Source organism: Stegostoma tigrinum, unplaced genomic scaffold (assembly GCF_030684315.1).
Source record: "Stegostoma tigrinum isolate sSteTig4 unplaced genomic scaffold, sSteTig4.hap1 scaffold_66, whole genome shotgun sequence".
In the NCBI taxonomy this organism is placed as follows: Eukaryota; Metazoa; Chordata; class Chondrichthyes; order Orectolobiformes; family Stegostomatidae; genus Stegostoma; species Stegostoma tigrinum.
In genome coordinates, this window is record NW_026728600.1 from 769012 (window position 1) to 841100 (window position 72089).

The 72089-nt window shown below is 43.9% G+C and overlaps 1 long non-coding RNA gene, 1 other non-coding gene and 1 pseudogene across 3 annotated transcripts; 2 read left to right on the forward strand and 1 right to left on the reverse strand.

Moving 5' to 3' along the window:
- The first annotated feature begins 22519 nt into the window (after nt 1–22519).
- On the forward strand, nt 22520–22601 carry trnas-cga (transfer RNA serine (anticodon CGA)). Its single transcript has one exon. It is a non-coding gene; the product is annotated as a tRNA-Ser (tRNA).
- A 9906-nt stretch (nt 22602–32507) lies between these two features.
- Nucleotides 32508–47867, forward strand: LOC132209098 (uncharacterized). 2 transcript variants are annotated; one of them, XR_009445201.1, is made up of 4 exons: nt 32508–32734; nt 34522–34697; nt 38080–38178; nt 43752–47866. It is a non-coding gene; the product is annotated as an uncharacterized LOC132209098 (long non-coding RNA). The 2 variants fall into 2 exon arrangements; XR_009445202.1 differs by lacking the exon at nt 38080–38178 and having other exon boundaries at nt 43752–47867.
- An 827-nt stretch (nt 47868–48694) lies between these two features.
- LOC132209104 (U2 spliceosomal RNA) lies at nt 48695–48875 on the reverse strand (annotated as a pseudogene).
- Between the last annotated feature and the right edge of the window lie 23214 nt (nt 48876–72089).

The window sequence follows — 72089 nt, forward strand, 5'->3', positions numbered from 1 at the left end:
ATAGAGAGCTAGTGCAGACTAGATGCACTGAATGAAGTCTTTCTGCACTGTCGGGATCCTGTGATCTTAACCATTTGTGATCATGGTCACACTTTCCTCATGACAGGCCACACATCCCCATGTTCACTCAGCTCAAGCTTTCATGCTACCTTTGTGTTTTGAGAAGCTCTGTTGTTGGAATGGGAGCTTTCTTTGACGTGGCCTCTCCTCATACTTCCGCCCACATCCCAGTTCCATGCGTTAATTCCAGCTTTCTCTCATTTTCCCAAATGGGGTTTTTGAAGAGCTCAAAAGGCGAGTGGACGGAAATTGATAAATTAAAGAGTCAGAATGAAAGAGGAAGTGGAAATAATAAACCGGTTTGGTAGATCCCAGGGAAATGAGGAAGGGTCACAGATGCTTCTAGACTTGCTGAGCTCTTCCACCAACTTCCATTTTGTTCCAGGTGTGAGAGATTAGAAATGTTGCTTCTGCAGATAAGGATGAATGGTGAGGTCTTGCAAAAGAAGAACATTATAGTCACAAGATTTCGTAGCAGAAGTTTATCATTAACCAGAGATTAGGTTCTGCAAAGGCGGCAGTTAGCACGACCAGAAATATTGTTTCTGCAGACAAGGACGTGATAGAGATAAGGGTGTTGTAGCAGAGGCTTATTTCTGCAAACCTGACGATTCGCATGTACAGCATGCCTAGCGCTCTTTAGGATAGCAAATAAGGATTGCAGTAAACAAGGGAATGGGGCCTTCGGCCGGCAGAAAAGGGAACAATAAACAAGGGCTGTCCGACAGGATGGGGAATGATAGGATAAGAGAAGACCAATGGGAGCAGGGAGGCATGATTCCGCAACTTGTAAACTGTATAAGAATGTTTAACATGCTTTGTAGTGTGTGCCTGTCTAGCAGACACCCTTTCTTGCAAGATCATACAGAATAAAACTATTTTGTTTCCAAGACTTTGTCTCAGGCTGAATTTGTGAGCAGGTACTGTTTCTCACACAGGGGAATGAGACTCCAGGATCCTCCTGTTGCAACTGTTCACACAGTAGTTTTTTAATTAATGTGTGGGATGTGGGTGTTCCTGGCTGGGCCAGCATTTCTTGCCCATCAGTAGTTGCCCTTGGGAAGGTGGTTGTGAGCTGCCTTCTTGAACTGCTGCAGTCCTCCTGCTGTGTGGTGACCCGCAATGCTATTAGGGAGGGAATTCCAGGGGTTTGACCCAGCAACAGTGAAGGAACGGTGATATATTTCCAAGTCAGGATGGTGAGTGACTTAGAGGGGAACGTGGAGGTGGTGATCTTCCCATATATCTGCTGCCCTTGTTCTTCCAGGTGGAAGTGGTTATGTGTTTGGAATGTGCTGCCTGAGGATCTTTGGAGAATTTCTGCAGTCGAGACAAAATTCTGTGATGAGAGTCAAACCTGGGCAGGCGAAGAAGGGGCACCGAAGAGTAACAGACTTAGGTTCAAACACAGGAGATTTGCTCAGCCAGTAATAGCACATAGTGTAACAGTCAGGGATGTGAAGTGAAGAGTGAGGAGACATAACGCCACATGATGCAGATGGAAAACTTTTATCGGAACAGGAGTAGACCATTCGGCCCCTCAAGCCTGTTCTGTCATTCAATTAGATCATTGCCTGATCTGTGGCTTAACTTTCAATTTCCAAAACCGACCAAACCTATCAATGAGGCTCCTCTGAAACAGACAATGTGGATATTGAAAAAATAAATTACAAAAAAAATTGCAAATGCAGGAAATCAGAAACAAAAACAGAAATCGCTGGAAAAATTCAGCAGGCCCAGCAGCACCTATGAAAGAAATCCGAGTTACCCTTTCAGGTCCAGTGACCTTTTTTGAGTGACCAGATACAGTTGACCATTCCCTCTTTCCTGTAACACTCTCCGGAACAGGTGATGGTGTGAGGGCCATGAGGTTGCCAATAACTACTGAGAAAACAGCAGGGCATGCTAAATCAGAGACAGAAAAAAAACATTTTGGTCTTTCACTTTTAAATCAATTGCACCAATTTATTCACTATTGTTCCAGAAACGGGACAAGAGACCAGAAAATCAATTCAATGCCATCGGGTCTGGGAACCATTGTTATTCTGACCTCTATGTGAATCCGTCCTATAACCATTAGTTTGATTCTGAACCATCCTCTGGGCAGTTAGAACGGATGATAAAAGCTTGCTGAGCTTCTGATGGCATGATCCCATGAACAAACAAAAGGAATGTCCAATTACTGAAGTTACTTGTGAACCCACTAGTGTTTCTTCAAGCTGTATGACTGAGTGAATTTTCTCCCATACACAGAGTAGGTGAATGACCTCTCCCCAGTGGGTATTTTCTCCTGTACAGTGAGGGTTGATGATGCCCTGAACCCAGCCCCACAGTGAGAGCACTTGAACGGTCTTCCTTCAGTGTGAGCATGTTGAAAGTACATCGGTTCCCCCTGAGCTTTTATGGCACTTCCCACAATCTGTACATTTAACTCTGTTCAGAGTGAACCTGTTGGGGTTTCAAAAGGCTGGATGACCGGGAGAAATCCTTCCCACACACCGAGCAGGTCAGTGGTCTCTCCCCAGTGTGGACCAATTGGTGTGCCAGCAGGTGGGATGGCTGAATGATTTCCTTACCACTCCCACACAAGCGAAACAGCCCCTTTCCAGTGTGAAACCACTGTGAATGCCTTCTCACACATCAAGCAATTGAACAATTTCTTCCTGAGATGATTGCGCCGATGTGTTTGCAGCTTGTATGGGGAATTGTGACTCCTCTCACAGTCCCCACGGATCCACAGTTGGATGAAGGAAAATCCCAAGGCATTCTCTCATTGTGTGAGGAACAAGAAGATGGTCAGAGTAATGGTGGTGCCTACCAGGGATAGTGGGAGGGAACTTGCGCTCAGAGTCAGACATGGTAGGGGAGGTCCTTGATGAATAGTTTGCTTCAGTATTCACCAGTGAGACGGGCCATAACATTTGTGAGGATAGCATGAAAAAGACAGATACGGTCAAACAGGTTGATGTTCGGAAGGAGGATGAAGCAAGGGAAAGAATGCTTTGCCTTTGGTGATGACTTTTGCGTCCTCACTGCCTCCTGGAGTAATACCAAATGATTGGAGGGTGGCAAATGTTATTCCCTTGTTCAAGAAAGGGAATAGGTATAATCCTGGGAATTACAGAAGAGTCAGTCATTCTGTGGTGGGCAAATTGGTGGAGAGGATTCGGACAGACAGTATTTATGATTATTTGGACATGCACAATTTGATTCGAAATAGTGTGGCTTTTTGAGGGGCATATCATGCCTCAGAAGCCTTACTGAATTCTTTGAGGATGTGGCAAATGACATTGATGAAGATCAAGCAATGGATGTGGTGCATATGGATTTTAGAGAAGCATTTGATTTGGTTCCCCAAGTTAGGCTCATTTAGAAAGCTAGGAGACATGGGATTCATGGAAATTTGGTTGTATGGGTACAGAATGGAAGCCAAAGGATTGTAATAGATGGAAATTATTCAGCCTGAAGCTTGGCGATCAGTGGTGTTCTGAAAGAATCTGTTCTGGGAACCCCACTCTTTGTGGTCTTTATAAATGACTTGGATGAGGAAGTGGAAAGATGGGTTAGTACGTTTGATGATGACACGAAGTTTGCTGGCATGGTGGGTAGTGTGGACGGCTGTTGGAATTTGCAATGGGTCATTGACAAGATGAAAAGCTGGGCAAAGAAGTGGCAGATGGCATTCAACCTGAAAAAGTGTGAAGTCATTCATTTTGAAAGGTTGACTTTAAATACAGAATTTAGGGTCAACCGAATGTTCTTGCTAATGTGAAGAAACAGAGGGATGTTGGGGTCCACATCGATAGACCCGTCAAAGTTGCTACCCAAATTAATAGTGTTGTTGAGAAGGTGTATGGTATGTTGGCTTTCATTGGCAAGGGAATTGAGTTTAAAAGCCATAAGGATATATTGCAGTTGCTTAAAACACTCGTTAGACCACACTTGGAATATTGTGTTCAGTTCTGATCGTCTCATTATAGGAAGGATGCGAAAGCTTCTGTGTGGGTGCAGAGCAGATTTACCAGGATGCTGCCTGAACTGGAGGGCAGGTCTTATGAGGAAAGGTTGAGGGAGCTCGGGCTTTTCTCTTTGGAAAAAGGATGAGCTGTGACTTGATATAGGTAAATAAGATGATGAGAGACATCGATAGCATGGATACCCAGAGACCTATTCCCAGAGCAGAAGTGACTATTATGAGGGGGCATACATATAAGGTGTTTGGAGGAAGGTATTGTGGTGATGTCAGAGGTAGGTTCTTTCCACAGAGAGTGGTGGGTGCATGGAATGCTCTGTCGGCGGTGGTATTCAAGTCAGATACATTCGGGACATTTAACCGAGTCTTGGACAGTTGCGAGGATGATCGTAAAATATAGAGTAAGCAGGGTAGTTTGATCTTAGAGTAGGATAATATTTTGGCACAACATTGTGGGTGGAAGAGCCTGTGCTGTACTCATCTGTGTTCTATGTGTTCAATTCAGCCAGCCTGCATACGTTTAGGCCATGGGAAGAAATAGAAGCACTGAGACGCAGACATGGTGAGAATGTGCAAACTCCATGCAGACATCAGCTGAAGCTGAAATCGAAGCTGGGTCCGTTTTGCTGAATGGCCCCAAAAATGCTTGGGTCGGGTCCAGTAGGAAATTGAACCCTGGTCTCCTTCGTGAAAGGTGGGGAGACTGACCACAATGCTAATGAGAGCATCAGGTGCAAATGCCCCTTAAGCCCTTTACATGTGCACCAATCACATACAATCGCTTCAGTATCCAAATTCTATTCCTATTGCTTCGCCCATGCTCATCAATGCCACAGCATCACAAATTCACATCTGAATGCTTCTTAAAGTCATGAGGATCTCTGCCTCTCGGACACTTGCAGGCAGTGGCTTCCACATTCCAAATATCCACTGGCTAAAAGCGATTTTTTATAAATTTACTCAAAACTTCCTTCCTCTTACATTAAATCTATGGTCCCCGGTGGTTGATCCCTCCCTCAAGGGGAAGCGTTTACATAGTCTACCCTCATTATTTTGTACATCTGCTCTGCTCTGAGGAAAACAACCACAGTCTATTCGATCTCGCTTCGTAACGGAAACTCTTCAGCTGGGACAATATCCTGGTAAATCTCTTCAGCACAGTTTCTGTTGCTACCACATCCCACAATAATGTGAATTAATGAACTGCCCCCAATACTCTCGCTATAGCGAAATGAACAAATACAATGAATGTTGCAGAAAGCCACTGAAACTGGTCTTTTCCGATGCAGTCCATGTTGCTCATTATTGCCATGGGTCATTTTCCTAGGCCTGATGTTCCAATAATCACTGGTCCATGTCAGTAAAAGCTGCTCCATGAGTCTTGATCTTACCATCCTAGTATCTAAATATTTCATCTGGTTTAGAGTTCCTGGTGGTGAGACAGGCCACGTTCACTCAGCAATGCAGACTACAACAAGACAGAATGAACAATGTCAACGTGGAAATGGATGTTAGATTGTGCAGTGTCTCAGTGAAGTGGAAGGAGGGACGTAAAGGAGATTTAGTGATTGTGGGAGGGAGAAAATTCTGTAAGTGGTGGGTTTGAATTCTGACACATCAAATGCAGATATGTGAGAGAGCCGGGGTTGAGAAATGATTGTCACCACCTCAAAGAATATTTTCACGTAAAAATGTTTGATACTTGCTGCATTTCTGTGGCCCGTGGCACAAGGAGTAAAGCAAAATACAGCAAGCACCCACTGCCATGTCTCAGATTCGAACCGAGGTTGCTGTGGCCACAACACAGAGTACTAACCACAATACGACCACCGCACCACATGAGTTCGCTGGTGTGCAACAAGCAATAACTACAGTGGCAGAGGATATGTTAGGAACAGCACCAGATCGACAACTGGAATTCTTTCCATGCAGTGCGCTGTAATGTGGAGATTCACAGAGGGCTGGAATCTGTAATTACGATGCTACCAGGGACTGTGGAGATGCCATCAATGATTATATTGAAGACTGAGATTGATAGGTTTCGACGAAATATCAAAGACTCAGTGTATAGTGCTGGCCCTTGTTGAAATGTACCTTTCAATAGTAATCTAGTTTAACATTGGATATTTCATCAGCTCCCTCACACAAGGAAGTAACCAGTGCTGCATACAACCATATAATCCCAGTTCCTGGGCCCAGAACCAGGGAAACTCAGTGATCCAGCCATGAAGATATAACCGGAAATGGGGGTGTCAATGAGCGTGCAGACATACGCTGTGATAATAGATGACGGGATAGTCTGTGCATTATGAGCCAAGGCAATGTGACAAAATTGAGATAGAGCCACGGGGATGATGTGCAGAAGGATGAAAGATGCAATGGTGAATCAGACAGTGACCATGGGGATACAGATAGAAGTGATGCAATCGGTGAGCACGAGGCCCTTCAATGGCCATAGAGGCGCGTGAAATGCCGAGTCTGTGAGCTCCAACCTCACCCGGAGCAGCTTCTGTTGACATGGAGCAGGGATAATTGGAACCTCAAGCTGTATGAAAAGATGCACAGCAATTTTAATCTGAGGCAAAATAGTTTTTGGAAGCACAGTTGTTTGTGGGTTGAGTGAGGATCTGTCCATGAAAATGTCACAATTATAATGAAAAATGCTGCAAATATTCAATTCATCAAGAGAGAAATCTGTGCTGGGAGAAATAGAGGTAACGTCTTTCCTCTCTTAGTTTTGTCATATGGCTGACCCTGCACTGGGTTGAATTGTGGGAAGGGCTTTTTTTCGCTCATTTCATATTATTCAATTTCATGCAAACATGCACAGGTCACTGAAGTCATCTAAACTTCCGGATGTTGTGATTAGGTTTGGGTTTACCTCAGGTTATGGAGGAAAAGCAGGAAAGCGGAGTTGACATTTATCAGATCAGCAGCGATCTCATTGAATAGCTGAGCAGACTCGATCAGGTGAATTGTAGCTTCCTGACGACAAATGGCAGTGAAACTCACTGCGTCACAAAGGGGAGACAATTGAATTGAAGTGGCGACTGTGATTATCTTTGCTGGTTGTGTACCTTGTGAATGTTACCCTCACTGCTGATGTCCCTGCTAACAACACAACACAAAGGTGAGTAGCCTGACTGAGCAGTGACGGCTAAGGCACCTTTCCCCTCTTCGAGCGGCTGGAATATGGACCCTGATGTTCTCGGGGTCAGGAACTGTCATTGAAAGGATTGCAGACAGAGTTGCACTGCCTTTGCGTTGTCACCAGAAGGAATAATAAAACTTGATTCCCTGACCAGGAATCGAACCCGGGCTGAGGCAGTGAAAGTGCCGAATCCTAACCACTAGACCAACAGGGATAGCGGCAGACATGTGTGCATCGTTTCTTAATGGCACAACTCTTGGCTTCTTTTTTTTTTATTTCTTCAACAGTTGTTTTTCCTCCAAAATGATTGAATCATTGTGTTTTTACAGCAGAGAAAGAGGCTCAACATCCCAGTTTCCAGCCTTGGCCCATAGCCTTGTGTGCTACAGGGTGATGGACTGGCTGTTTGAGATGTTCACGTTCCCTTGGGGAACTGGGCCACACTTTCACCCTCAGAAGGGAATACACAGACACATTTCCCAGAAGGTGACAAAGGCCTCAGCAGAGACCAACCCCGAGAAAGTAGGATTTCACCCATTTGGGTTCTATAGTCCCATTTCACACTTCAAAACCAGAATCTGACTACAGCAAAGAAATAAAGCATTCGGCCGCTCCCCTCTCCGTGTTGGTCCCCCATTGTTTCCTTGTCAACCTACAGTTTATAATACCTCACCTCACCACACTGCTGGCCTGTGGAGGAAATGACACTGGCATAATTTCAGGCAAGATTGAAAACCCTCCTTCGGATATTGGATGCGGCAGTTGTACAAACATTCTCATCTCCTCCAGTTAGAAGTAAACTCATGACTGGTGCTTAACAAGAGCATTTGTTTCAATACTGCGCTACAGAGCGAAGGCTGTGCCCTGTCAGCTAGGGTTTCATGCATTAGAAACTGCAATGTAATAGATGGCAGGATAGTCTGTGCATTATTAACCAAGACAATGCGACAACAACAAGATGGAGCTGAAGGGATCATGTGCAGAAGGATGAGAGATGGAATGCTGAATCAGGCAGTGACCAGGGTGGTAGAGGTATACGTCTTCCCTCACAGTCTGCTGATAAGGATCCAGTGCCTTCACTGCCGCGCCATGTTCATGGTTATTATTTGCAATAGTAACTATGAAATATTGACTGTTCTTTAGATGTAGAATTATGTCATAGACCAGGCGGTGTCAGTTCAATCTATATTACAGATCTGCATCAGCAATGTCAGCTACAATTTCCTGACGTGCAATTGTTTAAGACAAGAACAAGGGGGAGGCCAGGAAAAGTGAAGGGCAACGGTGGTTTGTGAGAGGTGACTGTGGGCCTAATGGAGCCAGGCTCAGTGTGGGTGCTGTTCTGGCTTTTCCTGTTTACCCTGGCATACAGGTCACTCTGGAGCAGCCAAGGTGTGTTGGGATGGCCGAGTGGTCGAAGGCGCCAGCGTCAAGAAATAGACTCCTTCCACTGTAAAGCTGGCTGTTCTGGTCAATGACTGGTGTTGTGCGTTTGAATCCCACTTCTGACAATGACTGCCCTTTTGTTTGTTGTTCTTTGCAAATATCACTGAGGTTCAGTGTCCCGATGGGATCTACCCGTTTTTAAGCAAAATTTGCTCCGGTCAGTTTTGCAGCTTTATATTAACATGATGCAGTTTTGGAGGAGAAGGAGACAACTCAGCCCATCAAGTCTGCTCTGCTATGAAATGAGCAGATAATCAGGGAATTCCTACAGTGTGGAAACAGGCTCTTCGGCCAACAATCCTGACCTGATGATCCTGAACTGCATTTTCTTAGATTTCTCTTTAACCTCTGGTACCCTTGCTGCTAAAAATCTTTCAAACTCAGCCTTAAATCTACTTTGTGGCCCAGCTTCCACAACCTTCTTCTGTAAAGGAATCCACTGATTCACAACCATCTCAGAGAATAAATTTTACCTCGACTCTGCGTTAAATGTGCGCCCTCCATTCTGATATTAGACACTCCGTTCCCAGGCGGCCCCAGAAGGGAACGGACCTTTCTGCATTCAATCGGTTACATCACCAATAACACTTGTATGTTTCAATAAAGAACATTTCTGTAGTACTGTTTCTGAGCTAATGAAAGCAATGTATTTCAATGCTTCTTCCATTTAATTCACCTCTGATGTGAAACTCTCACTGATTGTGATAGAGATTATCATTATCACTAAGGAGGCTGTTCTGGGCAAGGTAATGTGGCTAACAGTAGACATGGGGGTCTCTTGGCCCTGATGAACTGTATCCCAGGATATTAAAAGAGGTGATTGGGGACAGAGCAAATGCACGAGCAACTATTTACCAAAATTCACTGGACTCTGGGGTGGATCCCGCAGATTGATAACAGCCAATGTGACATCACTGTTTAAAAAAGGAAGTAGGCAAAAAGCCGGTAACTTTGGTCCAGTTAGCTTAACTTCGGCAGTGGGGAAAATGCTTGAATCTATATTCAAGGAGGAAATAGCAAGACATCTGGATATAAATTGTCCCACTTGGTTTCATGAGTTCATGAAGGGTAGGTCTTGTTTAACTAATTTGGTGGAATTCTTTGAGGACATTACTTGCAATGTGGACAATGGGGTACCTGTGGATGTGTTGTACCTGGATTTCCAGAAGACAAGTGCCACACCAAAGGCTGCTCCATCAGATAAAGTTGCACCATATTACAGGTAATGTATTGGCATGGATAGAGGATTGGTTGACCAGTAGAAAACAAAGAGTAGGGGTAAATGGGTGTTTTTCTCATTGGCGTTCAGTGGCTAGAGGTGTACCTCAGGAATCAGTGTTAGCATCACAATTGTTTACAATTAATACCGATGATTTGGAACTGTGGACTAAGTGTGGTGTGTCAAAATGTGCAGATGACACTAAGACGTGTATAGAGCAAAGTATGCAGAAGACACTAAACGTCTGCAGAGGCATGTAGATAGTCTAAGTGAGTGAGCAAAAGCCTGGTAGATGGAGTACAATGTTGATGAGTGTGAGGACATTTATTTTGGTAGGAATAACGCAAAATGGACTATGTTTTACATGGTAAAAAAATTGCACATGCTGCTGTGCAGAGGGACTTGGGTGTCCTTGTGCATGTATCGCTAAAAGTAGGATTGCAGATGCAGCAGGGAATTAAAAAGGCAAAGGGAATTTTGGTGAAAGGGAGAAACTGATCTGCAGCCAAAATGGTACAAAATAAAAAGTCAGAAGCAGTGTCGGTGAGAAAAGACACAAGAGCCTGAAGTACCCTTCCTGGTGGTGTAGCGGTTAGGATTTGGCGCTTTCACTACCGCAGGCTGGGTTCCGTTTTCGGTCAGGGAATGGGAGCTCTATTCTGCTCGTTTATTGTGATGACTGATTTTCAGGAGCAGGAAAGAAACTCTGGAGCTGATAGATGGACTGTTTTGTCCCAGAAATTATTCAAGTTAACAGTAGTCAAAGAACTGCAGATGCTGAAAGTCTGAAAGAGAAACAGGAATTGACCAAGAAACTCAGCAGGCCTGGCAGCATCTGTGGAGCAGAAGAGAGGTAACCTTTCAGGTCCACAGATCATTAATTGGAACTAGATTAGTTATGCATTTCAATCATGTCATCTCCGGCAAAAGTTATCAGGTTTATCTGTCAAATCGGGATATTTATCAAAATTTCTCTCTCTGAGTGGCTGATAAGTGTCAATTGTTACAGATCACAAAACAGCAACAAACAAAACAGCCAGTTGGGTTAAGCTCAGGTAACTGGAGTGGGAGCAGAGGAATAATAATGCATTGAGTTTAAACACAAGAAACAAGCCACTTCAGCTTTCAGGAACCAAGCAACTGGCACTATTTACAAGAGGTTTGGACAAGATACTGTCAGTCTAAGCCATAGGCACCTGTAGGACTCAAACCACAGCTATGCTGATTGTCAGAAAGGCACATTAGCCAACTAAGCCACAGCACCACACAAGCTGCTTCAGCACCACACAAGCTGCTTCAGCTCCACACAAGCTGCTTCAGCACCACACAAGCTGCTTCAGCGCCACACAAGCTGCTTCAGCGCCACAGAAGCTGCTTCAGCACCACACAAGCTGCTTCAGCTCCACACAAGCTGATTCAACACCACACAAGCTGATTCAGCTCCAATCCATATGTTCGTGAACTTCAACACCCGAACACAGAAACTTTTTTTCTATCTCAATGTTAATCAGTGAGAATTTAACTCACACACCGGTTTTTTAAAAGACAGATAGTTCACAGCTGAACATTTCCAGTAAACATGCACAGAAAGATACAATCCCCTCTTACACTGCTTTAAAACCGATATTTTCACAATTTAAAGTGGTGGGATAAAGGGGATGTGTTCATCCTCTCTGTACCCACTGACCACGTTAATACACACAGACGAAACTTCGCAAACTGCATTCAATCCTCTTCCCCCTGCTCAAGGAAAGATGAAAGGGTTTACAGCGATGTTGCCAGGGTTGGAGCAGATGATCCGGAAGGAGAGGCTGAATAAAATCGAGCTCTTTACACTGGAGAATTGGAGGCTGAGGGGTGACCTTATCGAAATTAATAAAACCATGAGGGGTAGTGATCAGGTCTTTTTCCCAGGGTAGGGGAGTCCAAACTTGAGGTTATAGGTTTAAGGTTTGAGGGTAAAAATTTTAAAGGGACATAGGGTGTAATGTTTTGACACGCAGGATGGTGTGTGTATGGAATGAACTCACACAGGAAATGGTGTAGGCTGGTATAAACACAACATATAAAAGGCATCAGCATGGATACATGTACAAGAAGGGTTTAGGGGGATATGGGCCAAATGTTGGCCAACAGGACGAAATAAATTTTGGAAATCTGGTCGGCATGGACGAGAAGGACCAAAGACTCTGTTTCTGTGCTGAATATCTCTCGGACTCGATAATTGCTTTGAGTTTAGAAATGGTTCGCTCAAACATCCTACCTGCTACACACCAGTGAGATCACACTTAGCAGATGTCAATAAATGCTCCAAGTGTTGGAAGAGATCTAGCCAGTCTTTCCATCAGGTCTCACACCAGTGAATTCACACGGGAGAGAACCCTTGCATTTGTTCTGAGAGTGGGAAAGGATTCAATCAGTCATCTCACTTACTGAGACACCTTGGTAGCCACACAGATGATAAATGTTTTAGTGGCCTTGACTGTAGTTGTTCATTTATATTAAATATTATGTATACATTCTTTGGTGACTGGAGAACTAATAACTAGACACTTGCAGACACAGAGCAGAGTAAGGAACTACACACCCATAATGCTGAAGTCTGTAAATAATCTGTGCCAAGAAAAGAATGGCTTCCGATTTTTCCTTCACTGGAAAGCCCCTTTTTTATGAAGGTGATAAATTTCAGAGAAAAATGTTTCCATAACTGTTCAACGAGGCAAAAGATGAATTTGGGGTAGGATGTGGTATGTGGCTAATTTAGATCTGGTAATGTGCAATGTGGCAGGTTTAATGAATTACATCAAGTTAAAAGATCTCTGAGACAACAGTGCCCATCAAATAGTGTACTCAAGAGTACAGTGGGTGAGTTGTGGGGTGTGGGTATTTCAACATGAAATATACCCTTTAATCCCGATTCTGTGTTTTCTGTTCATTAAACAATAGGAAGTCCATGCTCATTTATTACCCAACACCATGAACTCTGACCTTGTGCTATGACCTTTTTTGAACCCCTTTTGCGTGCTGTGGAAAATTCAAGTAGACTTCTTCTGCGGGCTCCCTTTATGAACTCTGCTGTTAATATTAACAAGCATCTCTTGGTTAATGGCTATGGCAATGGATTTCAAATCCATTTGTGTGTTTTTGCACAGATTCATATCCTGCTGACTGTGGGCAAAAGCTGGGAATGAATGCAAGGGCTGTTTGCTTCCTCCGTTTTGCTTGTGACAGGAATCAAAACAGCAGGAAAAACACATTTCACTCAGACTACCAACAGTGGGAAAAGGTAATTCACTGCCTGTCATAGCAGAACCAGCACAAACCTTCATAAAAGTTAAAGAGCTTTAAGATATCCACTTGCCGGGCCAACAGGTGAGGCTGTGAGCCATGTCCTGGGAAATAAGTCTAAACAGTCAGTTCTGAGAAAGATTCACCCAACCCAAAACAGTAACCCTGATTTTCCTTCACAAATACTACCAGACGTATTGAACTTTTCCAGCAATTTTGGTTTTGTTCCAAGAACAATCAAGGTCAAGGGATAATATTCGGGAAACTGTTTGATCCTTGGAATTCCTGAAGCATTGTGGGATGTACGTCACACGAAGCGAGTCCCAGCTGGTTGAGGATTGGCCCCTGTGGTCTACAGGTGGCTCGTTGGTCCAGGGGTATGATTCTTGCGTTGGGCCTTACAGCATTTATAAATGCCAGAAGTCCCAGTTTTACATCTAAACAACCACCCGTGTTTTGCCAAAGTACCCAATTAATTATCTCAAAAAGTGTCTTCGTGAAATGAAGTTGAAATGCTTGACTTTGGGATAGGGTAGAGGTCCCATTGCAGCGATCACAGCCAAGGGATACACTTGTTCAAAGGAATAACAAGAGTTTTAGAAGGTTCACACGGGCAATCCGAATCTGAATGAATTCTTAGGCTGAAGCGTTGCTCAATCATGAACATGAAACTTCAGAAAGTGGGAATGTGAAGTGATTGGGGATAGTGCTAAACAGGCTCATGCGAATCATAGACAAAGAGGAGACTGGAAGTACAAAACAGTCCAGGCCGCATCAAAATAATTGTTTCTGGAGGCATTGAAGGTGTTGTGAGTAAGGAGTATCGAAGATAGGTCCAAATATTGAAGGTTTAAAATGTACCTGTATGCCAGAAATGAAAATGCGTTGGAAAGTTGAGACAGTTCTCCTTGGGGAATAGAAGGCTGTAAAGTGATCCGAATGAAGCTTTCCAAGTCACGAGGGGTCTGGACAGTGGAAATAAATGCGGGAAAGTTCTACCACACCATGCCTGAAGGGATTGAGAATGATTAGGCAGATATTTGACGGCATGAGGAAAACGAAGTGAAAGTGACTTGAGGAAGAACGTTCTCACACAAGGAATGGTTCGGGTCGGTAAATCACGATCTGACAGCGACAGAGGCAGATTCAAACAACAAAAATGCAATTGGACTGTTATGTTAAAAGTACCTGTGCAGATGTTACAGGGAGAAGGCAAAAGATTGATCCTGAAAGTGATAGTCAGTTGCTTACTGGGGAGACGTGGCATAACTAAGGTGCGGTGTATGGCCTCCATCTGAGCTGTGACAAGTTTTGTGATTCTGACTGAAATCGACCAAAAGAATGTGTGAAATTAGGCAAACCTTATACTTACACAGCTGTGACAAGTCTGTGCAACAACACAACAGTGAAGATCTTTTAACATCTTCATCGAATGGAAATGTTGCACTCCAGATGGAAAGCTGAATACTTGCCTGAGACACACATGGCTCATGGTAGCAGAGTGGCGCAGTGGAAGCGTGCTGGGCCCATAACCCAGAGGTCGATGGATCGAAACCATCCTCTGCTATTTTCTATTGGTCAGTGCTGTGGCTTGCAGTGAACTGCACTGTGCATTTTCATCAACTGTCTGCTTCCCTCAGCTTCATGTATCTGAAATAAATACCTCACGTTGATGCACTGGCCAAGGACACACAGGAGAGCTGATACACTTGTGAAGGTCTGAATGGTCTTCTCCTGTTCTCAGTCAGCCTGCTCCGAACTGAATCACAAAACTTCCTCTCTGAGATGGGAATAAACTGGTGAAGTAGAAACTCATTACTTGCAGTCTTTTTTGTCATGCCTGGCAGTAATTCCCCACGCTGTTTCAGACGTGAATGACAAAAGGATCAGGATATCAGAGACTGCATCATGACACAGATACAGTTCACCATTATCAGGACAGATATCACCAATTGTGAATAACTGCAGAGAAGTACAAGAGGGAGAGAGTCGCTGTGGACCCAATGGGCTGAACGGCTTCTATCTGCACGGGAATGACGCCATGGGTTTATGACGTCAGTCTCCCTGTCTCTGTGAGGGAGCGGGTGGGGGAGAAACAATGGCTCATTATTAACCCTCCCTTCCATGTTGTACTGTCTGCAGCCCAGCAACTCAGGGCCGTTGGGGGTGTCTCTCAGTGAGTGAGTGTTTCACTCAGGTTCAGTTAATGTGGCACTGTTTGGTGTCAGTCATTAACTCCTGCTGTGGAGGTCGCAAACAAAAGGACGCCCTGTGTGCAGACAAATTCTGAACATCAAACAGGCTGCACAGACAGATCGCATTTTAAGTTACAGCTGCTCTCCGTCCTTCTGTCTGCCTCTGATATATGTCATTTGATGAAAGTTCCAAATCACCTTTAAAATTTGCTGCACAAGTCTGATTCCACCCCTTCTGCTCCTTCCTTCTTCCAGCGTTTGAGAGACAGTGAAAAAGTGTATATCACACCCCAGCACTGCCTGCCCATGGTCAAGTGGTTGAATGCATCTGCTGATGGAGAGAGCCTTGTCCCAGTGCAAGGGAGAAAATAGCTCAGTCCCAGGGACAGGGAGGCAGAGCGAATAGAAGATGTTCATTGAAGCAATGGGGGATCGGAATTTTTTTAAGCAATTGTTCAGATATGTTGTTGCATAACTCTGGAGCAGATAGAACTTGAACTATGTTCCCTACATCTGAGGTAGGGACACTATCACTGCCTGAGTGGCACATCATTTATTGTTAAGTGGGCCGTTAAGCACACTGCGATATTGGTCTGGTGGTCTGATTCTCACATCAGCTGGTTTATAGGAATGCAAGAAGTTGCAGGCCTGAATTCTGCATGAGCTGTTGTTGCCTCTGACGTTTTAGTTGTGATGTTTGGGAGAGCTTGGGGTGGTTCTTTATGAGATCAATTTCAGCCTATGTCCCCAAAGGCTGTTTGCTGCGAATATATGACAAGCACCCTCTTTACCTGATGACGGTTTAGGGTGAGTAATCGTACGAAATTATGTTTCACTACATTGGTTCGTAAACTGGCACAGTAATTGAATGAAACAATGGCAAGTCTTAGCGGAGAAACAGACGACAATGAAACAGGCATCTGAGGACAAATTTGTTTCTTTTGCAAGTGAAACTTACTGCTTCCCAAAGTGGGATCCATTGAAGTGAAGCAATGGCAGAGATTCCCTTTGCTAGTGCTCACCTCGTGAATCACATTTCCACCTTGATTCCTGTTAACATCACAACTCGACAATATGAAACTCACCTGCCATGTGCCAGTGGTGTCATGGATATCGCATCTGAGTTCAAATCAGAGGATTGTGGGATTGAGTCCTGCCTGCCTCGAGTACAGCCGACAGCTTTTCTATACTAGCAAGTTGACTCATTTGCCTGAAGTTGGAATATAGGCCGGATGTTTTTGTTGTCAGGTTCCCAGAAGCTGAAGTGATTGGAAATTGGAAGTTGCACATGAGCAGCATTGGGGGACACATCCAACTCAATGTCCATTTCATTTCCAAACTCACAATAGCAGTTCTCATTGCCTGGAGAATTTGCTTGTGGTCCATGGAAAGCTGCCTTTTCTTGGGAAACGTGTGGGAACAGAGAGTGAACGTGAAGCACCTGGAGCAGGTGTAATCCTGAGCTCCCATCAACCTCAGGGATGTGTCTGTGTGTTGCTCTCTGAGGCCAAAAACAAGCATGAGTTCCATAAGTGGGCTGTAGCACAGTTTTACTGTCACAAAAACTCAGTCCAGTTCGTAGATTACTTGGTTAATCTCATTGATATTTGCCCTTGACACATCAGAACGCCCAATATGGTGGACCAAACGCTGAAAACTGAGAGTAGAATAGGTAGATATCTGATGACACGCACCGACACAATGGGCCGGATGGTCTTCTTCCTCACGATGAAAACTCGAACGCAGGGACAAACTGATCTGTCGCCAAAAGGAACAAAATGGAAAGGCAGAAATAATATCGTTGATGAACGATACAAGCATCTCCGGCACGTTCCCTGGTTGTCTAAAGATTCAGTTTTGGCGTTTTTGGAACCCTGGCCCTGGTTTGAACTATCGACCGGAAGTTCTTCCCTCCTAGCTTTTCATGACAACAGCTTTGTTGACTCATTGTATTTTTACTCATTAACTGGCATTGTTGGCTCGGCAGCATTTATTCAATCAACCACATTGCTGTGAGTCTGGAGTCACATGTAGGCCAGAACAGATAAGGGTGGGCAGTTTCTGTCCTGAAAGGGCATTAGTGACCGGATGGGTTCTTCCAACAATCGATTGCATGGATTGTATCGCCTCCCCTGTGAAGAAAAGGAAAGGGTCTGTGAGGTAACTAACTGTGTCCCAAATGATATTCAAGCTAACATGAAACAAAGAACGGCGGATGCCGGAAATCTGAAACAAAAACGGGAATTGACAGAGAAACCCAGCAGGCCTGGCAGCATCTGTGGAGAGATATAGAGTTAACATTTCAGATCTACTGACCGTTCGTCAGAACCAGGTCAGTTATGACCTCCTATAGTATAATGCCACGGAAATTATCACTTTTATCTATTGAATCGGAATATTTATCAAAATATTGCATGACTTTCCAGTCGTCAACTTTACAACTTTAACAGGCTTTTATCGGCTGTAATGCTGCTTGCTTCACCCTCAGGTGGTGAAAGGCTCTGCTTAAATGGTTTTATTTGCCTTTTCCTTTCAGTTAGTTAGCAGCGGTGTCGAATGGAGAATTGGCCCTTTTAGTGTCTACCCCAATATGCATCTCTATTTGTCTGTGGGTATTCACCTCACCCTCTTTTATATTTTCCGAGTCTCCGTCCGTCTATTTCCCTTATTTCCCATTGCTGCTCTTTGTAAAGTTTGAAAATCGGGGAGTGTTTGAGAGTGGAGCTGCTGAGAGGCTTCCTCACCACAAGCACCACTCCCACCCCGAGTGTAAAGCCTGGAACTGGGCTCACATTCTCCAAATAGTGTTTCTGTCACTTAGGGACTGAGACAAGGAGACATTTCTTCCCTCAAAACATGATGAGTGTTTCAACTTTGAAATAGAATTCCTAATCCACCATAAAGAAACAAAATGCTACAATTATACAATTACAGTGATGTTTTCACTGTTGGTGTAAAGTGAATGAATGGTGACAGCAGAGAATGAGAGTGATCAGTTCCTGGTGTCTGTCTCACTACCACAATATTCCACAGTAAGTCTGCAGTTAATCTGCCTCACCTTGTTATTCCTCCCAAACCTCAGGATGAATTAATTGTGAGCAGGAAACCATTCCCTGATGGGGAGAAAATAGGCGACGGGGTGCCAGCACCGAATGATAACTGTCTGCACTCAAACATAGGAACCATGCTCAGTTCTCTCCTCCAACACGGGAAGCAATGGACGAGCGGTATTTTCACTTGACTGTTTACCCAGAAAGCCAGCTAATGTTCTGGAGACCGATGTTCAAATACCTGCTCCCCTGCAAGAAGCTAGACTTTGAGTTCCAAATATATCCGGAATTTACAATGCAGTGATGACCTTGATTCCATCATCAGGGAACCAAAACCCATCAGGTTCACAAATATCTTTTAGGGATCTTTTATCCTCACCTGATTGCGCCTACATCTGACTCCAGGCCCACCGCAATAATCGTGGGTAATTAGCAACGGACAATACATGTTGGCAGAACCAGTGACACCCTCATGCAATGAATGAATAAAGGGGGAAAAATAACTGTTGTTTACATCAACAATATGGCATTTCAGAGAAGTTTAAACAAGGAATCTTCAGTGTAAAGCTCAGGCACCGCTGGGATTTTAATTCAAAATCGCCTGTTCACTACACAGTTTTTTTACCCATCCATTATGGCATTTCCTTAACCATGCAATCACAGTAACTTGGGGAACTATCCTGTATCAGTGTTACTCAGTGAGAATTTCAGTCTAACCCCACTCTTCAACACGGACCGTTCACAGCTGAATATTCTCCCGTGAAAATACACGGAAGGAGACGATCTCCTCCTGCTTTGGTTCAAAGCTGACATATTCTCCTGTTTAAGCTGACTGGATAAAGCGCATGGATTCATCCTCTCAGGGACCATTAACAATGGTAACACACGCTGAGGGAACCTAACAAGAGGAATGTGTTCATTTTGGTTAATTGAGCAGCTGTCAAGCCTGACCCATTGGAACCAATATTGAGCCTTGCACCACACTTACTTCCTGCCTCATGCCCCTGCTGCCCTTCCCAGCCATCATTGCCTTTCACTTTTGTTTTACTCCCATCCTTTGCTTTTGAACGTGTTCCTGACCGTTTGTAGGTGTTCAGTCAGAAGCTGCAGCTTAAACCCTGATGCCTGGGATAGGGTTTCATTCCATTGGGTTGGATTTATTGCCCATCCCTAATTACTCCACAAATGGAGGTGACGAGTTACTTTCTTGAACACTCGAACTCCTTGGCACGTAGGTATAGCGTTGATGCCATGAGGAAGGGAGTTCCAGGATTTAGAAGCAGTGACACTGAAGGAACAGCAGCATATTTCAAACTGAGAACGGTGAGATACATGAAGGGAGTTTGTGATGGTCATATTCCCATGCATCTGTTGCCATTATCCTTCAACATGAAGGCAAACTCTCACTGGACTGACTCTGGTAGATTCAGGGTATGTGCTCTGTGCATAACCAGGGACTCATTTTCATTCCTACAGTTAACAGGAAGAGATATAAATCTTCATTTCCCGACTGGGAATTGCACCCACGCCTGAGCGATGCAAACCCTGTATGCCAACCAGTTTACTGACACTAATCCGTGCGACCTGACTTGTACACACTCCCACACCTGTTCCTACACCAGAAACACCTTCACCAGCGAACTTTCTCTCTCCAAGTTTCGAAATGATTCATATTATCGCCCTGCGTTTCAAAGTGGAGAAAGCGGGCCTGTGATAATCTGATGTTGTGCAGTAAATGTATTGCAGAAAAGTACAAAGCAGGATGCTGTTAACAGGAGATAGCAGGGACTGCAGATCCTTTATCCGTAGACAGGATGAGGGAGATGTTTGGTGATGCCAATATTTATCACCCATTACTAATTGCCAGAGAGGGCAGTAAAGAGTCAACCACATTGCTGTGGGTCTGGAGTCACATGTCGACCATACCAGCATGGCAGTTTCCTTCCCTAAAAAGATATTAGTGAACCCGAAATGACTAAATGTCCATCTCAGCCTTGAATATGCCTCGCCTTGGCAGCCTCTGTTGTCAAGAATTCCACAGATTTGCTTCTCCCTGTGTGTGAGAACATCCACTTTATCTCTGATTTAAATGGGCGACTCGTTTCCGTGAGTTAACGCACCTGGGGATAAATCAGAGCACCGGAAGCCTCCAAAGTTCAGCGTGAACTCGCTGGTGTCTCCGGTGCCAGCTGTCAGTGTTTAAAACATTTTGTTTTTAGACCCCTAATTAAACCAACAGCCCTGATTTGCACATTAGATTTGCCAAAGAGGAATCTGATCCAAATGTCCTTCATTGTCTGTGATTCAGGTGGTGGTGAAAGGTGCAATAAAAATACAAGGACATAATTCTTTCTCAATCCATTGCGCTGATAATTAATCTCTCCACTCATGGAAACATCTTTTCCATTGACTCTCTCTCCTCTATGTGTTTAGATCAATTCATTCCCACAACAGCCTACTCCATTCCGATCAAGTACAGGGTGGCAGTAAATATTAGGGTGGTGGCACAGACATCACGAATCGAATACTCACCTTTCCTGTTCGAATTGTTTCGTGAGGAATATTAGAAGGTAGCTCATAGCCGAGTGGTTAAGGCGATGGATTCAAAATCTATTGGGAGTTTCCCCACACAGGTTTGAATCCTGTAAAGAAAACCTGTTTTCTCAGGTCTGGTAGTTTGCTGGCATTCAGGAAAGACACCTTCTGAACAAGAATCTAACTGTACTCAAAACCTGAGCTCTGTTTCTCTTTCCACTGATACAGCTGGACCTGTTGAGTTTCTGCAGTATGCTGTGCTATTATCCGGAATAACTGCTGTTTTTCATGAAATATCGTCAATCCCAGTCCTCTGGCAACTGACCTTTGTCATTGGCACAATTTCTCCTGACGATCAACCTGCGCATCCTCACTCCTACCCAACCCCATCATTAGATACAGCCCCAGGAAATCTCTGGTTTTGCTCCAAAGCGAACATTCCCAGCCCCAGGATTCTGTCCACCAAATGGGACTTCCTCACCTCCTGACATGGTGCAAGAGATTTTGGGAAAACATTGACAGTCGGTGGGGAAAAAAATTATTAAGGAAGTAAAACAGAAAACCCAGCCTCCTGCTTTGCGAACCTTTAGAAACCTTTTGGGAACTGGAATCACAGGAGAATGAAGAGTGAACTTTCCGACTGAGCACAAACAGTCCAGACACCTGCCACTTCTTTGAGCCCGGGACATTGACTTGGATGTTCTCGAGACATGAACTGATCTGAGACATTGAAAGGATTCTCGTTCCTGCATATCAGGAATTCAAATCTCATCTCAGCTCCAGGACAACGAGAAAACTCAGGAATAGACAAGACACTGAAAGGGTTGAAGGGAGACGGGCCGGTTGTAGGGGAGCGGGTTCCCACTGATATGGATGGGCCTGCAGAGGGTAGGATCAGACTGTTCTCACGTCTCCTCAAGGTATGTCCCAGGTTTTATTTTGGAAAAGTACAGTCGATACAGGATAATTATCCTGCCAAGCGAGGAAGTTTGAATTCACCACAAGCTCAGTTTAAGGGCTGCTGCAAGAGCTCGCCATTTTCTGCGGTGCAATTGGCTGTTGTTTTTGAGGGTGAAATGTGAAATTGTCGCTTTGAAGACACTGCGGAGGGAACAAGTGCTGTTCTCACTCTACCAGTTCCCTTTTGACTGTACAGCTATGGGTTTTAATGTAGTCAGGAAAATGTTGCCCAAATGGAAATCTTGTCCGGTGAGTGACCACAAAGGTATTTCGATGTTGCTTTAACAGCTGCGATAAAGACCTGGGAAATGTTTGGAATCTGAAACAAAAACAGAAACTGCATGACTGAAAGGAGAAAACAGAGTTCTGAAGAAGTTCTGAACCTTTGATTCAAATTCTCTGCCCACAGATGTTCCCAGATCTGCTGAGCTTTTTTGTTTCCCTGCAATTTATATGTTTGCCGGTAAATGAACATTTATTTTATGCATTGGGATGAAACAACCTGCATCACCATGTACCAAATTTAACACTTTGAAAATCTGTGAAGTGATTGGATTCAAGCAAACCCAGAAATAATTCATCCACAGCGCGACTGGCCTCGGAAAGCCACCTGAAAAGATAAATAGCATAGCTTGTCTGGCAGTAGTCATGGCCGAGCGGTTAAGGTGATGGACTCGAAATCCATTGGGTTATTCCTGCGCAGGTTCAAATCCTCCTGACTACGGGTGAAAACGGAGAACAAATTCAAAGGCTGTTTATGTCAGGAGTCAAAGCAAGGACAGCAGAACTTTTCACTGAGATTGCAAAGAAGGGAAAAGGCAACTCACTACCTGTCATGATAGAACAAGCACAAACCTTCACAAAAGCTGACATGTTTTAGGATATACATTTGCAGGGGCAACCATAGTGAGGCGGTGAGGCGGTGAGGCTGTGAGCCATGTGCTGGAGCTCCAAACCAAACTTTCTCGTGGCGTTGAAAGCGAAATGAGCTTTGCATTCTTGATTTGCAGCAATGAAAATCCTTTCAAGGTCTCACTGAGAACAGCAAACAGGACGGGAAGGTAAAATAGTCGACAAGCTGCTCATGGCATGTGTCAATTGACCAACCCCACCGACCGAATCACTGCAGTTGCTGGGAATGAAAAAAAAACCTAGTCTCAGCATTATGAACCTTTAGAAGGGAGGGGAGAATGAAGCGTGAATCTGTCCAACTGAACAAAGACAGTCAGGCACCTTGCCCTTCTTGAAGAGGCTCACACATTGACTCTGATATTCTCGGGCACATTTGTTGCTCTGTGTACAAGTATTCTATGTATATTTCTCCTATAAGGATAACTTAAATATAAGCCATGTGTCAGCTCTCTACCACCTCCCCCTACCGTCCCCTTGATCATAACCCCACTCTGACCACCAAATCATCATCTCGCAGACCATCCAAAACATCATCACCTCAGGTGACCTCCCACCAACAGCCTCCAACCTCATCGTTCTCCAACCCCACATCGCCCGTTTCTATCTCCTTCCCAAAATCCACAAACCTTACTGCCCTGGTTGACCCATCGTCCCTGCTCCTGCCCCATCAAACTTATCTCCACTTATCTCAACTCTATTTCCTCCCCCCAGTCCAGGTGCTCCCCACCTACGTCCGGGACACCACCCACGCCCTCCACCTCCTCCAAAACGTCCGATTCCTTGGCCTTCTACACCTCATCTTTGCCATAGACGTCCAATCCCTGTATATTTGCATTCTCCATGCAGATGGTCTAAACGTCCTCTGCTTCTTCCTATCCCGCAGGCCAGGCCAATCCTCCTTTACTGACTCCTATATCCATGTAACCAAACTCATCCTTAATCTTAACAGCTTCTCCTTCAACTCCTCCCACTTCCTATGGATGAAAGGAGTGGCCATAGTGACACAAGCTATACCTGCCTCTTTGTAGGAAATGTGGAACAGTCCCTATCCCACAGCTGCACTGGCCTCATCCCTCACCTCTTCCTCTGTTACTTCGATGCCTGTATCAGTGCCGCCTCGTGCTCCCACGAGGAGCTCGAGTAGGTCATCCACTTTACTAACACCTTCCACCCCCAAACTTAAGTTCACCAGGACCATCTCTGATACCTTTCTCTCCTTCCTGGACCACTCTGTCTCCATCTCCGGGAGCCACCTGGAAACTAATATCTATTTCAAGCCCACCGACTCCCACAGCTGCCGAGACTACACCTCCTCTCAGCCATTTTCCTGCAAGAATGTGATCCCCTATTCCCAATTCCTCTACCGCTCCCAAGATGAGATTTTCTACTCCCGGACATCTCAGATGTCCTTGTTTTTCAAGGGCCGCAATTACCACATCCCCCCCAAACAGTGGTTGAATGGCATCTCTAGTGTTTCCCACACCTCAGGCCTCACACCGCTTGCCCACAATAAAAGCAAAGACATAATTCCCTTTGTCCTCACGTATCACCCCATTAACCTCTGAATTCAACGCATCATTCTCCGCCACCCGCAATCTGACCTCACTACCAAGGATATATTTCCCTCCCCACCGTCATGTGCCTTCCAGAGGGACCACTGTCTCCACGACTTCCTCGTCCACTCCACACTCCCCACTAGCCCCACCTCACCCGGTACCCGTCCCTGCCACCGCAGGAGGTGATACACTTTACCATACACCTCCCTCCTCACATCCATCCCAGGCCACAAGAAAACCTTCCACGCTAAACAGATGTTCACCTGCACATCTGCTAATGTGGTATATTGTATCCGCTGTTCCCGATGTGGCCTCCTCTGCATCAGGGAGACCAAGCAGAAACTCAGCAACCACTTTGTGGAGCAACTACACTGTGTTCATGGCAAAAAAACCTCCCAGTCGCGAACCACTTCAACGCCTCCTCCCACTCCCTTGGCGACATGACCATCCCGGGCCTCCTCCAGTGTCACAACGATGCCACCCGAAGGTTGAAGGAACAACACTTCATATTCTGCTTGGGAACACTGTAGCCCAGTGGTCTTAATGTGGACTTCACAAGCTTCAAAATCTCCCCAACCCTGACCACACCCCAAGAACAGTACCCCCTCAACCCTGCTTCCTTGGTCTGTCCATGCTCTCTCCCACCTATTCGCTCCTCCCTCCTCACTGACCAACCCACATCCCCACTTCCTTCTGACACTCACCTCGACGAGCTTCATACCCGCCTCCTTAACCTGTCCATCTTCTCTCCCACCCGGTCCATTCCACTACCCACATTCTATCACTGCCCACTCTCTTTCAGAGACCCCTCTCCCTCCCCCATTTCTTAAGAAGTGTTCAGACCTGAAACGTCAATTTTCCTGCTCCTCTGATGTCGCCTGGCGTGCTGTGTTCACCCAGCTCCGCACCTTGTTATATCAGACATTTCTTTCGTCTCTACTTCTCCATCACCACTCCCCTTGATTTCACAACATGAAAACTTTTGTCAGTGAAATTCTCCCAACCTTCACCTGCACATTCCTTTGTTCACTTCCCCTCCCCACCTCTCCCCGTGCCCTTGCTCACCAACCTGAACCATTCACCCAGTTTCAGAGTCCACTGCAGAGAAAAAGATGCTTTGGCCCATCGAATCAGTGCTAGTCAAATAACTATACAAGTGTCATTACCAGCTCTTTGCCCAGAGACGTGTCCGAAATGGCATCAACGTAAATGGAAATTGCCGACAAAGCTGTGCACGTCTCTCACCATCTGCGGAGAGAATTGATCTAAGGAAGGGAAACTTGACATGAAAAGTTAACACTGATTTCTCTTCATAGATGCTGCCAGACCTGCAGAACTTTGACATCTGCAGTTCTTTCAGTGTTTATTTTACACATCTAACGAGATTGGAATGCTATGATGGTTTTCACCTCTCCCTTATTTCCAGGCAGTGAGTTTCAGATTCCCACTATCTGAGTGAAAAAAATTCCTCACATCTCATCTCAACTGCCTGCCTCTAATCATTAATCCTTGCCACCCTCAACCTGATACTGATTCCACCACCAAGCAGAAAGTTTCATTCTTGTTTACTCTGTCTATTTCCCTCATAAATGTACTAATCACAATCATGTCCTCCCACCCTCCCCTCTCCCCCAGCCCTCAGTGTATAACAAAATCAGAATTTGCTGGAAAAGCTCAGCAGGTCTGGCAGCATCTGTGAATAAAAAGCCTGTGTTAACTTTTCAGGTGCGGTGACCATTCCTCAGTCTATTCTGCTCTAAAGATTCTAACCCCAGTCTCTGAGGGCGGAGAGATTCTGTGCCGATAGATTAGACTCTGCCCTGCTGGGTGTCTCTCACATTTACTTTTCGTCTTTCAGATTTGAACCATCAGCAATTTTCTTTTGTTCTGTAATCCTAACAGACGGATTAAACATCACCAATAATTCAATTCATTACTCCATATGTCATTTATAGTTTCCTTGAAACTGTGATGAATATTTGAGGCCTTTCTCATTTGGGAGAGAGTTTAAATGTAGTTGTAATGTAACCAGCTCCCCCCAATTCGATCAGTTGCCGGCTCTGCAGGCTTCCAATGCACTGACCGATGTGAGCAGTAAAATTGGCAACAGTTTCTTAAAACAGTGAAACCTCCAGTTGTACAAAGTCTCTTCAGATTGCCGCTGAGACCCTGCACGCAGAATAGACAAAGTGTTGATCGTGTCTCGTCAGCCAAATGAGAATTCCTTACGATCTGTAACAGAAACGACTGGATTTATTGAAGCAATTTCCCAGATTAATTCAGCGTCTGACAGAGTAGTTAGCAGTCAGGTGGGCTGCTCAAAGATGAGGGCAATAACTTTAAAAAATATTCATTTAAAATCCCGGAATAAGTGCTGAAAATGGGTTTTAATGTTCCGCAGGAGTAACAAAACCATTTGGTTTTTCTCCAGCACCATCTTATTTTTTTTTATTTTCTTGTAATTATCTCCCTTTCTCCTCTGCTCGGATTATCAATCATACCTTCCCTTGCTATTCAGCTGTTAACATTTTACTCACACCATCGAACACTTTTTGATCACTGACAGAGACTTATTTTTAGACAGAGGCTCACCATTTCCGACGTGCCACGGCGAAAAACCGCAACGGCGTCCTCAGAAGACAGACACAGGATGCAACCTATCGAGTACCCTTCATCATAAAGTACTTCCCCAGAGCTGAGTGATGGCACCGTGTTCTCCGGAGCCTTCAACATGTCAATGATGATGACCAGCACCTTGCCAAGATCATCCATACACCTCCACTTCTCACCTTCAAACAAGTGCCAAACCTTAATCAGGCTGTCGTTCGCAGCAAGCTACCCAACCTTCAGGACAACATCGACCACAACACCACACAGCCCTGTCACTGGCACCTCTGAAAGGTGTCAGATCATTGACATGGATACTACCATCAGATATGGGGCCACCACCCACCATGTAAAGGGAGATACTTATGTGGCTCGGCCAACATTATCGATCTCAAACACTGCAGGCAAGAATGCCCCGGGCATGGTATTTTAGTGAGACCGTGCAGGCGCTAAGACAACAGATGAATGGACTCTGTGCAACAATTGCCAGACAAGAATGTTCCCTCCCAGTTGGGGAACACTTCAGCAGTAAAGTACGTTAAGATTCCGAACTTCGGGTAAGCATGCAACGTGACCTTTGAGATACACGACAAAGCAGAATCACTGAGTGGAAACTGATTGCCAAATTCCATGTCCATGAAGATGGCCTCAACCATGATCTTAAGTTCATGTTGTGCGACGTGTTCCTACTGTACTGTTCTGTTTCTGTAAAATCTTTCTTATTGTCCTATTTCGACACCGTCACCTTGATAAATTGTTATGACCTCTCTACCTTAATTAGTTAGTACTGTTTTGGATTATTTATTACGTTTTTTAGACTATCAGCAGGCGATTTTTATATCTAACACATAATTCCAGCCATAACAAGGTGTGGAGCTGGAAGAACTCAACAGGCCAAGCAGCATGTTAGGAGCAGGAAAGCTGACGTTTCAGGCCTAGACCCTTCATCAGAAATTTCTGATGAAGGGTAGAGGCTCGAAACGTCAGCTTTCCTGCTCCTAAGATGCTGCTTGGCCTGCTGTGTTCATACAGGTCCACACCTTGTTGTCTCGGATTCTCCAGCATCTGCAGTTCCTATTATCTCTGACGTAATTCCAGCCATTTGGTTTGTGCCAAGCACGGCCTTATTTTAAGTTTGTTTTTGTAATTATCTCTCTGCCTCATTTAATCGAATTAAAGTTCATCCCTTCACCTGTTATTCAGCTGTTGACACTTTACTCACACCGTTTAACACTTTAGATCACCTGCAGAGATTGTTTATTGGAGACTGCACTCAAACCATTTGTACGATCTTTTGATCTCTCTGTCCTTGATCTCTCTGCCCATAAAATCTGGCAATGGGGATTGGAGAGCGAGGTCAAACCCTGCTGCTTGTCCCAGTCTCACTCTGTGTGGAGCTGGGGAAGAGAGAATCATTGATGGATGTGTTTTGAATCCAATCCTGTTGTAACTTTTTCTTGGGTTAAATGCAGGTCGGTGGTCACTCAAATTGCTTGATCCAAAATAACTAAAGTTGTGTGCCCGGATGGTCTCAAACACCCGACTTTTCAGTTTACCACCGAATGCTGACCGGTTGAGCCATAAAAACTGGCATCAACAAGCTATGCAAAATCCGCTAAAGCAGGGTGTTAGCGGAGTTCTGAAGGGCCGTTGTGAAGCCAGAGCTCTTGTTATTTTCAGAGTCTGTTGCCCATTTTCCCACTTTCAGCACCGAGAGGATCAGAGGCCCAAGCAGCCACAGTTACCCAGAAGAAATGTAAACATTGCAAACTTGAAGTTGCCCAGCTCCTTCGATGTTTCTGCCTGAGGTAGATCACTCATGATTTTGGTTACCGGTAAGATTCATACCCATGACTCGATAGAGACTAGAGCTTAAATGCAGTGACTTTGACCGCTCAGTCAAACTATCTACAAACAATTACTGCAGCCAGGCTATAGAAGCCCTTTCACATAGCTTCTTCATCAGATCCTCCTTCTCGATTTGATCCAAGATCTTAAAATTGTATTTCATGGCCCATTTCCCCTTGACTACTGTGAACTTATTGCTTTTATTTCCCTTACCTAAACCAATTATGAGCCTATAAGTCCAGTCAAATCTCCCTCCCATTCCAGTTGGTCCATCGCTTCACAACTCCCTCAGTCCTGAAACTTTCTGGTTTATGAATGAATCTATCTCCTCTGAGGATCCTCCCCTCCTGCACATTGTATGATAATCTCTGTTCGAGTATACCTGGTCATCCTCGGCCAGGAGGAGGGATGTTGTGAATTCCTGAAATAAAAGAGAGGTGTTGGAGCACCCAGTAGGACTGAAAACCTCTAGGGAGAGAGAAATAGTGTTAATGTTTAGAACCGGTTATTCTACTTTTATGTCTGCACTGATAGTGATTGATTTTTGAAGTTTCTTTCACTGAGGCTCATATGAGGACATACATATAAAATATTAAATCAAACAAAGGGAATAATTTGTGTGTCTGATTTCCAACCGAGACTGACACTGGCCTTACTAAACTTCTTTTACATAATATATAAAAAAAACACAGACAGGAAACTTTAAACAAACATCAAATCAAAATTTGGCATGATCAATCGATTAATCAGAAACTGGGCAGTATTGGCCTTTTGAGCGTAAGTATTCAGTTCCCTGTCATTCCCACTCACTGCATGTAATTTTTCCATTATAACCTTCATGTTGATCTAAATCTGACATTTGTATCCCATGATCCATTTCTTTTCAGTTAATGTGAACCGCTTGTTTTGCCCACATTGCCTCAACCAACAGTAAACAGTACAGCTCTGCCAAATCTCCCTTCAGCTTCCATTAATCCCTGACATCCTAAATCTTTCAATGTTTAACCTTCCTGGCAAAGGAATAGGTCTGCTCCCTCTAAGCGACCCTCCGTCCTTCCCAATGTGTGGGTGATCTCTGGTTTGCACAAACCCAGATGCTCTGTGTTCCCGTGTGTGATGTCATCATGCAGCAACAGTAGCACAGTGACGCCACCTGTTCCGTAGGGATTTCCTCAACTGAGAGATTTTTCTCTAACTCCAGTATTTCTGATATCTTTCCAGCTGCAGGTGCAACAGGAGAATCTCAAATTGTCAACAGTGACGTGGTGGAGTATTTTTGACCATTCGTCAACAATGTTGAGTTTTATTGCTGTGCCTGTTACCTGTGAGATGGTCTGTAGCTCTCGGGCTGGTGTGTCTCCTTTAGTATGGATCTGAATCCATTTCAGTACATTGCTCTGTTTCACTTCTGCCTTCCTTCTGTCTCTAATAATGTGAGTAACTGTCTGTTTAATGCTTCTGTTACTCTATCAGATTACGTCCAGATGAGCGTTCCACCACATTTCTTTGATCGAACCCTATGGGTTTAGAAGCTTTGTCTTCCCACAGTACGATTCATACTCAGAAATTATTCGTAATGCAGTCCTCTTCTGTACTGTTTCTGAGCTTATATTACCCAAGAAGTTCTGAACCATGTCATTCCTTCACCATACCCTGATACATGAACTTTGGATCACTCTCCACAGATATCAGTAACTATTGCCAATCCTCAGTTACCTCTGGAGAATATGATGTTTGACCTTTCTGAACCATTGCAGGCTGTGTGGTGAAGTCACACTTGCAATGATATTAGGTAAGGAGTTACCAAATGATCATTAAGGATTAGTGATGTTTTCCAAAAGAACAATGTAAATGTTTTCAGATTTTTGACTCAATCCAATGATCTGACATATTACACAAGGTTGTCACAAAACAATATCTGCTACCAGGAACTGATGAACATATTAGGACAAGTGACCCAAAACAGGCCAAAGAAGTAGGTTTCAAGGAATATCCTGAACAAACAAAGGGACTTTGAAACCCAGGGATGTTTAGAGAGTAAATTCAAGAGCTTATGGCCTTGGAAACTGAGGCCATGAAAAAGGTGGGAGAGTTAAAGCCAGAAATCCACAGGAAGTTGGAAGTCAGGGAGAACAAATGTCTTGAAGGAAAAACCAAAAGAACTGGAGATGCTGGAAAGTAGTAACACAAACAGAAATTGATGAAAAACTCAGCATATCTGGCAGTGCTTATGGAGAGAAAGCAGCATTATTGTTTTGTGTCCAGTGACCCTTCTTCAGATATATCTCAGAGGGGTTTGTAGCTGCAGAAGGAGGTTTGATGACAAAATTTCAAAATAAGGATATGAATTACAATACCTTGGTGCTTTGCCACCCAGAAAATGTGTATGTTAATGAGCACAGGATGACAAAACTTGAAGATGTTGAAATGGGTGATAGTAAACACACGGGCAGTAGATTTTTGGGTCATTTCAAGATTTCAGGAAAGTAGAATTAAGAAGCCGGCCAGGAGTGTGTTTGGGGAGTTAAGTCGAGAGGTAACAAAGGAATGGATGAGAGTTTCAGCAGCAGATGAACTGAGATGCTGTTGAGGTTGAAATTGTATGTGGACTTTGTGATAATGAGTGTGGGGGTGAGTAATGTGGTTGGAAGCTCATCTTGGGGTGAAATATTGCACCATGACTGTAAGCAGTGTGTTACCTGCCAGTTACCAGGGGCAGGGATGGAGTCAGTGGTGAGGCGATGGAGTTTGGCTGCCAGCCTGGATTGACATTTAGCATTGTCGATTTAAATGGGATCTATACCCCTTTTCAAAAAGGAATGGACTTGGCAGCAGAACTAATTTGTGAACCAACTATCAGCATTATTGAGACAAATTGTGGAGTTTATCTGTTAAGAAGTAAACTACAGTGAGAAACTCAGACAGCTATTTCCAGTTGAATGTGGGTTATACTGCTGATGCCAATAACTAGCAGTGAAACAACTTATAGGAGTTTTTGCAGCCTTGGTCTTCAAACTGTATCCTCCGTCTTGGGCTTTTATCTTCTGATTCTCGTTGCTTTCCGTTGCACAGACCTTTCTTGCGAATCTCCTTTATGTTTGTTCTTTTTTGATTAACCTCCCTCTCTGCCCAATCACAGTTCATATGAACAACACTCACCTCACTTCACCACGTGATGTTCTTCATGTTCATAATTACTCCCTTTACATCTCACCCGAGGACTGTTATACCTGTATTTATTAGCCTTATTTCACCGCCATTTCTCTATTCGCTGCCAGAGCGGTATCAAGAGTATCTTTAGCTTTGAGCTGCAGGAAGCCTTTTCAATCGCGACTTATTAAAAAAAAGGAACTGGGATGTTGTAAATCAGGAACAAAAACGAAGTTGCTGGAAAAGCTCAGCAGGTCTGGCAGCATCTGTGAAGGTAAAAAGACGGAGTTAACGTTTTGGGTGCAGTGCCCCTTCCTCAGAGCGACTTATTAAAGCCCCAGGATCGCTAATGTAACAATCTTTCTCATCCAGTTCTCAGTCTCATTTGTCTCAAAGTGTCAGAGTCTGATGACAATGACAACAGAAAGCACTGCGCATGCTACAGGTCACAATTGCGTCAGATTGATTGATGTCAGTGTGGGACCAATAGGAATACAGGTTTGACGTGAATGACCGGGCGGACGTCTCTGCCCTTATAACCAATCGGAATGAAGAGAGGGCTGGATCAGTGCAAACCACGTGATCCGTGCAGGTTCGCTGAGCACAGTCGGAACTAGAGACTCCGAGATACTTAGGTGTAGAGCTGGATGAATATAACAGGCCAAGAAGTATCAGAGGAGCAGGAAAGCTCACATTTTGTGCCTGGCCCTTTCGCTGAGACTAAGGATTGTGCAATTGATGTAAGAGCAGGACACGGTGAAGAAGGCAAAACGGCAGAAAGCAGGTGGGGGGGGGGAGAGATAATGGGAACTGCAGATGCTGGAGATTCCAAGATAATAAAATGTGAGGCTGGATGAACACAGCAGGCCAAGCAGCATCTCAGGAGCACAAAAGCTGACGTTTCGGGCCTAGACCCTTCATCAGAAAGCAGGTGGGAAGTGATATTCGTATGGGCTTGGGAGTGCACGTCGGAAAACCCACATTTGAAACTCCCAGGCTCACGTTTGCAGAAAACAAATCAATGCCTCAGATGGCGATAGGCCCGTGTGACCGCCACCATCTTTATTGGGGGCAATGATCAGCGGGGCGCATGCGCGGTAGCATTGAAACTTTGAGGGCGGAGGTGAAGCTGGGCGCATGCGCAGCCGTCTCTGGCTGAAAGTGAGAGAACAAGGTGTGGGGCTGGAGGAACACAACAGGACAGGCAGCATCAGAGGGGCAGGAAAGCTGGCGTTTTCGGGCCTACACCCTTCAGAAATGGGGGAGGGGAAGGGGATTCTGAAATAAATAGGGAGAGAGGGGGAGGCAGGTGGAGAGGAGACAGACAAGTTAAAGAGACGGGGTTGGAGCCGGTAAAGGTGAGTGTAGCTGAGGAGGTAGGGAGGGGATAGGTCAGTCTAGGGAGGATGAACAGGTCAAGGGGGTGGGATGAGGTTAGTAGGTAGTAAATGGGGGTGTGGCTTGATATGAGAGAAGCGGGTAGCTGAGAGGAACAATGGGTTAGTGAGGGGGGGGAATGAGCTGGGCTGGTGTTGGACTGCGGTTGGGGGAGGGAGAGATTTTGAAGCTTGTGAAATCCACATTGATACCATTGGGCTGCGGGGTTCCAAAGCAGAATATGAGTTGCTGATCCTGCAACCTTTGGGTGGCATCTTTATTGTGTTGTAGGAGGCCCATGATGGACATGTCGGTGGAATGGGACTGGAAGGTGCAGTTGTTTATTGTGAACTGAGTGTAAATATTCTGCAAAGCAGTCCCCAAATTTCCCTGATGGAGAGGAGGCCACAACAGGTACAGCAGAGGCAGTATACCACATTAGCACCTGCATTCCCCATGCACGTGGCCTAAAAGCCCGATGCCTTTTCTTGTCCTGCAGGTCTGACCGGTTCCCCTCCACTGACCCCCTTGTGTGCCTAAGTGAACTCGTCCTCACGCTCAACAACTTCTCTTTCAACTCCTCCCACTTCCTACAGACAAAGGGGGTGGCCATGGGTACCTGCATGGGCCCAAGCTATGCCTGCCTCTTTGGTTATGTGGAACAATCTCTCTTCCATACCGACACTGGCCCCGAATCCCACCTCTTCCTCCAGTTCATGGATGACTGTATCGGCACTGCCTGCGTTTTGAGTCTGGACCCTTCTTCAGAAATGAAATGAAATTACACAGAGCAAATTCAAACCAAGTTAAATGTTTGTTTCTTCTGGATTTCTTTCCCAGAATGTGGGATCATAGCAGCTAGCACTGCTAACTTAGTTCTGTGCTTCCTGATCACAGCTTTGTCGGCGACTGATCTCTCCAGTCTCTAATGATGGATATATTTGATCTCTGTTTAGTATTTTACTGTTATTTTCTTATACCTGTTGTAACTGAATTTTCCATTGCTGTCCACCTCCTAACTGTGCGCTGCTGTCTTACCAGATTAATTTTTGAATGGCGTCTTTCAAAGTCAGGCAATATTTTGGCAGAGAGTGCATTTTTCTTCCATTTCAGACCACCAAATTTGACAGTTTTTTTTATTCTGGCGTTCATTTTTGCACTACTGTAATATTTAGTCTGTTTTTCCTTCCACAGATACCAGCGATCGTTGCCAAAGCCCTGTTGCCTGTGGAAAATGTGATGTTCAACTTTCATGTGCTGCTGCAGTTCATATGATGAAGGTACTCCCACAATGCGGTCATTAGAGAAGTTACAGATCATTCATCTAGCGATACTGAAGAGCTGATGGTGTGTGTCCAAATCAACAAACTGTATGTATTTTTATCATATTTATAATTTCACAAAAATATTATCAAGGAACTTTTGATGTAAGGCCATATTAGATTAGTTGACCAAAAACATGACCAAATTCACAGGTTTTCATGACTATCTTAAAGAAGGAAAGCAAATCTGAGAGGTTTATCATAGGAATTCCAGACCATGTTGCCTGGCAACTGTAGAAACAGCCTCCAGTAGTGAAGCAATGATTAAATACATTGACAATCATTTACTTTCAGACTCCAACAGAGTCTTGAAGGTTGTGTGGTGCAGGGAAACATGGGTCATCACGGCCAGGAATTAAATCACGGGTGAGAATTTTAAATTGTTGCTTATAAATAGGAGTCTTTGTGCGTCAGGGAGTACAGCAGTGATGTGTGAACAGGTTTTGGTACAAATGAACATGAGCGCAGCAGAATTTTATGTATTCTTGAGATTACAGGGACGTTGAATGTGGGAGGTCAACTGGGAGTGTGTTTGGATAGTTAAGCCTAGAGGTAACGCAGGAATAGATGAGAGGTTCAGCAGATGAGCTGAAACTAAGGTGTCATTGTCACTGAAGTGGAACGAAATGGTTTTTGTGCAGGACTCTGCTGTTGCCTTCACCTCACCTCAGGAATTCATCTGTGTGTGAATTTGTGGATCAAGTCTGTAATAAGATGAGGAACTGAGTGCCTGGCGTGACCCAAACTGGGTGTCACTGAGCATGTTACTGCTAAGTGCTGCTTAGCTCCACTGTTGACAACACCTTCCATCACTTTACTGAAGATAGAGAGTAGACTGCTTGAGGGGAAATTGGTCAGGTTGGATTTGCTGTGTTTTTGTGCTGAACAGACCTGGGCAATTTCCCAAATTGTCAGCAGATGCCAGTGCTGTAGCAGGACTGAAACAGTTTGTCTTGGCAGGTAGCAAGCTCTAGAGCACAAGTCATCGGTACTGTTGCCAGTGCCCATAATCTTTGCTGCACTATTCCTCCATTTATTAATATCATTTGAAATGAATCAAATTGGTTGAAAACTCACATCTGTGATATTGAGGACCTCTGGAGAAGGCCTCTGGCACCTTATTTTTAGCTATGCCTGGAGCTGCTCTTGGCATGCCCTCCTATACTATCCATTCAATCAGTGTGGTTCCCCTGGATCAATGGTAATGGTTGAGTGCACAATATGCTGGCCCATGAGGTTACAGATTGTGCTGGAAAGTTCTGCTGCTGTTGATGTCCGACAAAGCTTCAAAGATATCTGGTTTTGAACCCCTATATCTGTTCCAAGTCTGTCCCATTTAGCCGAAGTTAGTGCCACTCAACGCCACTCGGGGTATTCTCAAGTTTAAGATGATGCTTTGTCTCCACAGGACTGTGCGGTGGTTGCTGTTACCAATACTGTCACGGGCAGTTGCATCTGCAGCTGGGAAATTTGTGAGAATGAGATCTATGTTTTTCCCTTCTGTTGGTTGTGTCAGCACCTGCTGCAGTCCCAGAAAGTCAGCTTTGTCCTTTAGGACCTGACCAGCTTGATTGGTAATCCTGCTGTGAACTACTCCTGATGGAGGGCATTGAGTACACCTATTGCCATTTACACTCTGTGCTTACTCCAAGTGCTGTTTAACATGGAGTTTTTAATCAAAATTCACTCTTGGGATGTGGAAATCGCTGGCTGGACCAGCATTTATTGCCTGTCCCTGATTTCCCTGAAGGCAGTTAAGAGTCAACCACATTGCTGTGGGTTTGGAGTTGCATGTCATGCAGATCAGGTAAGTATGGCAGATTTCCTTCCCGAAAGGACACAAGTGAACCCAAATAATCAGCAATGGTTTCATGGTCGTCATTCGACTATTAATTCCAGATCATTATTTAATTCAAATTCCACCATTTGCCATGGCAGGATTTGAACCCAGGACCCCGCAATGATGTCAGTGTCTCTGGAGTAATAATCTAGGGATAACACTGTTGCCAATTTATCAACTGAGGGAGGATGGTTCATGGAATTCAGCAGGAGCCATGAGTCTTCCAGGTGGCAGAGTCAATGTTGTACTCCCAGTTCAATTACTGCGATCAGAATAGCACTGTGCTGTCACGTCTGGCCTGCTCTTGGGACAGGCCTTCACTAAGGACAGTGATGGTGGCGTGTGTCACTTGTCTATAAGGTAAATTCTATGCATACGACGCTGTTTCTTGACTAGTCTTTGAGCCCTCTCTCCAAATTTTGCCACTTGCCCCCAGATATTAGTAAGGAGGAGTTTATGGAGTCGATAGGGCTGATTCTGCAGTTGTCTTTCCTCGTGCCTTGGCAGATGCCAAGTGTTCCACCCAGCATCATTCCTTTGTTGAGGCTTTGCAGTGATTTGCAACTGAGTGGCTTGCTGAGGTTGGCAAATTTCTTTCCCTGAAGGACATTAGGTTTTCTCCTTTTTCTGCCATTAGCAATGGTTCCATGGCAACCAGTTGATTCTTAATTCCGTTTTTTTAATTTAATTCAAATTCCACCATCTGCTGAGATGGGATTCAAGCGCGGACTTCTGTTGTAAATTTTAATATACTAGATAAAAGTTAAATCATTAGGTTTGTTCAGCCTAACACTGGCGAGTCATCTATTCTAATATCTCCTTTCCCGAGAGGGAAAAAAACATTGCTTGAACTATTGCTTGGCATCTTCTCTGTGAAGTGTCTCGGAGGTCGTTGTCCATCATCCTGTCTCCTCCATCCTCCCCTCCAACAAGTGAGGGAGACACATAGAAACTCCATATCATTAAGATTGAGGCAATCCAAATCAGATGCCTCTGCTGCTTCCCTCTCTGCCACTAGCCCACCAAACCAAATTGCCTTGCATGTTGCTCGGCGTTTTAGTCCTAAACATGCATCTTTCTCCAGTCTTGTGTCAAGCCTTATCAGAGCTCGTCTTAATCCTTTGCCCTACTCCTGCTAAATCACAAACATTCTGCGTCTCTCTTATTTCTCCTCCTCTTTGCCTCTTCCCCCATGCCAGTTCAGATATTGTCCTAGCACTCGTCTGGATTGTGTTGGAACATTTTGGTGGAGTGGGATTTTCTAATGACAGTGAAGTCAAATATTGGTTTTAATATTTGACTTCACTGTCGTTAGAAAATCCCACTCCATCTCTATTCTCTCTTTCCTGTCACTAAATCTTGGCCATTCTTTGCCATGTGTCAAAGATCTGCAGTTCTGGTTAGTGACATGAAGTCCCAAGGTGGAAATTCCTAGAAACCCAAATAGATTTCTCCCTGAATCGATGACTGGCCTCCACATTGGATAACGTGCATTAGGGACAATGCACAGTTATCTTCGGCCAGGATGAGGGGATGTTGTGAATTTCTACCCGGACTGACAGTGATGGATTTTATGAATTTGTGTTACAGGATATTACAAGTGGACTTTCAGGTGGGGAAACTCAATAATTGTAACACTAAACTCTGACAGAATTACTCAATTCATCAACATCTGGATATTCGTATTGTGTTCCTGCTCACTTCTCATTTGCCGTGTAATTTTTTTCTCTTAAATCACCCCATTCTCTCAATAGATCATTCCTAAAATTTTCAGTATATGTCCTGTAATCTTTTTTATGATCAGTCATGAGTGTACATTTTATCATCCTGAACTGTTTCTTTTGTCAACACCTCTATCAAAGGTCCCTCAAAATCCTTTGTTACAAGGAGAACAATCTCAGTTTCCTCAAACATCTGATTCCCCAATGACTGTTTGCTGTCTATAAGGCACTCGTCTGGATTGTGTTGGAACATTTTTCACTTCCCTGCATGAGTACAGCCCCAACACTGTTAGAAAAAGTGAACATCCTCCAGTTGAAGCGCACTGTCAGAGTTGTGTCCCAGCCACCACATTCAACATTCCCCTCTACACCACCGAGGCACAGTGGCATCTCTGTGCCAAAAGTAAAGTCACCATTTTCCGACCTGACCATAGGGCTGGTTTAACCTGAAGATTACCACACCCCAGGCGAGGGGAGAGTTTGAGAAGGAGAGTCCACCTATTATAGATGGATATTCGCTCTGTACCAGCAACGCCCAAGTCACATGAAAGAAGAATGTTAAAAAAACAGCCCTAACCATGCAACTCTTCTTTACAAACCATTCTGTTAAGTCTCCTCTGCCCCCTATCAGGGACCCTCCCGTCCTTCACGGTGTGTGGGGGATCTTTGGTTTGCACAGACTCAGCTCATCTCTGTTCCTGTCTGTGATGTCATCATGCTGTGACAATGGCACTGAACCTCACTGTCTGTGAGGGTGGTAGGCACAGAGATCCTCATAGCGTTTAAGGCATATTTAGATACACACTTGTGGTGCCAACGCAGACAGGTCTATGGGCCAACTGCTGGAAAATTAGATTAGAATAGTTAGGTGGTGGATTTTAACTGGCAGAGGCTGGATGGGCCACCATCCGAGACACTTCACAGAGAAGATGCCAAGCAATAGTTCAAGCAATGTTTTTTTTTTTCCCCTCTCAGGAAAGGAGATATTAGAATAGATGATAATTGAATAGATGGTTAATGTTTTTGGGAGACAAGTGAGGTATAGAGATGAAGCAGTTTACCAAGAAATTCTGGAGCTTGAAGCCCAGGAAATTGCACGTGCTGCTATCAAGTGGAGGAATAAAAATGGGGCATCATCATTAGGACTGTATTAGAGGAAGGGACATGTTGAGATTTGTGAGGCTGGAGGATATTAGAGACTGGAAGGGTTCTGAGACTGGAGAAGATTACGAAAATAGGGAAAAGTGTGAGATTGGAGGAAGTTGCAGAAATGGTGAGGATTGAGAGGCTGGAGGAGACCTCAAACAGAAGGAGGTTTGTGAGGGTAAAGGCAATTACACATCTAAGGAAGTTTATACGGGCTGGAGGAATTTACAGAGATAGGAGGGTGTTGAGGCTGGAGGAGATTCGAGATAAGGAGGCTTGAGAGACTGGAGGAATCTACAGAGACCGTGAGAGTTCTGAGGCTAGAGGGGGATTCCAACAGTAGGCAGGTTGTGAGGCTGGGGAGAGATTCCAGTGATAGGAAAGGTGGTAAGGCTCGAGGGTGGAGCCTGCAATAGTGCAGGCTCCAGGGTCATTTTCATGATAGGGAGGGTAGTGAGGATTGAGGTATGATTCTTGCGATAGGGAGTGAGGTGAGGCTCCAGGGTGGATTATCATCTAAACGACACAGTGGTGCACTTACAGTACACGGAGTGCATTAGTGAGAGAAAGTGGTTCACCGCCACTTTCTCCAAATCAAATAAAAATGGACAGTCAATATTAGTCTGGGCAGCAAAGACCACATCCCATAAGTAAGTTACAATTATGATGGGTGATGATGGGAACTGCAGATGATGAAGAATCTGAGATAACAAAGCGTGGAGCTGAATGAACACAGCATATGCTGCTGGGCCTGCTGTGTTCATTCAGCTCCACACTTTGTTATCTAAAATTATGATGGGTTTCTGGTTTGGAGAGAGCTAACAGAAGCTCGGATGATTCTCCTTGGGGCTGATTAGCAATGATTTAGTTGAGTAGTAGGTTTGTTTCCAGGATATTAGTTTGCAGAGAGAGAAAAAAGATTAACATTGTGGCAATGTTTGGTAACTGCAGAATACAACATTCAGGTAATTGGCAAATAATGCAGTGTGAAAACTTGAAGATTACTTGACTCAGCAAGTTCCCAGGATCTGGAACAGTCTGAATGGCAGCTGGATGAAGATTCAGCAGTTATTCCCAAAGATTTGGGATTTAACTTTTCAAGGAATGATCAAGAGGGCCATGGACAAATGGCAGGGGACTTGGGTCAGATTTGCAACACCTCTAGAATGAGAGTGAAGCTTTTGTCAGGGTTGCACATGGTAGACTAATCTGTAAAGTTAGATCACATGTGATTCAGGAAGAACTTGCTAATTGGAAACAAAATTGGTTTAGTTATAGGAGAGAACGTGGTGCTGGAGGATTTTTCAGAGTGGAGTTCTGTGACCAGCGTGTTCCACAGCAATCGGTACAGCCCACTTTTGTTTCTCATTTACACTAACGATTTGGATGAGAATTTAAGGGACAAGATTACTAAGTTTGCAGATGATACTGAATTGTTGGTATAGTGGTTAGTGAAGGTTATCTCAGATGATGGTGACATGTTAATCAATTGGGTCAATGGGTTGAGGAGTAGAAGATGAAGCTCAATTTGAATAAATGTGAAATATTGTATTTTGGTAAAATGAACAAGGGTAGGAATTACACAATTGATGGTTACACCCAGGGTAGTGTTGTGGAACAGAGAAATGCTGAGATTCACTGCATAATTCTTCGAAGTTTATGGAGACAGGCCGACAGGGTGGTTAGTAAATTGTTATGCACACTTGCCTTCATTGCTCACTCCTTTGAGTATAGGAAATGGGATGTTATGTTGAGGTTGTACAGGACATTGTTGAGGCTTCATTTGAGGTATTGCGTGCAGTTCTGGTCGCCCTGTTACAGGAAGGACATTATTATTAAACTGGAGACAGGTCAGAAAAGACTTGCTGAGATGTTGCCAGGAATGGAGGGCTCAATTATCAAGAGACTGCCAAAGCTTAAACTTTTCTCACTGGTTACGGGGTGACCTTACAAATCCTCATAAAAAACATGAGGGGCACAGATTATGTGAATATTAAGGGTTTTTTCCCCTAGGTTGGGTGATTAAGACAAGGGGACATGTAAGGTGAGAGGAGAAAGACATATTTGAAAAAAATATGAGGGACAATTTTTCTTTTACAGTGTGGTTCATGTGTGAAACGAATTTTCAGAGGAGGTGGTGGATGCAGGTACAGTCACATTGGTTAAAAGGCATTTGAATTAGGACATATATAAGAAAGGTTTAGAGGAATATGTGCCAGATGCAAACAGCTGTGATCAGTTTAAATATAAAAGTTGTATATTTCATATACATTTCTAAATTGGAGGAAGGCCAACTTTGACAGTATTGGGCAAGAACTTCCAAACAATGATCGGGAGAGGTAATATGCAGTTAACGGTATACTTGGAAAGTGGAAGGCCTTCAAAAATAAAATAGGGAGAGTCCAGAGGCAGTATGTTCCTGTTCATGTGAAGGGCAAGGCTGGTAATTGTCGGGGCTATTGGACGACTGAAAAAATTGAGGCTGTGGTTAAGAAAAAGAAGGCAGCGCATGTCAGGTAATGACAGCAGGAACTGGGTCAATCCCTCAAAGTATAAGGGCAGTAGGAGTATACTCAAGGGAAATGAAGATGGCAAAAAGGAGACATGAGCTATCCTTATCCAAGAGATTCTGACACTTCATTTGGGACAAAAAAGCAACTTGGGACAAAACAGGGCCCCTTTAAAGATCAACAAGGCTGTCTGTGTGGAACTGCAGGGTGAGATGTGAATGAGTATTTCACATTAGTATTTACAGCAGAGAAGGATATGGAAGCTAGAGAACTTGGAGAAATAAATAATGAGTTGACAAGTGTCCATATTACAGAGGTCTAGGTGCTGGACGTCTTAAACTGCATAAAGGTGAATAGGTCCCTGGCTCATGATCAGGTGTTATCCACAAACTGTGAGAAGCTGGGGAAGTAATTGCAGGCCCCTTGCTGAGATATCTGCATCACTGAGACACTGGTGAAGTGCCAGAAGGCTGAGTGGCTAATCTGGTGCCATTCTTTAAGGAAAAGCTAGAGGACCATTGACCATTGAGCCTGATGTCAGTGGTGGGTAAATTGCTGGAGGGGAATCTGAGGGACAGGGTTTGCATGTGTTGAGAGAAGCAAAGACTGATTAGGGATAGCCAACATGGCTTTGTGAGTGGGAAATCTTGAGAAACTAACTTGATTGAGTTTTTTGAGGAAGTGACAAAGAAGATTGAAGAAGACAAAGCAGTGGACTTTGTCTAAATGGGCTTCAGCAAGGCATTCACCAAAACTACACATGACGGACAGGTTAGCAAGATTAGATCAAGTGGAATCCAGGAAGAGTTAGCTATTTGAAACAAAATTGGCTTGAAGGTAGGAAACAGGATCGTGGTGGGGGTGCTTTTTTTTTCTCAGTCTAGATGACTATGAACAGCAGTGTGCTGCAAGGATCGGTGCTGGTTCCACTGCTTTTTGCCATTGATACAAGTCATGTGGCATGCATATTGGAGGAATGGTTACTAAGTGTGCAGATGACACAAATTGTTGGTGTAGTAAACAGCAAAGAAGTTTATCTCCAAGGACAATGGGATCTTAGTCAGATGGGTCGATGGGCCGAGGTGTGACAGCAATCAGTTCAGTTTGGATAAATGCGAGCTATTGCATTATGGTAATGAAAATCAGGGCAGGGCTTAAACAGTTAATGGTGAGGCCCTGGGGACTGTTACACGACAGACACTCCTTGAGGTGCAGGTGCACAGTTCCTTGAAGGGGGATTGCAGGTACAGAAGGTAGTGAAGATGATATTTGCTATGCTTGCATTTATTGGTCAGTGCATTGAGTGTAGGAGTTGGGAGGTCATGTTATAGGCTGAACAAGGCATTGATGATGCTGCTTTTGGAATACTGTGTTCAATTCGGGCCTCCCTGCAATAGGAATGATGCTGTTAAACTTAGCAGGATGCAGAAAAGTTTTACAAGGATGTTGGAAGTTTTGAGCTGCAGGGAGAGGCCGAATATGCTGGGGCTATTTTCCCTGGAGCGTTGAAGGCTGAGAGGTTACCTTAGAGGTTAATAAAATTATGGTGGGCATGGAGTGAGTAGCCAAGTTTGTTTACCTGGGGTAGGGGAGACTAGAACTAAACACATTGGTTTAAGCTGAGAGGGAAACTTTTTTAAGGGAAAGTGGGTGGTGCCTGTGTAGAATGACCTGCCAGAGGAACTGGTGGAAGCTGGTACAATTATGACATTTAAAAGGCATCTGGATGGGTATGTGAATAGGAAGGGTTTAGAGGAATATGGGTCAATTGCTTGCAAATGGGATTAGATTAATTTGGGACATATGGTCAGCATGGACAACTGGGATGAAAGGGATTGGTTTATGCTGTACAACTCTGACTAAGCATTTTTTGTTTTCATTTCAGATTTCCACAATTTTACTTCTGCACTGTTCTTAACCTTTTGATCCCTCTGAAAGACTGAGTTACAATGCCTGCCCTTGCTCCCTGGCTCTCCCACCTCTCTTTCAGCAGTTTTATGCAAATACTGACTGGATCCCTTACCTGGAGGATATTTATTTGAATTTGTTCTAATGATGATCCAGCATATTTCCCAAGTGTCGCTCCATAAATGTCCAGAGGATTTCTCGATTTCACAATCTGTGGTTGTTCTTCTGGTTCCTCACTCACTGCACTTGCTTTCTGTTTGAAAGCTTGGTCTGCAATTGGAGAATTCAAACAGGTCCACATCGAGCTCTGACAGTCACTTTGTTTATCACAAACCAGTTACCTCAGGATTTTGAACATTGGAGGAAAAAGCAGCATTCACACTGGGGAGAAATGCACATGATCTGTAAAGAGTCTGTGAAGATTCATCTGAAATGTCCGAACACCAGCGCAGTGACACTGGGGAGAGACTGTGGAAATGTGCAGATTGCAGGAACGAATTTTTTAATCCATCCCAGCTAGAAACTGACCACCAGAGTCACACTGGAGAGAAACCATTCACCTGCTCTGATTGTGGAATGGGATTCACTCAGTCCTCCAGCCTGCTTAAACACCAGTGAGTTCGCACTGTAGAGAAACCATTCACATGCTTGAAATGTGGGAAAGCATTCACTCAGACATCTCAACCGCTGATGCATGAGCAAATTCACACTGGAGAGAGACCGTTGGCCTGTTCTGCGTGAGGGAAAAGCTTTGCTGACTCGAATTGCCCGCTGATCCACCAGCGACTTCACTCTGGGGAGTGACCATTCATCTGCTCCCAGTGTGGGAAGGGATTCACTTGCTCACCTCACCTACAGAGCGTTCACACTGGGGAGAAACCATTCACCTGCTCTAAATGTGAGAAAGCATTCACTTGGTCATCCTACCTGCCTGTGTTCCAGCAGGTTCACACTGGGAGAGCCCATTCATGAGCTCTGAGTGGGGAAAGCATTCACTCAGTTATCCAAACTGTTAACACACCAGTGAGTTCACAAAGAAGCACATTTGAAGGATTTTGCTGTCACTCTCACTATCAAGTGAACCATGGTTTTGGGCTGTTTGTACTGGTGTTACTGATCCCTGCTCAATTAAAGGTACAGGTATTGTGGATAAAATGTTAATATCAATTGTGTATCTGTCAGGTAGAGTTTGGGAATAGTCAATTTATCACGACACATTGACACATTCTCACTGACTAAAGACTAGCCGCCCGCACAGTATGTGAAAAAGGATTTCCTGGTTCATCGGGACTGGTTAACGAGCAGCAAATTTCTGAGTAACTGTGAAGTTGGTTTTTGATTCTCCTGTTAGCTATATCCAAACCATGCTTTTTGGGCTTGCTTCTGGAGATCAGAGAATCCCTCCAGTCTGGAGGCAGACCATTTAGCCCATCGAGTTCACACTGAACTTAAAAAGAGTGTCCTACCCAGACCCTGCCTGCGTGGGTTTCCTCCAGGTGCTCTAGTTTCTTCCCATAGTCCAAAAATGTGCAAATTCGGTAGAATGACAATGCTAAATTGCCCATAGTGTCTTGTGTGCAAAATGCAGGGCAGGGTGTGAGACTGGGTTGGATGTTGCTTGGAGGGTTGGTAATGGACTGAATGGCCATCTTCCACAGTGTAGGGATTCTATGTTGATCTTAATGGCCCTTTATTTGTTGTGCCCGGTCAATATGTTTGCACACCTTTTACAATTATGGATTCTATTGCTCTCCACAGACATGTTTCAACTACGAATAGATATTTGTTTATTGGAAACAATCAAAGGAAAGTTTTAAATTGAAACAAAAGATTGGGATGAGTCATGTTCTATACTCCTGATAGCCGATTGCAAAAATGCAATGAAACCTGGTGACCCGTCCATGGGGAATGCAGTCTCTTCAGATCTTTACCAGGTGTCCATAGCAGTGACGGATCTCGTGATGAATACAAAAAACAAGACATGGTGTGATATCTGGTGTATATTTTCTATTTAGTCTGCTGTCCATTACTCCACATGTCAAGTTTGTTTTCGGAGACCCTCACGGACTTGCTGCAATCACAAGACACTGACCTGTTTAGAAAAACACAAATCCTTTTATTACCAAGCAAGTACAAGCTGTGGAGCATTACTGTACTCAACCCGGCACAGAGTGCAGAGTCTCGCAAGTAATTCTCCCCGAGCAGCAGACAGTGCCCGCTTATTATACTTCACAAAAGATATGATACTTAAAATGATTTCACAATTTATAATGGCATGATGCATAAAACAATTACTACAACAGACAAAAATAGGATACCAAGCAATTATTACATCAAAAACATAAAAGACCAGCTTATAGTATCGATTGCTAGCGAAGTAGCTGCTAATGGCAGTAGGCGATTTTTGAGTTGTTGCCCAAGATCGATTGTGATTTCAAGTTGCTAGTGTGTCTGGCTAGAACAAAGTCAGTGCCCTGGCCCCTTTGCCAGCGACAGAAGTTACATGCTTTAGAGGTTTCACACCCTTACAAATTTTCCCCACCTAACCCTATTTGAAACAACAGTTTGATTCTAATTTCAATTCAGTCAGGAAGCTTAAGACAGTGTCTGCATACCGATGTGTGAGAAGAAAAGGAGTTACAAAAGCTTTACACACCGCATTCCTGGCTGGGCAGGAAGCTTCAGGGTAGTGTCTGCATACCTATGTGTAGGTAGATAAGAGTTTACTTCTGTAAATTAAAGTCTTTTATCTGCATTTGATTCCTATACAGAGACTTTAATTTATAGAAGTATATAAATCAATGGGATGTCATCACATTAACATCTCACACAGAGACTGAGATATGGGCTAGTGACCTAGATTTGAATCACACCATTCCAGACGGTGGAATTTGATTTTTTTTTAAAATCTGGAATTAAGAATCTAATGATGACCGTGAATCTGTTGTCAGTTAGAAAAAGCCATCTGTTCACCTCTGTCCTTTTAGGGAAGAAAACTTCCATTCTTATCCAGTGATATCAAGATTCCATGAATGATTTTTTTTGAACAAAAAAAAACTCCTGCAAATACATTTATCTCTGTCTTAATTTATTTAGCAACCGACAGTTCAATCTGGTTGATGGTCACTTTCACTTCTAATCAAGTTGTGGCCGTTTCATGGTTGAAATAAAAACAATGCATGAATGGAACCACAGCTGTTCTCATAGGAACAATACATGCTCGAAAAAAATACCTCATCTCACTTATGAGCCAGATATCAAAGCTGACCAGATCCTGATGCAGTGTACCATGAAAGTGAAATTCTTCACCATCTTATCTACTTGTGTTGCGATTTCAGGGAGCGATGGACTTGAACCTCCCAATCTCCTGAACACCTTTGAGAATTTCATCAAACTGACCCCCAGTGGCAGGAATGGATAGGGTCAGCTTGGATTGATGCTCATAATTCAGGCTCAACAAGTCTACTGGAGCATTTTGGGAATGTAATTAGTGGTGAGTGTGGCCACCTCTCTGTACTGTAGTGACACAGATCCCCTGATCCCAAATGGCTGACTGACAGTGTCGAAGTCCCTGGGCTGATATCGAATGATTCCTTGGCCATGCTGTGTCAGGACCTCCTGACTGAATACTATCTCCCTTGCCCTGACTGAGAACTGTTTCCCTGAGAATTTGAGACGTGCCCATTTGGTCAAAACACATGTGTTTGTTGCCATAGCTGCAGACCAGCCCTTGACTGACTGCTGGTAATAACAATGCTAAGCTGCCTGGCTTATGCCTGTGATAAACACCAGGCAAGACAGGAGCACTGTGAGACATTAAGTTCTAGTTGAAACATCAAAGTGCAAAAATGTCAGGGAAGGGCAGAGATATTGCGGCATAACTCGTGTCAGTTGCTGAAAAGCTTGTAGAGTTCTTAGAGCAAGAATGTAATTTGTGGACAGGCAATTCTGCATCTTGATTTAGCATTTTTATTTAACTCTGGCTCATTTCGCTAGATTTGCAAATATCTCAGAGTCTGGCTAATGTGAGAGTTGGCTTTCGGAATAATGTGCCACTGACTGTCATTCACAGTTGTATCCCACATCAGTGAATTGGTAATCTGATTAAGCTCACAGGCCTTGGCATGTGAAAAATAAAGCAGTCACATGCACACTTGTTTGATTAGTTGCTCTGCACTCAAATGAAAAACGTGTGTTGTATATGCCATATCCTTTCCTGGCTCACAGTGTTTCCAAAATCTCTAGTTCAATACATCCCAAGTCATCATGAAAGTCAACACTAGTGAATACTTCGACAGCTTCATTTTTTTTTCTGAAATGCTATTTGTAATGAGGTAGTGTTGGCAGGCGATTTTCTTTTACTGCTGATGCCATGTGTGGATATTTGGGGATGGTGTTGGTGGGAAGGTGCAGCATTACCAGGGATGAGGCACTAACATCAGAGCAAGTGTTGAACATTCAAAAAAGGACAGATTAACAGTTACCTTGGAACAAGAAATTTGGAGAAAGTTGGGTGAGAGTACTGAGAGAAAGCACTTTGGCGGCATGGTGGCTCAGTGGTTAGCACTGCTGCCTCACAACGCCAGGACCTGTGTTCGATTCTAGCAGACTGCCTGTGTGGAGTTTACACATTCTCCCTGTGTCTGTGTGGGTTTCGTCAGGGTGCTGCCACAATCCAAAGATGTGCCGGTTAGGTGGTTGGCCATGTTAAATTGCCTGTAATGTTTAGGGAGGGGTAGATTAGGTGGGTTGTAGGTCTGGCTGGGATGCTCTGAGGTTTGGTGTGGACTTGTGGGGCTGAAGGGCCTGTTGAGCAGATGCTGGAGAATCCGAGATAACAAGGTGTAGAGCTGGATGAACATGGCAGGAAGGCTGACGTCTCATGCCTGGACCCTTCCTCAAATTTTGATGAGACTGTTTTTAGAATTGGTTCAAAGAGACTATAAGCAGTCCTGGAAACACAGCAAATGGAGCAAGCTCCTACTTCTTACTCCAACAATCAGTTTAACACAGGATCTTTCAATAAAGGACATATCAGATATTAAAACTGACAAGAATAAGTACGACACACTGAGGTCAACCAAATAGGCCAAGAAGCAATGCCGTTATAGTGCTGGACTACCTTAAGTCCCAGTTACCTTCCATATTTTCCATCAGCCTGACTGTGTGCAAAGACTTGTAAATCACTGCTGTCAGTTTTTACTGTTCCCAAACTCCTGGGCTTCCAGACCAGGGCAAACAGTCAGTTTACACCAACACTTTTTCAGCACCTTTTCTATAAATCTCTCTTCGCAGTGAATGTAGATCATCGGAAAGGTACCAATCAGATGAGATAGGGCAGAGCTGACGTCACCAACAAGCCTCATCAACCAGTTCCCCGACTGGTGGAGGGTCAGTGAGATTGCAGCAACAACCGGCACAGAACCGCACACTCAGAGAATGTCCCAGCACAGGGGAAGGTGCTTCAGCCTGTCACTGTCTGCATCAGCGATAATGTGAACTGCAGATGCTGGAGAATCCAAGATAACAAAGTGTGAAGCTGGATGAACACAGCAGGACAAGCAGCATCTCAGGGGCACAGAAGCTGGTGTTTCGGGCCGAGACCCTTCATCAGAAAAGGGGGATGGGGAGAGGGTACTGGAATAAATAGGGAGAGAGGGGGAGGCGGACTGAAGATGGAGAGAGGAGAAGATAGTTGGCTGTTGGTTTGTTCGCCGAGTTTGGCAAATGAATTGCAAACGTTTCGTCTCCAGTCGAGAAGACATCATCAGTGCGTAGCTGCTGCTGTGTAGGAGAAGATAGGTGGAGAGGAGGCAGTCAGGTCAAAGAGGCGGGGATGGAGCCAGTAAAGGTGTGTGTAGGTGGGGAGGTAGGTAGGGGATAGGTCAGTCGGGAAGGACGGACTGGTCAAGGAATCGGGATGAGGTTTGTAGGTATGAGATGGGGGTGCGGCTTGAGGTGGGAGGAGGGGACGGATGAGTGGAAGAACAGGTTAGGGAGGCGGGGACAAGCTGGGCTGGTTTTGGGATGCAGTGGCGGAAGGGGAGATTTTGAAGCTTGTGAAATACACATTGATACCATTGGGCTACAGTGATCCCAAGCAGAATATGAGTTGCTATTCCTGTAACCTTCGGGTGGCATCGTTGTGGCACTGCAGGATGCCCAGGACGGACATGTCATTTGCAGAATGGGAGGGGGAGTTGTTTAGTGTGAACCGAGCATGGGTGATCTGCAGAGTTGTCCCCAAGTCTCATTTGGTTTCTCCGATGCAGCAGAGCCACAACGGGAACAGCGGATGCAGTATACCATATTAGCAGATGTGCGACCTGGGATTGAGATGAGGGGGGAGGGGTAGGGGAAGATGGAGCACTTTCTGCGGTTGCAGGGAAAAGTGCCAGGTGTGGTGAGGCTGGAGGAGAGTGTGGAGCGGACCAGAGAGTCACGGAGAGAGTAGTCCATCCGGAAGGCAGATAAGGGTGGGGATGGGGTGTGAGGGATGAGTTGCGCAAAATGTGGGAGACACGGTCGAGGGAGTTCTCGACCGCTGAGTGGGGGGAGGTTGCAGTCCTTGAAAAACGAGGACATCTGAGATGTACAGGGTGTGGAATTCCTCATCCTGGGAGCAGATCTGGCGCAATTGGGAATAGGGGATGGCATTTTTGCAGGAAGGTGGGTGGTAGGAGGTGTATTCCAGGTAGTTTGGGAGTCAGTGGGCTTGAAATGGATATTGGCTTCTAGGTTGTTGCCGGAGATGGAGACAGAGAGGTCTAGGAAGGAGGGAGAGGCGTTAGAGATGGTCCAGGTGAACTTAAGGGGGGGGGGGTGGAAGGTGTCAGTGAAGTGAATGAACTGTTTGAGCTCCTCGTGGATGCATGAGGCGGCGTTGATGTAGCCATCACTGTAATGGAGGAAGAGGTGTAGTTTAGGGCCTGTGGAAGTATGGAAGAGGCATTGTTCCACATAACGTACAAAGAGGGAGGCACAGCTTGGGTCCATGCAGGTACCCATGGCCACCCCCTTTGTCTGTAGGTAGTGGGAGGAATTGAAAGAGAAGTTGTTGAGGGTGAGGGAGAGTTCGGCAAGGCGGATGAGGGTGTCAGCGGAGGGGGACTGGTTGGGCCTGTGGGAGAGGAAGAAGCGGATGACCTTTAGGCCATCTGTATTGGGAATGCGGGTTCATAGGGACTGGATGTCCATGGTAAAGATGAGGGTGTTGGGGCCTGGGGAATTGTAAGTTTTGTAGGAGATGGAGAGCATGGGTGGTGTCACAGACGTAGGTAGGGAGTTCCTGGGCGAAATGTGAAAAGATGAATTCCAATGAGGTGGAGATCCGTTCGGTGGGGCAGGAGCAGGCAGAGATAATGGGTCAACCAGGGCAGGCAGGTTTGTGGATTTTGGGAAGGACATAGAAACAGCCGTTGCAGGGTTGGGGAATGATGAGGTTGGAGGCTGTGGGTGGAAGGTCACCTGAGGTGATGAGGTTGTGGGTTGTTTGGGAGATGATGGTTTGGTGGTCGGGCGTGGGGTCATGATTAAGGGGGCAGTAGGAGGTGGTGTTGGAGAGTTGGCGTGTAACCTCAGCGATGTAGAGGTCAGTGTGCCATACAACAACTGTGCCTCCCTTGTCCATGGGTTTTATGGTGAGGTTGGGATTGGTGCAGAGGGCTGTACGTTCTGCAGGGAAGAGGTTGGAGTGAGTGCGAGGCGTGTAGAGGTCTGAGAGAGGGAGGGTCTGAGCTTGGGTAGGCTGGATTGTATTGCCTGGAGTTGCCGTCGCATTGCTGCGAGTGTGTGTTTCAGGAGTTGCAGGGAAAGATGCTTCTGAAGTGTCTTAATGTTCTGGATGTAGACATTGTCACATCTGGGGAAAAATTGGGAAGGCTTGAATGTGGACTGTAGTCCAATGGGGATGATCTGGTTCCTTAGGCAGGTACTCAGAAAGGTAACGTGGCTGTAGTACCTGGTTTGCTGCAGGATATGGTCGAGCAGTCTCAAGGCCGAATAGAGCGGTTTTTGGCCACTTTTCCAGGTTAATGGTGAGACTGCATGAGGCTGTGGGCACGATGAAATCAGAAGCCATCCAGAGATGATTGACTGAAGTGGTTCTTTTGAGAAGTATTTATCTTCAGAGGAAATCATGACCAGACTGGCCCTAGATTTATTGCACTTTAGGCGAATGACACATGATCTTGTTTTGAACGCAAAATATTCCGAGCAGTCTTTTCAAGTTGAATGCTGAAACAATATTTCCATTTGTGCACGAGATTACCACCAGTGGATGGACTGTAAAACTGGACAATATCTCAGTTAGACAATGGTGACTTGTTTATTTTACCCTTTCAAAGGATTGTGTGTTTATGGAAGTCTTTCCAGAGAGAGATGGAAGATAAGTTATTGAATATTCGTCAGGGAGTGGCAGACAGATTCATGACTCAGAATAACACACCAATTTTAGCAGGGGTGGAGAGGAACGTTTATTTGAGGCCACATCATTCAAGAGCTCACCACATGGCTAACTTGGTTTGATTTTTCTAATCACTTACTCCTGATCCAAGTTTTCACATGGCCATGAAGGCTCTCCCTTTCAGAATGATGGGTACAACTTCCAAATACGATTTTTAAACGACACTATGAAAATGCTCAGGAAAGCTTCATGGTTTTTCAGAAAGATCAGAGACATAGAACAAAGCTAAAATCTCAATAAAACTGCTTTAGTAAACAGATTGGGCTGAATATATGTCTTTAATAGGACAGATTACTTTTATTTGTACTGTTGAGATGACTTTTGTTGGCAAGACCTGCATTTCTTGCCTCTGTCTAATTTCCATTCAGAATATGATGGTGAAACCCAGGGACACTAACATATGTTACATGGAGGCGTTCAGGATTCTGAAGAAGTGTCAGTGAATGGACAATGATATAGATTCAAGCCAGGATGCTGTGTGGTCTTTGAGATTGTAATCCTCATCACTTGATGCTCACATCACATGGAAATTGTGATCAGAGATAATGGGAACTGCAGATGCTGGTGAATCCAAGATAACAAAGTGTGAAGCTTGATGAACACAGCAGGTCAAACAGCATCTCAGGAGCACAAAAGCTGACATATTATGGAAATTGTGAGACTGCTTTTTCTGTTTTCAAAAATTAAGGTCAGAGAGCCATTCAGCAGAAAAACAGAACCTTCAGCTCACCATATCTATTCCAATCAAAAAAACAGAACTACATTAATCACACTTATCTTGAAGTCGACACCCACGAGGCATGGCATTTTGAGTGCTCCTGCAGCTGCTCCAAAAGATGCTGTGTTATCTTAAATGATCTGTGACCTGAGCTGTGATTTGTCTTTTTCTTTCACATTATGCATGAACTGCATTTTGCAAATATATCCCATGACATCAAAGACAGCAATTCGCTCTATAGATCAATAATTTTTCTGGAAAATCAGACTTTTTTAAAAATTCATTTGGGATTCTAGTGTAGCTAGACCGGCATTAATTGACCTTGAAAACTTCCAGCTAGAAGTTCACCAAATTGGAAATGTAGTGGACACTGAAAAAGGTTACTTCAGAGTACAATGGGATCTTGATCAGATGGGTCAATGGACCAAGGAATGGTAGGCAGATTTAATTTGAATAAATCTGAGGTGTTGCATTTTGGAAATCAAATTAGGGCAGCACTTGTACTCTAAATGGTAAGGCTCTGGGGTGTATTGCTGAGCGATGAGTCCTGGTGTGCAGGCACTTTGTTCCTTGAAAGGGGATTCAGAGATAGATAGGATAGTGAAGAGAGCATTTAACATAGAACATAGAATATTACATAGTGCAGTACAGGCCCTTCGGCCCTCGATTTTGTGCCAAAATGTGAAACAATCTGAAGTCCGTCTAAACTACACGATTCCATTATTATCCATATGTTTATCCAATGCCCATTTAAATGCCCTTAAAGTTGGGAGTCTCCTCCTGTTGCATTTGGTACAACTTGCCTTTATTGGTCAGTGCGTTGCGTGTAGTTGTTGGGAGGTCCTGTTGTGGCTGTACACTGGTTAGGCCACTTTTGGAATATTGCATGCAATTCTCGTCTCCCTGCTATCGGAAGGATGTTGTGAAATTTGAAAAGGTTCAGAAAATATTTATAAGGATGTTACCTGGGTTGGACGGTTTGAGCTGCAGGGAGAAACTGAACAGGCTTTTTGCCTGGAGATTCGGAGGCTGAGGGGTGACCTCAGTGAGATTTATAAAGTAAGGAGGAGAATAGATAGGGTATCCAGACAAGGTGTTTTCAGCGGGGTGGGGAGTCCAAAATTAGAGGGTGCGAGTTTAAGGTGAGCTGGAAAAGATTTAGAAGGAACCTCAGGGGTAACTTTTTCACACAGAGGGAGGTGAGTGTGTGGAATGAGCTGCAAGGGGAAGTAATGGAGTTTGGTACAATTACAACATTTGAAAAGATGAGTATGTGATTAGGAAAGGTTTAGAAGGATACGGGTCAAAAGCTAGCAAATGGGAGAAGATTTATTGGGTATATGTAATTGGGATGGATGAAGTGAACTGAAGCCTCTGTTTCCATTCTTCACAACTTTCTGACTCTGATTTGGTGAATTTCAGATGAATAGTTACACACAGGATATTTGTCACTGGAAGTTGATTATTTCTTTGAATATCAAGGTGGTGCTTTTGGATTGCGTCCTGTTGGAGATAATTCCTGCCCGGCAACACTGAAGAACTGTTCTTGTTCGCCATTCATCAGCTCAACCTGAATAGTGCCTCATATTTTGGAATAACGACATAGACTACTGCAGGAACTGAGGACTGTGAAACGGTGCTGAGGAATATGATCTGTTAGTTTGTGAGCATTCACAACCTTGGCTCAAACAGAAACATTCTCTTTGGAAATGCATATTCGAGTGGCACAAACATGGAACCAGATCATGGAAGCAGCACTGGAGGGGAATGGGGTTTAAGAACCGGCAGGAAAACAAATACATCCCAAAAATATGCACATGGGCAGAAGGAGTTTGTTCTTCTTTTGAGGAATGACACCATAACAGCTAAAATATTTTATTCTAATGAAGGGAAAGCTGTATCCATTTTATTGGTTTTGTTAAAATAATGGCGATAAACAGCTGGAATAATCTTGCACTGACCATTTGAAAAATCCTGTATATCTTCAGAGATAGCTGGGCTGTCCTCGGCTGAGTAAGTGCTGATACTGTCTGAGTGATGCTGTTTTGAAACACATTCTGAGCACACTTGATGGAACCGACAAACAAGTACCATTGGCCAGTACTTCAGAATACATCAGACCTTTCATGGCTGCTCCCACACAGAATCATACAATTGAGAAAAGGCCCATTGAGACTACACCACCAGGTGCTGATCAAAGTGCTTTTAAAGTTTGGGATGTTCCCTGCCTCAACCACCCTCCTAGCCGTGCATTCCAGACACCAACTAGCCACATCACAAATAGGACAAACATCTGCTGACAGAATCGGAAGTCCGTACCGAAAAAAAGCTTTGGAATATTGTGAGAACAATGAGCATAGTGTTCTGTACTTTCACTCTTTAGTGTTTTAGCTCATGTTCCAACATCATTTGAAGTGAGATCAGAGTAACTTCCCATGCCACCCATGTTACTTCACTCATTGTGGCATTATGGACCCTGAACAAAAATGTGATCAATGCAAATTGGAGACAATCCTGCACTGGTAATGTCCTCGACTGGACAATGGGAAAAACAATCTCTGAAAGTTGGCATTCAAGTCACTTCTCATCCTGGATCGGCACTAAATTGCTGTTCCTTGACTATAATGTATTGAAAAAAAATCCTGGAATCCCTAACAAACAGCTCTGTGTGCGCGTCTGCAGCATTTGGTTTGGAAGTGTTTCAGGAAGGTCACTGATACTTTCTCCAGAGCTATTGGTGATGACAAATAAACTCAACCTTTGCTAGCGCCTGCTAAAACGCATGGTTGAGTGCATCCTACTAAAAATATCAAGATATTTTATGTTTTCAAAATTGAGCCCAAAGTCTCAGAAAGGTAAGACTTTGCTGGATGAATGTAACCCCAGCGACATCAGGAGCATGGCTTGACATTGAGTTAAGGATCCAAATCGTTTTCAATAAGATGACTGATCGTGCGATATCAGTGCCACTGAGTTCAAACTTTTCATGACAATTTATCTCAATGTAACATGCCATCGATACTTGGGATCTTTGTGAAAGAAATTTTGCAATGTCTCCTTTAGTGACCATTCACAAATACTTGAAGGTCAACTCAAATGGCAGCTTCACTGTTCTGATTCAGATCAGACAAATTGTGACAGTGAAAAGAAAGAAAAGAAATGCTGGAATAAAAAAAAAATGATCAGATCTAGCAGTATCTGCAATCTGACTTTCTCAGAACAGATTCATAACAGACCAGATCTGTTAACTCAAAATCTCTCTCCAGATGTTGCCTCATATATTGCGTTTCTCCAGTAACTTCTATTTCAGGTTTCCTTAATCTCCAGAATTTTGCTTTTCTTGATAGGTCCAGATGTTGAACTTGGCTATATTTGGACAATATCGTCCATTCCTGATTCTGTGAGAGCCACTAGGCTGGTTACACGTGTATTACACCACGTGTCTGTTTCTTTATTAAAAACATTTTGTGAATATCGTCCTCAATGCAGGAATTTCAGGGAATCGATTTTGATTGAAAATAAATTTCCAAGGCAGCTGCACTTCATGAGACAACAGAAATAGATTACTCATGACGGCACAATCCGTGCCCTTCACTGAAAGTGTTTCCGCTCAGGCTCTGAAACCTTTTCACACAAATCTCAGAATACTTACAGCAAAGATGGAGGTCACTCAGCCTGTCATCTCTGCAACAATGAGGGTGAACTATATCTCTACTATTATTATCCTGTAAAATCCCTATACACCTAACATTTTGAAATCCCAAAATGTCAGCTTTTCTGCTCCTAAGATGCTGCTTGGCCTGTTGTGTTCATCCAACTCTAAACCTTGTTATTTTGAAATCTTTGTCTGCTTTTATTTCTGAATAGCCTGTGCGTATATGAACAATTCATCATTCTGCATACACCATGATTAAACAGTGTTTACATAAAATATAATTTCCTATTATATTTAAAATTATCATGGTGTGTTCATATTGTTGTTTGGCATTCCATCTCCCAAATATAATCTGTTTCTTTGCTCTGCATTACATTTCATTCCGTCTGTCAGAATAAGTGCTCGCTAAATACTGATGACATTGGGATATCACTGTATTCCTCTCCAGTCTCTATAGCCACTGCCCCCATTCCTCTCTGTGTCCGAACCAATGTCACATTCATTCTGTCCCTGGCTCTTTAGTCCATGGGCTTTAATGAACAACATCTTTTTGCACACCACATTTGATTTTAGTTTTGGTCAATTGAATCAAGAAATGTAAATGTTACTGCTTTAAAGCATATGAACTGCAATGAAGTATTTTGTATCTTCAACATACAATGTTGTTTTATTACAGCAGTGAGAAATCCACACTTTCTCTGCAAGGCCAACCCAATTTTGCTCAGCATTTTTTTTATACAATCAGCACAGTAATGACATTTTGCTTGTCTTTTTTGGGGGGTGCATAGTGTATTGATGCAGGTGGTTACAGCATTGCACGTGGACAACAAGGCAGAGCCACTTAAACTGCAAAATGAAAACATCCATCATTCTACCTCACCACATACATCTTTAGAGCAATTGGTGATGGAATATACAACAAATAGACAACGATGTTAAGATCCAATCCAGCCCAGTTTCAGTTGTGAGCCAAAGGTTCACTGAAGGTGTATTGAAAGGGGTTAACTGGAACTATTTGTTCAGTGACTGTGATTGATGTCAGTCTCTATGGATTCTAACTGCGTCACAGAAAGCTTTCCCTCTCCTATAACTAAGGCGCTCTGTTCAATGTCTTATCCCATAGTATAAGCAGGAGCATCAGCGACAGCACTAACAGGGATCGACAGCTGCAGAGAGAGTGGGTGGAGAGATCAGAATCTGAGGACAATAGACTGGAATGTTACAACAATGGATCAGAATCTGCGAACAACAGACTGGGATGTTACAACAATGGATCAGAATCTCAGAACAATAGTCTGGAATGTTACAACAATGGACCAGAATCTGCGAACAATAGACTGGAATGTTACAACAATGGATCAGAATCTGAGAACAATAGTCTGGAATGTTACAACAATGGATCAGAATCTGAGAACAATGGACTGGAATGTTACAACAATGGGCAGGGGTTTATCCTTGGGTCTTATTTTTCTTACTGCATCTTGGTCAACGTTACCACTTCGAATAGAAGGTGTACTGATGATTATTCAGGCTGGTTACTATCCCTTTCTCGCTGTTGTTGGTGTTCCTGGTAAGCCTTTCTATCTCTGTCCAGTCACTACTGCCGCAATGCATATACAACTTTGTTGCTGTTTCTGTTACCTGTATTTGGAAAAGCTGGAAACAACTATCTTCAGTTTCAATTAAAACCTCGCTTCATTGTCCATGAATTTTAGACTCATCCTTCGCAAGCATCTGAGAACAAGGCTTGTTCACAACATTGAGGGCCTTTTTTGATTTATGCCTTACTGTTGTCTCCATCACCAAATTTGTCCAACACCAGCTCCATAATGTCTGCAATCTCCCGCTCTGCCTCTGTGCTGTGCTGGATAAACCATTATCTATGCCTTGGTAAAATTCAGGCTTTATGGTTCCAGCTGTCAACTGACCAGTCTTCCAAGTTACAAATAATTTGATCACACCCTTGTTCTTGTTTTCAAAGTAACTAGCGATAGGGACACCATGTTAGAGTAGTTCAGTCACTCAGCAGGTAATGCAGAGACACTGGTTGTTACATGATAGATACTGTTACAAATCCTACCACAATTGGTGGTAGGACTTTCATTCTAATGATAAGAATTGTAACCAAGGTCAATTTCACTAATAGCAACCATAAAACCAGCAGCAATTTGTCAAAAAACCTGTCTCATTTCACTGATCTCCTCTGGTCAAGAAATCTAACGTTATTACCTGGGGTGAATTAAGTGTGAATTCAGACCCACAAAATGTTTCTCGCTTCAAACTGCCGTGTAGAATGGTCACAGCTAAAGGTAATTAATGATGGGCATTAAATGCTTCTTTTGCCAATGATTTTGTCTTCCCGTGAAATTTATTTTTAAAAAAAAACAAAGAATGAAATATGTCAGAGGTCTGAAACAAAAATAAAACTGAGGAAGTGAACAGTGCTGAGGAAAGTGAACAGTTTGGCAGTTTCTGATTAAATAAAAGCAGAGTTAACGTATTTGAAGTCGACTGAACAAACATCAGAACTGAAATCTGCATCAAATATTGTGATTTATGCTGGTGACAGGGATATTTGTTTTGAAGGGGGAAGGAATGAGTTGAATAAATTGAGAAAGAGACAGCGAGAGAAAAATATAAACAAAAAAGGGGATTGTTGATGATCAGGTCAGATAGAAATAAAATGTGGAATTAATTACTTTTTTTTGCCTTTTCCCATATTCCTGAATATCATGCCCATGTAGATATACTTCTAAGTCCCTGCTTAAAGTAAGCTGTGTCACCTCAGTCTGTCTTTCGTGAGTGTGGGCATCTTCTTTGTGCATTAATGGTTTGTGGGCGTGACTGGCTGGGCCAGCATTTACTTCCCTTTCCTCGTTGCCCTTGAGAAGGTGTTTGTGAGCTTTTTTCTTGCATCTCTACCCTACACATGCTGTATATTGCTGTAAATAGGTCTGTCCTGTGTCATTTCTGTGAGACTTTGTGGCGATTGATATAACTGAGTGGCTGGTTTGGTCATTCCAAATAGCAGTTGAGAGTCAACCACATTGCTGTTGGTCTGGAGTCACATGTAGGCCAGGCCAGGTAAGGATGGCAGATTTCCTTCCCTGAAGGCCATTAGTGAGCCAGGTGTTTTTTTTTCCCGAATGATCAATGATGGCTTAATAGTTTCATCATTCCAGGTATTTCAATGAATTCAAATTCCACAATCTGCCATGGCGGGATTTGAATTGGGGTGTGGGTCATTACCTGGGTCCTTGGATTAATAGTCTAGAAATAATTCCACAAGGCCATCTCATCCCCAACATCCCCAGTCACCTCCAGCAGCAATAGTGGTGTTGCTGTTACTGTGACTGTGGTACAGAAAATTGTGCAATTACAATGTCAACTGCTTCTATTCAGTGTGGGCACATTAAAATTTCAGTTCATTGTGACCGCGCAGAGCTCTAACGGTTTATCAGCCAGGAAATAAAGAAAGGAGAGGAAGGCATTTTCAACACTGAGAGAGTGCGCCATGTATGCACCAGGGAGAGGCCAGTACTGACAATGGCCATCAAGTGAACTGGTTTCATTCCAGAACTTCCTCAGAGATAATAGGAACTGCCGATGCTGGAATCTGAGATAAGAAGGTGTAGAGTTGGATGATCACAACAGGCCAGGCAGTATCAAAGGTTCAGGAAAGTTGATGTTTTGGGATTCGAAAGGATAGGTGTATATTCTGGCTGGGAGGTTTGCTGCTGTCACTCAGGAGGATTGAAATTAGCTTGGCAGGGGTGTGGGAATCAATGCAAAGTGAATGGACTGAAAGGGAACTAGAGAATAGGGCCAGTAAGACTCAGAGAAAGAACAGACTGCGTGTAGTTGCTAATCAAAGCGGATCTAGTAGACTGAAGTTCACCTGTTTCAATGCAAGAAGTGTAACAGGTAGGGCTGGAGAACTTAGAGCTGGGATTAGTACTGAAAACTGTGATTTTGTTGCTATTACAGAGACTTGGTTAAGGGAGGGGCAGGATTAATCGCGTAACATTCCAGGATACAGGTGTTTCAGGCAGGATTGAGACAGGAAGATAATGGGTTGGGGAGTTGCACTACTTGCTAAGGTGAATATCACAGCTGTACCATGGGAGGACAACTTGGATGGCTCACACAGCGAGGCAATATGGGGAGAACTCAGGAACAGAAAGGGTGCAATCACAATGTTTGGGGTTTACTATCGGCCTTCATACAGTCAGCAGGAGATAGAAGAACAGGTTTTTACCCAGACTTTGGCAAGATGTAAAAGTAACAAAGTTGTTGTTGTGGGTGATTTTAACTTCCCATACATTGACTGGGACTCTCTTAGTGCTTGGGGCTCGGATGGGGCAGACTTTGTTAAGAGCATCCAGGAGGGCTTTTTGCCTGACGATGTAGACAGTCCATCTTGGAAAGGGGCCGTACTGGACCTAGTATTGGGGAATGAACCTGCCTAGGTAGTCGATGTCTCAACAAGGGAATAGCTCAAAGACTGTGATCACAATTCAGTAAGCTTAGGGTCCTGATGGATAATGATAGTTGTAATTATCGAGTGAAGGTGTTAAATTGTGGAAAGGCTAATTATAACAATATTAGGCAGGAACTGAAGAATGGAGATTGGGACAGATGTTTGAGGGCAATTTCACATCTGGTATTTGGGAGGCTTTTAAGTGTAAGTTGCTGGGAACTCAGAACAAGTACATTACTGTAAGGATGAGGGAAAGTATGTCAAGTTTAGGGAACCTTGAATAATGAGAGATATTGTGAGCCTAATTAGAAAGAAAAAGGAAGCATTTATTAAGGCTGGGAGGCTGGGAATATACAACGCGAGGGTGGAATATAAGGAAAGATTAAAGAAATTTAAGCGAGGAGACAGGGCGGCTATAATGTGGTCATGAAAAGTCATTGACCAACAAGATTAAGGAAAATCCCATATATACATACAAAGAGCAAGAGGGTAGCCAGGCAGAGGGATGGCCCATTAAAGGACAGGGAAGGGAATTTATATGCGGAGCCAGAGGAATATGGCGAGGTATTAAATAAGCACTTTGTGTCAGCATTTACCATAGAGAAGGACGTGGTGGATGATGAGTCTGGGGAAGGCTGTGTAGATAGTTTGGGTCATATTGAGATCAAAAGTGTGGCATTCCTCAGGAGTCAGTGTTAGGACCTTTGCTATCTGATAGATATATATGAATGATTTGGAGGAGGATATAACTGGTCTGATTAGTAAGTTTGCTGATGACACAAAGGTTGTTGGAATTGCGGACTATGATGAGGACTGTCAAAGGACAAAGCTGAATATCGATAGGTTGGTGACTTGGGCAGAGAGATGGCAGATGGACTTCAATCTGGAAGCATGTGAGGTAATGCATTTTGGAAGGTCTAATCCAGCTGGAAAATATCCAGTAAATGGCAGGACCCTGAAGAGCACTCATAGGCAGTGTGATCTGGGTGTCCAAGTACACAGATCAGGCTACGCAGGTGGAAAAGGTAGTCAACAAGGCATATGACATGCCGACCTTCATTGGCCTGGGCATTGAGTATAAAAATTGGCAGGTAATGTTGCAGCCTGTCCTGTCTCAGAGACCATTGAAGAATTCAACACGGGTCTGGAGTCACTTTTAAGACATACCAGGAAAGGACAGTAGATTTGCATCCTGAAAGTACATTGTTGAAGCACATTGGTTTTTACAATCGATATTGGTTTCAAGGCCCACTTTTACTGACATCAGATTTGAAATTTTGGTATTTTGTTAATTGTCTTCACATTCCTTGGCTGCCAAAGCATTAGCCTGGTCTGGATTAGTAATCTAATGATATTTCCACAACAGCACTATCTCCACATGGGGACCCATCAGAAACCACACTGAGCAGGTTATTTCTGTGCTGCCTGACAGCTCTGTCAAAAACAACTTCCAACAATTCGACCACCCTGATGAGACTGAGGGTGTGGCAGTTGGTCAGATTGTAATTATTCTCCTCTTCGGGGAGTGGGCACAGCTGAGTGTTTGTCCACATTGCCAGGTAGGTGTCAGAGTTGTGGCTAGAATGAAACAGCTTCCCAAGGGGAATGACTTGTTGTGCAACACAAGCCTTCAGTCCCATTGCAAAAAATGGCGACTGGGCCAGTTATCTTCTTCGTGTCTTTAGTTTATCATCTTCTTCTTGGTATCATCTGGAGTGAATCGAATTGGTTGAAGACTGGCATCTGTGATTTTGTAGGGGGTCATGATGAGGGTGAGCTCAGTCATCCACTCAATACTTCTGGCTGAGGATGGCGCAGATATTGCATCCTTGACTTTTGTACTGATGTGGAGGGCTGCCCCATTGTTTCGGATGGGGATATTTGTGGATCCCTCTCCTCCAGGGAATTGTTTAACTGTCAATCACCATTTATTACTGGTTGTGGCAGGACTTCTGGTCTGTTGCTGTTGCAATCACTTTGCCCTGTCTGTAATTTGTTGGTTCTGCTGTTTGGAATGCAAGCAGCCAAATCTGTCATTTATAATGGACTGGCATCAGTTTTTGGTTCAGATGGTTCTGACCCCGGCGTGTTTGCCTGCACTCATCACTGAACCATTGATCAGCTTGATGGTAACCACAGACTGAGGGATTCTCTGGGACAAAAAGTCACAGATTGTGGTTGAACACAATTCTGCTTCTGCTGTTGCTGTGGTTGACATCACCACATGAATGCCCAGGTTTGAGCTGCAATATGTGCAATGTAATTGTACTGCCTGTCCCCCAGTTCAGTCCGAGTCCCCATCGCTCCTGTACTCAGTGACCTACTCTGGGTTCTGATGTGGTAACACTTCTATTTTAATGTTCTTATTCTTCTCAGAGTCTCTCCATGATGTCACGCCTCCAATTTGTCACATTCCTCAAAACACATTTAACATATTCATCTGAATCTTTTCGCTTCCCACAGTGAAATCCTTTGATTTTAAAGTGAATGTGCTTCTCCCTGTTTATCTGCCTGACTGTGATTAAGTGCTCTGTAGTGCCAGTGATGCCAGCCTTAACCAATGAATGAGTGCACCTTGATGTGCCATTCACTTCCCAGTGTGTAGTGCTCCATGTTGGACAGGGCGTTTGTGCAGCTTTGACACACATTTTTGGAATTTATTTGAAAATAGAAATTACCGAAGAAACTCAGCAGGTCTGGCAGCAGCTGTGGATTGAAAGCAAAGTTAATCTGTCGGATCCGGTGACACTTCTTCAAAGCTCTCAGTTTCATTAGCAATTTTTGTTTTTGTTTCAGATTTCCAGTGTCCACAGTTCTATGTTTTGTTGAAAATGTATTTTGTGCTGATTCATTTCTGGAGAAACTAAGGAGGTCTGGACGCATCTGTGGAGACGGAGAAACAGGGTTAAGATTTGAATTCCAGCATGAGCCTTTTTCAGAACTGAAAAGGATTGAAAAAGTACCTTGACAGATGTGGAGGAGGAGTGACAGAAAACAGAGGGTGTGGTGTACAGTGCAAAAGACAAATGGACATTTAGTTGTGGTGAAAGAGAAACAGATGCAAAATGGGAGTCAATGCAGGTGTGAATGGCGGAAGATGGTTTCCTTCCATTGAGTGCAAGTTAAACAAACATGACAAGGTCACAGTGACGCCGGGAGGAAGAACGTACTAAAAATGGACAATATTCCCAATGGTGTCAGGCTGTGAAGTTATGGAATTGAATATTAAAGCCTACAAGCTATAAAGCACAAAGCGTAAAATGAGGTGTAACTCGAGCTTGGGATGCCCTTCGTTGAAGCTTTGCAGGAACCCAGGATCAAAACGTTAGCGTGAGAACAAGGTATATTATCGAAATTGGAAGCAACAAGGAGGTTAGGTTTATTCCTACAGAAAGAGTGGAAGTGTTTGGCAAAGCAGTCTCTCTTTGGTCTCGCCAGTGTAAAGCAGGCGGCATTGTGAGCAGCAATGACAGTATACTGGATTGAAAGAGTACAAGTGACATGCTGCTTCTCCTGGAAGGTGTGCTTTGGGTTGCTGAGAAAGGAGGAATGAGTCTGCGATCTTTTCAAATACCCGGCTTTATTTCGTCTTCAATATTGACGACATTGTTGTACATCGGGACCTCTGCAGCAACAGCTTTCATTGTGCTTTTTAGACTTTTTTATACTCAATTTACTCACAGGCTGTTCCTGACATCCTTAACTACAGGGCCTCGGCAACAATTTGTTTGTCATGTGCGCTCCTGTATGCTTTAAACCGTTTTCCTTCATTTCAACCGCACTTTCAAGTCTTCTGTTTGTCATACAATTTGTAAATTTAACCCTTGTCATGCTGTAGCTTAATCAAATATTGTTTCAATATACTCCATCACTTCCCTGCTTTTATACTCTGGACCTCTACTCATAAATCTAAGGATCCACGCAGCCTTATTCAAAATATTTTTCATTGCCCCATCACCTATAATTTCCTGATTTCTGTGTCTCTCTCTCTCTTTAAACAGCGCGGTGATATTTGCCAGTCTTCTGGGACCCTCTCTGACTCCAGTGATTCCTGAAAGATCACAAGCAAAGCCAAACAAACTCGTCCGCTATCTCCTTAGAACTATGGCACGCAGTTCATCTGATCTGGTTAATTTATCTACCTTCAGATCTTTCAGCTTCCCCAGCACCTTCTCCTTACTGATGGTCACCTCACTTACCTCTGCCTCTGATTCGCTTTATGTTCTGGCTGGCTGCTGGTGTCTTCCACCCTGAAGACTGATGCAAAGTCCCTATTCAGATACTCTACCATTTCTATGTTTCCCATGAGGACTCCAGCCTCATTTCCAGCAGTCCCGTGTTTGGTCATGCTTCCCTCTCTTCCTTGTTATATATCTAAAGACCTCTTACAATCTTCTTTTATATTATTAACAAGTTAGCCATCATATTTCATCTTCTCCTCCCTATTGTTTTTATCATTTACCCTAAGATGGAGTTTCAAGTCTTACTAATCCTTTGGATTTCCAATAGTCTTCACCACTTTGAACGCTTTCTCTTTTGCTCTTATGCTGTCCCCAACTTCCTGTATTACCGACAGCTGCCTTGTCCTCCCTGAGTATGCTTCTTCATACTTGGGAGGAATTTAAAATGTGCCTCCGAATTATCCCAAGAAACTTCTGCCATTGCTGCTCCACTGTTCGGCTTCATTTCCTATCAACTCTGGCAACTTCCTTCCTCCTTTGTAGTGATGTTCCTCAATTATAATCACATCACATCCACAAATGAGCAATAGATATAACTGAAAGAGGGAGGTTTGAGAGATGTGATACTGGGCACTATTGGAGGATTTATTAACAAGATATAAATAGAGAGGGAGAATGAAACAACGAGGGAATATGGACGAAGAGGTGTAAAAATAGAGAAAAATAGATTGTTGACAGAAGTAAATGTACTTCGCTACTCTGGCAATTTCTGTGTGCTGTGTTCCTCAGTATAACGAATGTGCAACAGAGTGACATGTTGGCATTCTCTGTCTGATGCCAGAACTTTTATCTACAATAATATGACAGATGCCAGCCATTGACAGAACCCAGCAGGTCCGTATATTTATTTCCTTGCAGTGTGTTAATTAATTGGAATAAGGTGGGACACACGCAGCAGGAATTTATAACACACAAACTGATAAGAATGAGAGAGGAGAGCATGGAAACCCAGTGAGGGGAAATTCTTGAGAGAATGGGAACAGAACAACATCAGCTGAGAATCAAACAATGTTTAAATGTTTTATAAATTTAGCACACCGTCTGCATCATATTTTCTGAACTATGTCTCAGTAGTTAACTCTGAATGTCTCGTGCATACATGAACAGTCTTTTCTATCTGCACACACTGGCAGAGTACATATCAAATCATTTCTCCTCTATTACAAACTATTGTGTTTTGTTTACATTGTCACTCACCATTCCTTCGGCCAAGGATATTCTTTTTCCTTCTCTGCACTTCATTTTATTCTAACTATAAGAAGATATTGGTGTCTGGGGGATATCGCTTTAATCCTGCCCAGTCTGCATTTCCTATTCTCCAATTCCTTTATATTTGCAATCCAATCAAATAGATGCTGCCTCTGACTCTTTAATCCCAATAAACACAGCAATTGGAAATGTAATGCTTACTTTTAAGCTCAGGCCAAAGGAAACGGGAAAGAAAATGTGTATAAACTGTGAAAATATGATTGCAACTTTAGAGGCAAATTATTGAATGTATTGTGTTAAAGATAAAATGTTGCCTTACCAGGGAAATGAGAGGAAAGTTCAGCATTTCCTGTCTTTCTTCAGGGCAATTGTGTCCAGAGACAGGGCTTACATTGGCACTTATAGTGGAGGAGACTTCAGCGCAGTGACAACCTCTTGAATGGCTCTTAGGGATGTGGTTATACCGAACGCCTCATGTGGAGAACACAGCAGAGTCATCGAGCCTGTGAAAAGAAGTCTTCACCTTTCCCCTTTATGTCTAACAGTGTGAAAGTAATTGGAGATGATCACTAAGACCAATAGCAGGCAATGTCAGCTTCCCACCCAGAACAGGTATTTATGTTACATTTAAAGTGTCAGGGTGAAAGGGGTTAACTGGAGCTGTTTGTTCCGTGAATCAAATTAATGTCTGTCCCCATGGATACTGACTGTATCACTGGAGGGTTTCCCGCTTCTATTAATAAGTGGTTTCTTTCAATGTGTTATCACATAGTATCAGAGGCTGTGTCATCCTCAACACGATTGGGATCAGCAGCCCCAGAGATGGGGGAGATCAGAATCTGTGACCAGCAGATTGGGATGTTCCAACAATGGCTCAGAATGTGATAACAATGGAGTGGAATGTTACGACAACGCACCAGAATCTGAGAGGAATAGATTGGAATAGTCCAACAATGGACAGGAGTTTATCCGATGGCCTTGACTGGCTTACTTTCAATTGGATACCATTAACTTTGCGAATAGAAGGTGTCCTGATAATTATTCTAGCAGGTTACTATCCCATTCTCGCTTTTGTTGGTGTTCCTGGTAAGTTTCTCTGTGTCTTTCCATTTATTAATTCTGTAAGTCTTTGTGAACAGCATCTCGATTTCTATTTTCTGTATTTGGCAAAGATGGAAACTATTATATTCACTTTCAGTCACAAACTCAATTCTTATGCCATGGCTTCACTTACAAACATCTGAGGATGAAGAAAAGTATTCAGAACCACCATTGGCCCATTTTGCCCAGAGCTGATCTGTATCATAATATTCACTTTATCACCAATAATATCCCCAGTCTTCACTTCTGCCTCAGTGCTGTTTATGAATAAAGCATAATCTGCTCCTTTCCAGTTTCAGTTCTCTTCTGGCCACACTTGCAGTTACTAAAATTTTGACTGGAGACTGATTCTTGTCTCTACCTGGACCTTTGCCAGTTGCAAAGTGTGAAGACAGTTTGATTCTAAAATGAGGTGGTCACGGCTTTGTGTGTCTGTTTTCAGCATAACCCAACAATGGTCATCAAATGGCAGTTTCATTAAACTAATTAGATTCTGGATCTCTCCGAGCAGGAGTGGGTGCCATGTCCATCATCTCCTGAGTGCAATGCTCTGATGTATTCACTTGGTGACAGAGGCCGTCTCTCCTCACCCCACCCCCACTGACCCACTGTTGAGTGAAATACATTAATTCTGTCTCCACAGAAGATGATACAGAAAATCTTCCAGAAATTCTACAGGACAGTGACTGTGAAAATGAGAAACTGTGGGAGATTAGAATTAATAAAGAGGAATTGCCCAAAACTAATTGAACTGAAGTTTGGTACTTTGCTCTGGTATGTCCCAGAGAATACATGGAGGTGGGAATAGAGCGTGTGAAAGAGTTGCAGGGTCAGACAGCTCTTCAGTCCAACTAGTCTAAATCAAACATAATCCCAAACTATCCTAGTCCCACCTGCCAGGGCTTGGCCAGGCTTGGAGTGCCAAATTTTCTTTGTTCTTTGATCTTTGTAAGTTCACTTCTAAGTTGTTCCCCTCTGTTAGCTTTGAACTTCGCACTTAACTTTTGGCCAGCCCTCCCCCTGAGAAATGGACCTTGGTTATTCAGAATATTCATGGAATTGAAATTTTATAAACCTCTATCATGTCACCCCTCAGCCTCTGACACTCCAGGGGAAAACCTTTCAAACTATTCGGTCTCTCCCTACAGTTCAAACCCTCCAGTCGAGGAACATCCTTATAAATCTTTTTTCTGCACCCTCTCAAAAACAACAACTTTCTTCCTTTAGCAGAGCCAACCGATATGTGCACAGTATTCTTAAAGAGACCTCAGCAATGTCCTGTACAGGAGCAACATGCCATCCCAACCCCTATACCCAATGTTCTGACTGATTAGGGCAATCATGACAAATGCGTTCTTCCCTACCCTGTCTCACATGCTACTCCACTTTGAAGGAACTATGTGAGTGCACTAAAGGTCTCTTTATTCAGCAACAGTCCCAAGGGCCTCAGATTGACTGTATAAGACCACAAGACGATAAGACATAGGAGTGGAAGTAAGGCCATTCGGCCCATCAAGTCCACTCTGCCTTTTAAATCTGGCTGATGGGCATTTCAACTCCACTTCCCTGCACTCTCCCTGTAGCCCTCGATTCCTTGTGCAATCAAGAACTTGTCGATCTCTGCCTTGAAGGCATCCAATGCCCTGGCCTCCACTGCACTCAGTGGCAATGAATTCCACAAGCCCACCACTCTCTGGCTGAAGAAATTTCTTCTCATTTCAGTTTTAAATTTATCGCCTCTAATTTTATGGCAGCGCCCACGGGTCAAAGATCAAAAAACAAAGAACAAAGAAAGTTACAGCACAGGAACAGGCCCTTCGGCCCTCCAGGCCTACGCCAATCAAGATCCTCTGTTAGCGAGTTTTGAGAAGATTTGTAGCTCAAGTTGAGTTTCTGGATGTGAGTTTGCTCGCTGACCTGGAAGTTTAGTTTTCGGACGTTTCGTCACCATTCTAGGTAACATCATCAGTGAGCCTCCGATGAAGGGCTCGTGTTATGTCCCACTTTGTATTTATCTGTTTAGGTTTCCTTGTGTTGGTGATGCCATTTCCTGTTCTTTTTCTCAGAGGATGGTAGATGGGCTCCAAATCAATGTGTTTGTTGATGGAGTTCTGGTTGGAATGCCATGCTTCGAGGAATTCTCGTGCGTGTCTCTGTTTGGCTTGTCCTAGGTTGGATGTGTTGTCCCACTCAAAGTGGCATCCTTCCTCATCTGTATGTAAGGATACTAGTGATAGTGGGTCATGTCGTGTTGTGGCTTGTTGATGTTCATGTATCCTGGTGGCTAGCTTTCTGCCTGTTTGTCCATTTGATTGTCCATTTGTCCTGTTTGATTTGGACAACACATCCATCCTAGGACAAGCCAAACAGAGACATGCACAAGAATTTCTAGAAACATGGCATTCCAACTGGAACTCCATCAACAAACACATTGATTTGGAGCCAATGGAACCATCCTGTGAGAAAAAGGTCAGGAAATGACATCACCATCACAGGAAATGACATCACCAACCCAAAGAAACCTAAACAGATCAAAAGAAAGCGGGACATAACACCAGCGCTTCATTGGAGGCTCACTGATGATGTTACCTAGAATCGTGATGAAACGTCTGAAAGTTAACCTTCCAGCTCAGCGAGCAAAGTCACATCCAGGAGATCCTCTGTCTAACCTGTCATCTATTTTCTAACGGTCTGGGTCCATTTTCTCCGTGCCCATCCATGTACCTGTCCAAATATATCTTAAAAGACGCTAACGTGTCTGCGTCTACCACATCCGCTGGCAACGTGTTCCAAGAACCCACCACCCTCTGTGTGAAGAACTTTCCATGCATATCTCCCTTAAACTTTCCTCCTCTCACTTTGAACTCATGACCCCTAGTAATTGAATCCCCCACTCTGGGAAAAAAGCTTCTTGCTATCCACCCTGTCTATACCCCTCATGTTTTTGTAGACCTCAATCAGGTCCCGCCTCAATCTCTGTCTCTCTGATGAAAATAATTCTAATCTACTCAACCTCTCTTCATAGCTAGCACCCTTCATACCAGGCAACATCCTGGTGAACCTCCTCTGCACCCTCTCCAAAGCATTCACATTCTTTTGGTAATATGGCGAGCAGAGCTGTACACAGTACTCCAAATGTGGACAAACCAAAGTCCTATACAACTGCAAAATGACCTGCCAACTCTTGGACTCAATACCTCGTCCAATGAAGGAAAGCATGCCATATGCCTTCTTGACCACCCTACTGACCTGCATTGTCACCTTCAGGGAACAATGGACCTGAACACTCAGATCTCTCTGTTCATCAATTTTCCCTTGGACGTTTCCGTTTACTGTATAGTTCGCCCTTGAATTTGATCTTCCAAAACGCATCACCTTGCATTTACCCGGATTGAACTCCATCTGCCATTTATCTGCCCAACTCTCCAGTCTATCTATATTCTGCTGTAATCTCTGACAGTCCCCTTCACTATCTGCTACTTCACCAATCTTAGTGTCATCTGCAAACTTGCTGATCAGACCACCTGCACCATCCTCCAAGTCATTTAAATATATCACAGACAACAGTGGTCCCAGCACAGATCCCTGTGGAACACGACTGGTCACAGGACTCCAGTTTAAGAAATGCCCTTCCACTACAACTCTCTGTCTCCCGTTGCCTAGCCAGTTTTTTATCCATCCAGCGAGCACACACTGGACCTCATGTGACTTCACGTACTCCATCAGCCTGCCATTGGGAACCTTATCAAACGCCTTACTGAAGTCCATGTATATGACATCTACAGCCTTTCCCTCATCAATCAACATTGTCACGCCCTCAAAGCATACTATTAAGTTGGTAAGACATGACGTTCCCTGCGCAAAACCATGTTGCCTATCACTGATATGCCCATTTTCTTCCAAATGGGAATAGATCCTATCCCTCAGTATCTTCTCCAGGAGCTTCCCTACCACTGATGTCAGGCTCACCGGTTGATAATTACCTGGATTATCCTTGCTGATGTTCTTAAACAAGGGGACAACATTACCACGTCTCCAGTCCTCAGGACCTCACCTGTGTCTGAGGATGCTGCAAAGATATCTGTTGAGGCCCGGCCTATTTCCTCTCTCGCTTTCCTCAGCCACCTGGGATAGATACCATCCAGACCAGGGGACTTGTCCAGCTTAATGACTTTTAGGATACCCAAAACTTCCTCCTTCCTGATGTCAACTTGATCTACAGTAAGCAAACATCTATCCCTAACCTCAACATCTGTCATCTCCCTCTACTTGGTGAATACCGATGCAAAATACTCGTTAAGAATGTCACCCATTTTCTCTGAATCAGCACATAACTTTCCTTCTTTGTCCTTAAGTGGGCTAATCCTTTCTCCAGTTACCCTCTTGCTCTTTATATATGAATAAAAGGCTTTGGGATTTTCCTTAACCATGTTTGCCAGCAATATCT